Source organism: Heteronotia binoei, chromosome 4 (genome assembly GCF_032191835.1).
Source record: "Heteronotia binoei isolate CCM8104 ecotype False Entrance Well chromosome 4, APGP_CSIRO_Hbin_v1, whole genome shotgun sequence".
Lineage (NCBI taxonomy): Eukaryota > Metazoa > Chordata > Lepidosauria > Squamata > Gekkonidae > Heteronotia > Heteronotia binoei.
In genome coordinates this window covers 36,860,426-36,932,514 of record NC_083226.1, presented here as the reverse complement: position 1 = coordinate 36,932,514, position 72,089 = coordinate 36,860,426, and positions in this window count along the sequence as shown.

Sequence of the window (72,089 nt, the reverse complement as noted above, 5' to 3'; positions counted from 1 at the left end):
ATGGGATAGATTAAAAAAAAGTAATGATGAAAGAAATTGAAATTTATTACCATATGTTACTAATAAAATTGTTTGAAACCAGCAAGCAGAAACAATGGAGCACTTTCAGCACCCAGGATTGAAAGTTAAGCTCCACGTTGGGCTGACGTTGGGCTAGAGGGCGCCTGCAAGAAGAGGCCGTTCTGGCCTTCAAGTGGGGTGGTGGGGGTAGGGGGTGGATGGCTCTATTGCAGACAGGGCAGGGTAAGCTGGCGCACAGAAGCGGAGGTCCTGGGGTTGGGGATCAGTGGAGAGGTGATGTTCGCCTGCAGGGGTTTTCTGGCCTGGTCTCACTGGCCACCCAAGCGAGGGTGGGAGTTGTGCTTGGGCAGCCTCGGCTCACCCTCCGACAGGAAGAAATCCAAATTGGAGGTCTTGTAGCCCTAGAAGTCAGTTGCAACTTGGTGGTGCCTTCAACCCCACCCCTTGTCCCGCCGGGCTTGCCTAGCTGAATCATGCTACAGGTTAGGGCAGGAGACCGTGTGGCACATATCTAAGTAAAGTAAAGTAAAGTAAAATTTTATTTGTATCCCGCCCTCCCCCGCCAAAGCAGGCTCAGGGCGGCTAACAACAACAGAAAACAACAGTACATTAATAAACCATTACATTAAGAAACCTTAAAAACCAGTTAATACATTCATTTAAAAGCCATTATTAATTAATTACATCATATTGAATTACATTCAATTGAGTTAAATCTAACCATAATATTATCGTTGGCGCTATATCTATCAGTTGGTATTGATGGCGGATATTTCTTTGTTGTGCACTTGTAATTCAGCTATTCATAAACGCCAGTTTAAAGAGGGTGGTCTTGCAGGCCCTGCGGAACTGATCGAGGTATCTAAACCTCTGAGTGGCTCCCCACCAGAGCTGCTGGAAGAAGGGTGGAAAGGGATCACCTTGGGGCAGCTGTGGGGAGGGGGGAAGCTATATGGCAGTGAGCTGGCAGCTTTCCTCCTCAGTGGTGGTAGGAGAGAAGGCCATGGAGGTTGGGGCCACTATGTGCCCCCTGAAAACAATCAGGGCCCCCAATTCTTCAAATCCTGGCTACGGGACTGTGCTAAGGTCTATTCAGTGAGGTCTACAATCAAGAAAGCGTCCTTAGGATTGCATTATAAGAGAACTGGCTTTTCCCCTCTAAGTTTACTATTCTAATTAATTCCACTGTCATCCACCAATTTTGGCATGAGAATCCAGACTCTCTTGATAGTCATTTACCAATGCCAGATGTTTCTGGGAACCAGAGTAGCTTGGGGACTCTCATGCATAGTCACTGCAGAGTGCTAATTCAAACAGCTTCATTGGAGAGGGTGTCACCACAGCCGCTCAATTAGGCTGGATCCAAGCACAGCCTGCAGGCTTCAAGGAAGCTGTCACTTGTTTTTGTGGTACACTCCTCTTCATGTCAAAATCATCTTTTAAACGTGATTATTAAACATTTAGGATGGTTAGCATTGGGTTCTTAACTGATTCAAAACATATGTTTTGTTTGTTCAAAATGACAATAAAAATTAAAGCTTTAAAAAGGAGCAGAACAACTGGGAGTTATTCACTATGCAAAACCAGAGGGGCACATACACTCAAAAGAAAGTAGCCAGCCACATGTGAAAATGTATTTTCAGACCCTGGCTGCTTTGGTATTGCCAAGCAGAATGACATTGGTTATCACAAATCTTTTGGACATTGTGGGATATTTTCTACAACAGCAAGTTAGAAATATATCCCAAATAAAATATAAATAATAAAGACTGTGGGAACAGAGCCTAATTATCTCTCCCTCACCCCCAAAACCCAACATGAGGCAGGCAAAAAACCTACATGTACCGATCATATGGATCCAAAAAATCCTGCTCTGTTCTCGCAGTCTTTTCCCCGTCTTCCTTCCTTCTCTCTCTTTCTCTCTCTGTCAGGAAGTCTTTTCCCCATCTTCCTTCCTTCCTTCCTTCCTTCCTTCCTTCCTTCCTTCCTTCCTTCCTTCCTTCCTTCCTTCCTTCCTTCCTTCCTTCCTTCCTTCCTTCCTTCCTTCCTTCCTTCCTTCCTTCCTTCCCTTTCTTTCTCTCTCTCTTTCTCTCTATCTGCCAGGCAGTCTTTTCCCTGTCTTCCTTCCTTCTCTCTCTCTCTCTTCCTCTCTTTCTCTGTCATTCTTCCCCCCCCTATCTTCTTCCCCTGTGACCCCTGTGTTGCTGATTAGCATGTGGAATTCACCGCCACAGGAGGTGGTGGCGGCTATAAGCATAGCCAGCTTTAAGAGGGGATTAGATAAAGATATGGAGCAGAGGTTCATCAGTGGCTATTAGCCACAGTATGTGTGTGTGTGTGTGTGTGTGTGTGTGTGTATGTATATATATATATGTGTGTGTATATATATATGTGTGTATATCTGTGTGTATATATCTGTGTGTATATGTATGTATATATATTGGCCATATATATATTGGCCACTGTGTGATAGGGAGTGTTGGACTGGATGGGCCATTGGCCTGATCCAACATGGCTTCTCTTATGTTCTTATGACCCTTGTGCTTTTTCTTTTTAAAATTGCATTGCAAAATCCCCCTATTCTCCTACCTTTCCTAAACAAAAATTACAAGAGTTTTAAGCATGTTTGTACATCATTTCTTGTCTCCTGGCTTCACCCTCAAAGTCTCCTGGCTCCACCCCCAAATTTTAGTGGGCCACAAAGGAGAAGTGTCAAAATAACTGGGCCATGGGTGGGGGGGGGGTGGAGTTTGGAAAACCCTGCCTTAGAGTCAACCAGGGACTTGGCTGAGCTTGAGGTTCCAAAACAATAGTCACCTGGATTCTAGGAGGAAGTCAAATCAGGGGTCATTAGGCCAACCATATATCTATAGTTGCATGGGGGCTGGGCTTGGGGGGTTATTTGCATATAAGCAGGGCCTTTGGCCCTGCAAGTCGGTCCAGTTTCTTCCTTGCTGTGCTTAATCACTGATCAAAGAGCTGAATTCACTATCTTCTGAGTGCCCTCATGCTTTGAACCCAGTATTTTACAGCTTTAGATGTAACAGTGTATTATTTTCATTGTTGCTTCAGTTTGAATTCTTAGGGCATATTCCTAAATCTCAAAATACAAAGCAAAGAATTTCTGAAAACAATCACATCTCTGGTAAGGAGTGCGAAGGACTACACTATACTACTTTGCTAATAATTGCATTAGCAGCCAATTTGTTTCTGGGACTAATTCAAAATGAAGGCAGTGGGATCCTAACCAGCTATCCTCAGAAATAAGAAATCCAGCATTGCGTCATGGTTAGGATCTGAGAAACCCAGGTTCAAATTGCCACTGACTTTTGGGCCAGCCATACACTCCCAAGCACACACATCTCACAGAGATGCCAAAAGAATAAAATGGAAGAGATTAGATCAATGTAAGCCACTTTGTGTCCCCGGTGGGGAGAAAGGTGAAATATAAATGGAGTAAAACAAAAAAAGAACAACAAAAGTAAGTTATCACTGAGTACAATGAGACTTAGTCCATAGTAAGCATGTTCAAGATTGTAGCCTAAAATGGATTGGGTCCAGAATATCTTCAAGAGCATAAATTCCTATATCAGCTTCCCAGTTCCCTAGGTCTGCCCAAGAGTTCCTGCTTAGAATTTTACTTCACTGGTATCCATCAGCAGTTGCCTCCAACGTTTCCCCTAGAAGTGCATCTTTCTGCTCACTTCTTCAATGTGAATGCAGGTAAAGATGTTGCCTGCATTTGATTTTTAATTTGATTTTTAACTGCTGACTGATGAGGTATAGGAAAAGTTGATGAGGTATAGGAAATGTTTTAGAAGACATGATCCATGTGATGGCTTTTAATCTTTCCTGTTTATTGTTTTAACATTTTGATTTTCAGTTCTGATCCACTTTGGAAACATGGTACAAAAGCTCTATAGAAGCAAGGCAAGTGCATAAAGAAATGCCCATCTGACTCCTTACCTTCCATGGCTCTTGCTTAGAACTAAAATTTAAGAATTAAAATGCCTGAGTTTTCTTGTGTAATATTTATAAGATAATGGCCCATTGTATATGCATGCTATGTCATCTGTTGCATACTCTTATTAGCTAGACAAAGCACATTGTCTAAGTGGTTATTTAAATCAAACATAATCCCCAATAGGTTAACATTAATGTCGAGAAAGAACACTGCTTTTCAAGATACGTATGCTAATTACAATATATAAATAGTCATTTTCATAAAGAAATCCTGTCATATAATTAAATGCTTGTAGGGGGGAGAACACCTCAAGTGGCCATAGAAACAGGAACATCGTAAATCTGGATTACTCTAAATACATACATATTATAAGGGAAATGCATTTCCTTAGGCAACTTGTTTAGCAGAGCTCAGTGAACATCTGTCATTTTTTCCTTGTATGAGAAACTGGGCAATCATGAATGAAAAGCTTATGCAGCGGCATGTAGAAGATAATGTATTGGAATACTAATGTTGGCATTGTGTTTTACCTGTATCTCCATCTATAATGGAAATGTATGCTGGAGCAGGGACGGAGAAGAGTGGCCATGACTTCATTAATACCTGAAAGCATTAGAAGCAAATAGATGGTAAAAAAGTGAAAAGCAACAGTGGGGGAAGGTCTAGTTGTGCAACTCAGGCGGCAGTCCTACACATACACATATTTGGAAATAACTTCTATGTATGTTGATGGTTGCAAATTTTATTATGTATTGTGTGATGCAATTATTTTTTTCTACATACATATAAATAAAACTGAATAAACAAATACAATAAACTTTCCTATCACACATTCCTTTTCTTTCAAAGCTACAGAAGTTCCATATCCCATAAGCCACTGTAAGCTTCCTAAAGGAAGTTGTGGAAGTCAGTACATTGAAAAGCAAACTATAGGCACATAGAATGCTAAATGATTTCCATTCTTTTAGATGATCTGGAAACAGGAATCTAGAGTCAGCGGGCACTATAAAATCTTCTTCCCCAGAAGTATAGTGCAAATGTTTTAATTGCCATCAGCCAGAAAAGATAATGTGAAATCACTGTAGAATTGTTGAGGCGCTACCAGCTCAGTATTCCAAATGCAAATGGCTTCTCTTATAACGAACTCATATGTCACATAAATATACCCATGATGACTGTTTTATAGAGACTAGACATGAGTGTGCATGGGGGGAGGGGTTATTTCTAAGTAAGCACAGGCCTGAGATTCAGTGGGAGCTCACAGGAGCACAGTGCCTGAACCTTTCTGAAAGTTCCACCTCCTCCTTCTGAGAGTGCCACCTCTTTGTCCATTGAATAGTATGTGCAGCTGCATAACAATCCCTGGATGAGCTTCACCACCTATTTTTCTACAAAGCGACCCCTGAGTAAGCATGTTTAAGAATGGGCTGTAAGACATATACAACTAAAAAAAACTCATCGACATTCAAATATCTGAGGAATTATAAGGAAAGACTCTGATTTTTAGGAAAGCCAAAATAAATCTTAGGGAGTCCAACACTCCATTGTCACCAGATGACACTTAAAATCAGGGATGCTGAGAACTTTAATAGGAATACAATCTCCAGCCGATCACACCTTGTCTAAACTCCTGATTTAAACACAAGTCAAGTTCCCTCACAGGAAGACTTCAGTATTGTTCACTCATCTGTTTGGGACTTCTAGATCAAATGAACAGTAATAGGAAGGAAGGAAGGAAGGAAGGAAGAAAGAAAGAAAGAAAGAAAGAAAGAAAGAAAGAAAGAAAGAAAGAAAGAAAGAAAGAAAGAAAGAAAGAAAGAAAGAAAGAAAGAAAGAAAGAAAGAAAGAAAGAAAGAGTTGGAAACAAATATAGAAAAAAGGAAAAGGAAAAGGAAATAGGAAGGAAGGAAAGGGGAGGGAAGGAGGGAAAGAAAGGAGGGAAAGAAAGAAAGAAAGAATTACTGTTTCATGAAAGCAGCAGAATATGCAATGGTGGTGGTAGTGAGGAGGCGTCTTCACCAAAGCAGTAAGTAATCATACATGCACAGTCATCTTTGTTCTTTAGATATATCTGAACAACATGTTGAACATTAGGCTCTAATCACTTGCCTGAGAACAGGACATGAGCAGCACTGACAGATGAAGAGAAATTCAAAGTAAATGCAAACATTTGTCTTTGGTCAAAATTATCGGAGGAAATTTTTGAAAAGCAAACATTCAAGAGGGCCAGCAATACCATTACCCATTCCTGATTGTTCAGTCAGTCCTTCAGAATAGCCTCAGTGAAGTAAAAGGGGGGGTAACATTGCCCAGCTCCCCTGCTGCTTCTCATCCTTCCCAGATACCCCTAGGCCATTCCTCAGCCTGCCTTTTAAAGGCCCTCCAGGGGTGACGCCTCTACTGCCTTCTCCAGTCCCCTGCCTTGAAAGGAGGGGCTTTCCTGATTGACAGGCCTTTGGACCACTGCAACACTGTCTGATGATTCTTTTTCCAGGGCCATTTGCACCAGAGGAGCTGATCCCTTCCAGCTGGAGATCAATTGTAAAAGCGGGAGATCTCCAGGCCTCACCTCAAGGCTGACAACCCTACTATCCATTGCCTGCAAAGTGCCTCCTCCCAGCCTATTGCAGGTGGCAGGGCTGGATACCAGGTCATTGCTAATAGAGCTGGCCTCAATAGCTCTCTTCCCAATCCTGCCATCACATTTCCCCCTGTGAGTATTTTCTGGCTCCCGTTGTCTCCCCAATGTCCCCATAGGCCTTGTCTGCCTCCCTCCTGGCTCCATACCTTGACTCCAGAATCTGCTGTCCTTGGCAGAGTTGGGAAGGTGTGCCAGCTATTCCTTTTGAGGAGGTAAGGGGGGGGGGGGCAAAGCCACCTCTGTATAATCACCCTTGATCAAAGGTATTGTTTGATTTTGCATTTTATATTTTTAAAAAGTTAATTGTAAGCTACTTTGAAGATTTTAAATGGTAAAGAAGGATATGCTTTCTTTGTGGCCTTGATGAGGGAGAACAGTGGGGTATAAATTCTGCATACAAATAAAATAATAACAGAACACAACCCTTCTAGTTGAGCAGTAGATGATCTTCTCAGCAACCTTTCCCAGCATGGGAGGATTAAACAAGACCACTAATTTGCATATAAGCAGAAAATTGATGCCATCAAACAGGGAAGGCAGCCTTTATGTTCCTGGGAGCGACTTAATTTTTTTCAAGAGCCTTGGGAGCCACCAATCATAAAATGGAAACTTAAACAAAAGTTATAGTGAGTAGGTCTGCAGTACCCAGGCTGGGAACACTTTTCTTCTTCTGTCTTCCCAAAGCAAATCACTACCACCCCAAATTGTAATTTACCCAGCAGGGGAGATAAATACAGTTATCTCTCCATTGATCCAGGGAGAAGCAAACTGCAGCTTTGATGGAGCAAAAAGGAGTCAATAGCAATGTCCCTTTTCCTTCCAGGACAAAAGCATATGTACCCCTTTCCCATTCACTTGAAAGAGAAAGAGGAAAGAAGCCACTATGGTAGATCTATAGAGAAGGATAAGAAAGTGAGGAGGAGAGAGGGACAGATATGAACTTCCATTTCCCTGGAGAGTGACTAGTCACTCCTGAGTGACCTTCTGCCCAATCCTGCCATAGGAACCATAGAATCATAGAGTTGGAAGGGACCTCCAGGGTCATCTAGTCCAACCCCCTGCACAATGTAGGAAACTCACAAATACCTCCCCCTAAATTCACAGGATCTTCATTGCTGTCAGATGGCCATCTAGCCTCTGTTTAAAAACCTCCAAGGAAGGAGAGCCCACCACCTCCCAAGGAAGCCTGTTCTGCTGAGGAATCGCTCTAACAGGCAGGAAGTTCTTCCTAATGTTGAGCCGGAAACTCTTTTGATGTAAGCTAAACAGAGTCCATATTTGGCAGACCACTGAGGACATCAAAAGCCTGAAGGCTTTCTGTGCTAGTCGATCCGTCGATCTAATTTTTATCCTTCACTTCCTCTAAGACTTCTGCTGTGTGACTTAATGGTTCTCCTGTTCTCCTCTGTAAGGTAGGAAGGTCAGGCTAGGGATGCGCAAAAAAAAAAATATTCAGAATTAATCGGATTCGGAAATATTCGGGGCCCAAAAATCTGGAATACCATATATTTCCGAATACCAGTACGCGGAATAGCCATATATATGGTAGATGTATAGCTATTTCCGAATATATGGCCCCATTATATCCTATGGCCATTGAAATCAATGACAACATAGGGCATAATTAGAGGCTACTGGGGGGCAGGGGGTTGAGGGAGAGCCCCCAAAACTGCAGGGAACCCACAGGGGACTCTCCCCTACAAAACCTCCAAGTCCCCAAAAGATTTTGGCCAGGGTTTCCCATTCTGGGGGCACCCAAAGAGGGTGCCCCTATCCCACCATTATACCCTATGGGCCATTGAAATCAATGCAACATAGAGCATAATAAGAGGCTATTGGGGGGGGGCAGGGGGCTTGAGGGAGAGCCCCCCAAACTGTAGGGGACCTGCAGGGGACTCTCCCCTACAAACCTCCCAAGTCCAAAAAGATTGGACCAGGGGGTCCCATTCCAGGGGAACCCAAAGAGGGTGCCCCTATTCCACCATTATACCCTATGGGCCATTGAAATCAATAGCAACATAGGGCATAATTAGAGGCTATTGGGGGCAGGGGGTTTGAGGAAGAGACCCCAAAACTGCAGGGAACCCGCAGGGGACTCTCCCCTACAAAACCCCCAAGTCCCAAAAAGATTGGGCCAGGGGGTTCCTGTCTTTGGGCTCCCCAAATGGCCCATTGCCATCAATGCTGGGGAAAGCCCAATTAGCCACTTCCTCCACTATAATTGCTGTGGGGAAAGTGGCTCTGGCCAGAGGGGGGGTTGAAGGAGAGGTCCCAAAACTGCAGGGCAGCTTCAGGGGACTCCCCCGCATGCAACCCCCCTGGCCCAAAAAGACTACACCCATCTGTGGGCACCCCAAAAGGAGCACTGTTCCCAATGGTGAGAAAAAACCAATTAGAGCCACCTCCCCCACTGTAATTGTCGTGGGAAAAGTGGCTCTGGGGAGCGGGGGTTTTGAGGAGAGCCCCCCAAACTGCTGTGCAGCTTCAGGGCACTGTCCCACACAAAACTCACAAGGCCAAAAAAAAATTGGACCAGGGGGTCCAATTCCTGGGGCACCCAAAGCCAAACCTAACTTCACACCAGAGAATCTCTATAGCACCCAAATATACTACATCCATCTATCTACTCTATGAATCCTGCTGGCCTGGAACCAATATAAACCCAGTTACCAACATCACTGCCACACAAAACACAATCTGCTCAAGGTCTGCAGAGCAGACTTGGCTGCAGCAAACCCAAATGCCAGCTCTCCAGCCCTGCCCCAAACAACACGGGGAGAGCTGGCCAAGCACAACAAGCATGCTGGTTCTGGGTCTCTCACCCAGATGCCAGCTTCCCTGCCACAGAACACACAATCTACAGATGCCAGCTCTCCAGCCCTGCCCCCAAACAACATGGGGAGAGCTGGCCGAGCACAACAAGCATGCTGGTTCTGGACCTCTCACCCAGATGCTAGCTTCCCTGCTACAGAACATGAAATTTACAGATGCCAGTTCTCCAGCCTTGCCCCAACCAACACAACTCTCAAACAAGAGAAACGGTGGATCACACCTAGCTCCATATCATTCTGTATCTGACACAAAGCAAGAAGCATTTAGGCTTACCTTGAGTGATGGATGGTTGGCTGGTCCAGGCTCTTTTGCGGTACCCAGGGTGCACCACGAGGAGGCGAGCCAGAGTTGCACCTCAAATGAGGAAGATCACTGGGAGGACCTCAGATTGTGTGAGAGGAAGGGAAACATTCCTTCTATCTCAGCTCAGCAGCAACACACCAGCTATCACTGTCCCATTACAGGGACCTCAGCATTGGTATGGCTGCTGGCTGCCTGTCATCATCACTGGCACCTCCCTCTTTCTTCCACCTGCCCCTGAAAAAAAAACTGGGTTATTCTGGCTGGGTCTGTGGGTGCTGTCGGTTACAGTTGGGGGCTGCAATGGCCCTTTCAGTATTATTAGGCATGTGTGGATGGGGACTGGGGAAATTTGGATTGCTTTGCAGATTTTAAACCAGTATTCACTTTTGGTTTGGGGATGGATGAGGGGTGCCAATCAATTTGTGAGTGAGTTTTTGGGCTGTCTTTGGACTCTAGTCTATGTTTACTGGGAGAGCGTTTTACAACTACCTTCCAAGCAGGGGTCAAGAGAGGATGCAGGCACAAGTAGATGCTCACTTCATTCACTCTCAAAGTCTACTTTCGGGGAGCCGAACAGAGGCATGTTGACCTTCAGGAAGACCAACTGCTCAACTGTCCACGGTTTCAGGCAATTGCGATGTGGGCAGACAATGTCACCCATATGTGAAAAGACATGCTTGAGGTGGCAGGAAGGGCTGGCCACCGGGGGGAAGTGGGCAGAGATGGAGGCACTTCGTGTGTCTCCATTTCTTCCCCCTCCACCCCATGCAGTCTCCCCTCCTGGCCATCCCCTGAAGAACTGCTGGTGCCAGAAGGAACCGAAGAAGGGGGCTGGTCCTCCTCAACCAGCTTCTCCTCCAGCTCCTGCACGACACTCTGCACCCTCCTTGGGGTGATCGTTTTGGACAGAAAACTGTCACCAAAGCTCATCTTCAAGGAGGGCTGCTCTTGCTGCCCCTCCTCTGGCTGCTGAGACCGGGTAACATCAGCTGGAGGAGAGACTGCCCAAGCAGCAGACCCCTGCTCAGTGCCAGCACTTAATGGCACATCTGCTGAAGGCACTCCAGCAGCAGCCTTGATGAAAGGCCCAAGGCAGGCCTTCTTCATCACACTCCGGCCAGAGGTTGGAGTGCTTGAAGGCGGCTGTGGAGTTGCCCTACGCACAGGTGGTGGTGGGGAACTGGGTCCTCCCCCCCCTCCACCCCTCTAGTCTTCTCCTTGGCCTTGCCCCCAGGGCCCCTCTTCTGCTGCCTGTCACTCATGTCACCCTTAGCCAGTCTCACACAACCTGAACTGAGAATGGGTTTTTTTACAAACCTAACTCTCTACACTGTACCCTGAACCAACAGGTGCCCTGACTTCTTTTTAAAAACCCTCCCACCAAAACTTGTTTGTTTGGGTTTTTTTAGTCCCTAACCTGTCCTGCTTTGGGTTGGGGTAGTAGTAGTCTGGTAAAGTTTAGGAGACTAGGTGATCCTGCCTCTACCTGGCTACAGTTTTTAAAAAGCTACCTTGAGATGAAGGCAATCTTTGTTATATCCTTCTAGTTAAACTTCTCCTAACTAGAGTCTGGGACAAACCAGATTTCCTTGCAAACTAAAAATCAGGTGTCCCCTATAACTAGAGAGAAGCTGTGGTTTACCCTAAGGAAATCTAAGGATGCACTGGCTTTCAGTGGCTGAAAGGAAGATGCACTGCAACCCTAGTATCTTTAAAAGGGAGCCTGATGTGGCCTAGTAGTCATGCTGCCCCTTATGAGAAACCTAAAATCTTTTAAAATTGCCCCTATCTGGCCTAGTTGAATTTTGAAAGAAGATAAAGCCCTAAACTGGATTATGTAAAAAAAAAACCTCAACTGTTAAAAAGTGACCTTTTCAACAATAAAAAATCTCAGGCCAAATCAGTCAGCAACACCCCCACACACACACACAAAACCAGAACCAGGAAAAGGGACAACAGGACACGATGCAAAACCAACAGCAACAGATCCAAACAGATCACTGAGAAAAGGCCAAGAAACGCAACTGTTAAAAAAGTGAACTTTTCAACAATAAAAAACCTCAGGTCAAATCAGTCAACACCCCCCCCCCCCAGAAAAAACCCAGAACCAGGAAAAGGGACAACAGGACATGATGCAAAACCAACAGCAACAGATCCAAATCACTGAGAAAAGGCCAACAAACTCAACTGTTAAAAAGTGACCTTTTTAACAATGAAAATTAGACCAAACAGCCCCCCCAAGAACCAGAACCAGAAGAGAGAAAGAACAACAGCAGCACAACATAGCAGCAACAAATCAAACACAGAATCCTTTTAAAACAGTAAAAAAAACTTGGCTTTTAACAATACAGGAACTTTACCAACCCCTCCCCCTAAAAAAACCTTCATCCTAACCCCAGGAAATCCAAGCCATCCAAATCAGGAAAAGTAAAAGGCCACTGCACTTTTAAAAGTCCCCTCACTAAAGTAAAATATAGGCAAATTGGCAAACCCCCCCCAACCCAGACCCCCACCCCCAGCAGAACCCCCTAACCTTAACCCCAAATAAGCTACCCAGTACCCACCCACCCAAATCTGGATAACTAAAAAGATTCTGAGTCTTAAAAAGTCCTTGTACTAACTAAAATAAAAATAAGAACCCCAAGACTGTCTTACCTTTAGGTGTCTTCTCTTCTCCAGGCAGGTCAGGCAAGGCTGAGAGAGAGCAGCAGCAGCTGAGGCCAAGGGCCAGTGCAGCACAATCTCTCTCACACACCAACACCAAAACAGCAGCAGTGGAACGGAGTCCAGCCAGGCAGACTCCTTAAAAAGGTTCTCTGGCCTTACACAGAGCAGTTTCAAAAAATACCACTGCTCTGCGATTGGCCAGAGAACAGTGTTTACTTGGATACCCAAGTAAACAAAAGAACAACAATGTTGCTGATGCCTGGAGGATTAGCCCAGCCATCAGCTACACAACAGTCCTACAAAGCATGCATTTGCAATGCATTTTGCAATGTAGAAGCTCCTTTCCTGCCTTTTCTATGGACTTCCATATACTTCTGAATATTGATTTGGAAGTATACGGAGAGCCGTATATGGCTCCCATATTATGGCTGCAAATTGGATTCGGAAGTATACAGCGCCGTATACTTCCGAATCAGGGGTGATTCGGAGGTTTCTTTGATTCGACTGAACCGAATGCATACCCCTAGGTCAGGCCACAAGATCGAAGGTCTTCCAACATTTAAAGCTGAATGAGAATGCGACGCTTCCTCCCCCCAGTTCCACTCTGCCACTCTAACTGCTATCATACAAAAGTCAAATATCTGCCAGTGTGGTAATCAAAACATCATCTTCGTTGATCCAGATAATTGTTTTTTATGTATTGTGATACAACATTTGCAGTCAACACAAATGGGATAGCAGTGAAATGGGGTTATCTGAAGAGAGCTGTTCAAAGATACTGAAATGATCAATCTTTCAGCACCCTAAAGACTCAGTGAAACTATGATGGCATAATATTTCCTCAGGCAACCCTTTTCTGTGTAAATCCCAGGGTGTAAACAACAATAAAAATGCCTTGGGTGCATTTCTATCTGAAAAGCACCATACAAATATTGCAAATGAATGTTAAAAATAGGCATTCAGAATCAGGCAGGGAGCATGGTCCTCACTAAGAATTGGATTTTGATTCCAACACATACTCAAAGATGGTACTGTGATATAATGTTCATAAAGTAATGGCTGAATCACTGGAATTGAAGTCAGGAACCAGAAGAATGCTGTTTTCCATATGTGGCAGCAGACAAGGCCACCAAACAGCACTGAACAAGCTGATGTGAGGAGTTAGGAAACCTATACGTTTTTGGCCAAAATCTCTCCTTTCATGTTGAAAATGTTTCTTTCTGAACATTTGGTGCAAGCCTAATCCCACAAGTATATTCATCACTGAGGCCATGACTCAGTGACTGAACATACAGAGTGCATGCAGAAGATCCCAGATTCCATCTCCAGTACCTTCAGTTAAAGGTAGGTGACGCAAAAGACCTCTACTGAAGAGCTTCACCAATAAGTCAAGACAAAGACCGATTTCACACTCGCCCCACACTGCTCTCACATTCGTCTTCTCAGCACAGCATCCTTCCGATTTCCCACTTTCTGCCCTGGGGCTGCAGCAAAGATTGGCATTTAAGTGCAGCAAACAGAAACTGATTTTTTAGCTAGCTCACACTAACTCAGCTTAGAGGGAACATTGGTGGGGTCTGGTTTCTATTAGAGACCACCCATTCCTGAGTGGCATCTTGCATTGAATCCCATAGGTGAGCAAAAGGGTATAAGTTATCTGTCTTTACACTGTCCAAGACTGTTTTGCCAATACCTATTGGGTCTTGGTGAACAGCCAAGGAAAGCTCCTGAACCTTTCTGAGAGTTCCACCTCTTCCTTCCCACCTTGTCCATTGAATAGTAGGTGCAGCTGCATAACAATCCCTGGATGAGCTCCACCACCTATTTTTCTACAAAACGACCCTTAGCTGTATCCATGTGTTATGCTCTGTTCTATTTTTAAAAAATGAAGTTCAGTAAATAGTATGTTAGTGTGAAGTGGACTGGATTGTTTTTTTTCTCTCTGGAATGAATTCAGTCTCCAGGCTAGTCTCACACTGACTCACTGGATCCTGGGGGTTCAGGGTGCAAACCCCAGAATCCTTCCACAGTCTTTATGCCATATTTGCTAAGTCTCCAGGAGAATTGGTTGACCAGAAATCCAGGATGGTGGATTAGAATGGCCACTGGTCTGATCCAGAAGGATCAGGAGAACTAAAATGTGTAAGAAAGGGCCAGAAAGATGTATAAGAAAGGGCCAGGAAAACTAAGATACAATCATCTGTCTCTGCCTGGCACCATAAGACTTCCCTGCCAAGACCTTTGCCCTTAGCAGTAACTCAGAAGACCTGGCAATCTTGTAAGGCAGTACCTAATCTATTCTTACTTTTTGGTTCTAAGAATTATTTCTAATGTTCTTCTTTTCCAAGCCACAAGGAAAATGCTGTTTGTATAATTAATACCTTATTTGATGCTTTATTTAGTTTAAGAACCCTTCCCTTTCCAATTCATTGTTCTCGCAATAAATTTCACATAATTTAAAGTAATGGTGATCTGTGTTTACCAGACATATGCCTCTTGACAATTTCTTACAAGACGAATATCAGTGATTACATACACTGAGTAACTCTGAAGTGACTTCAAATCATTCTGTCTGAAAGCTTATAACCTTTTAAGTGAAAATGAGTTTCTCCTCTTTCAGTTTAACTCAGTGTGTAAGTGGACTCTTTTATTACCAAGGTTATTGTACACATAAATCAGTGTATTAGAAATCAAGCCAAGGTGATTGATTTCTGCAATTTCTTACCTAAACAAATGAACGTTTCCCAGAATACATGCCATTAGACTTCAGTATGAGAAACCTACAGTGCCTATCCAATGCAGTAATACCCTTCTAAGAATGTTGAAGCCAATGGGCTTGGAGGATGCAGCTTTGCTAAAAATATGGCTGTTGCAGAGCAATCCTAAGCAGGTCTTCTTGAAATCCTACTTAGGGCTACTCAGTGGGACTTACTCCCAGGAAAGTGATCTTCAGATTGCACTTTTACTTAGAAAGTAATTACCATTGAGTCTTAATGGTGTTACTTATGCAGAATGTAGTATCTACTGCCATACCTTATCAAAATTAATTTAATTCCCTCCTCCTACAGAGATCTCATCCAAGCATAATCCTTGAATTTCATTTTCAGATCAATGTGTTGGATGATCAGAGATGTGCAAATGCCGTTGAGAAATGTCACTAACCTCACATCAAGCTCATGAAGAAATCTGTGTAAACACAGAGGGATATCATCTTTCTATCCAAGGGTAAATACCTGGATATCATGCCATATAGGCTCGATGAGAAAAAATCATTGTAGTATATGTGCTGTACATGGACTGGAGAGCTAATGTGAGAAGCTCTTATAGAAACTATGTAACCCTTGGGTTAGTATGGTAAACAGGTGGGGATTAAGAAGCATTTCTTACAACTAGATGCTGAGATGATAAACCAGCTTTGCACTTGGCAAGACTTTTAAGATATATGGAAATCCACCTTTAGCCGGAACTTTGCCTTTCTACAGAAAAGGAAAGATACCGAGCTTTCAAAACTCATATGTTCTAGAAGAAGCCACAACAAAGGCACCATAGCTGATACTGACTATCTCTCCAGTCACAAACAGAGTCAGGCAGAACAGTTCTCAGGGACTCTCCTTCTGCCCCACAAATGGCAACATTCTGCAACCTGGTGGCTTAGTTCTGCTTTTCCGGACTAATGGAATACATCCAACAATCCACTAAACATACAGTAGCTATCCCTTCAGCACCTTAGAAAGAAATACTTTCCCCAGACTCTTCCCAATAAAAGAAATCCAAGGCTGGTGGAGGGACATTAACAATGCTCAGACTAAAGTTATGAACAAGCTACCTCGTTGCCTCATAAACTCAGTGATGCAGAATGTAATGCCATGTGCATTCTCCAAAACAACACTACCATTAGTCCTCTTCTGATGTTACATCCATACAAGGTTCGGCCCCTCCCAGCCAAGCCGGCTCGCCGGCGCTCGAGCTGGGGGCCGCTTTTGCCTCCCCGGAAGGAGGGAGGAGCTGCATCACCCGATATACGGGTGTTTAGTTCGGGCGGGAGTCGAGGCTATATAAGCCCCGGCTCCCCGCCCCTCCTCATGCAGTCTCCTTTGACTCTCTGTGTGAGAGTCACGTGCGGGCCGTTGCGCGTCCAGGCCTGTCGGCGAGGGACCGGAGCGGCTGGGACCGTCCGAGCGCAGCGCTTGGCGAGGACGCGTGCGGCGGCCAACGGCGCTGGCGAGGCTGAGCTTCTGTTTTCGGCTTGGGGCGTTTACCGGCTGGGAGGCAGTAGTGGGCAAAGCCAGCGCAGCGGCCATGGGCCTTACCCAGTCCCTTGGGCATTGAGGGGCCGGGTTGGGGGTGACGATTATTGGTGGCTGTGAGTGGCTGCCTCTCTCTTTTTTCCCCTCGTGTGAGGGAAGCGCATAGCGGCCCCGGTTTGGGGGCGGTTCGCGGGCGGCTGGCCAGTTTAAGGCAGTTGCTTTGCCTTGGAGCGGGCGTCGCTGGAGTGACCCACAGCGGCTTTTGGGCCTTACATAAAAACATAAGAGAAGCCGTGTTGGATCGGGCCGGTGGCCCATCCAGTCTAGCATTCTGTGTCGCACGGCGGCCAAGTATATATATATATGCATATATGCACACACACATATATACACTGTGGCTGGTAGCCACTGATGGACCTCTGCTCCATATTTTTATCTAAGAGCTAACTGCTCCCCCCCCCCCATTTGTGAGGGTTTTGCTATAGGCCCACGGGGGTAGATAATTGCTTAACCCCCCCCCCTCTCTGGCAGGACAGCCTGAGACTTTTTATTGCTTGCCTAGGGCTGGTTTTTCCAGTCACCCCCCCCCCCTTTCTCTTTTCCCTTTGACCGGGATGGCCCAGGCTAGCCCAGTCTTGTCAGATCTTGGAAGCTAAGCAGGGTTAGCCTTGGTTACTACCTGGATGGGAGACCAACAAGGAAGTCCAGGGTTGCTGCACACAGGCATGCCTTTGACCTGACTTTCTATTTGTGTGCAGGGAGCTAGTGTTCATAGGGCGGCTGCTCGGGGCTGGGCTGGGCCTCTGGCTCTCTGGTTGGGTTTGGGGTGGCGCCCCCTGTCTGTAATTTTGTATCACCACCCCATCTGGTATTGCTTGAGCGTAGCGGTAACCTTGGAGTGGCCGTGGGCTTGCAGACACTGCTATTTTGAGGCCTGTGCTTATAAGGGCACATGGGATGGCGCCAAAGAATGGGCAGGGCAAGTTCAATGGCAAGCAGCCCGCCCGCCCACCTTGTGGGCGGGGCCAGCAGGGTAATCCAGTTGAGGAGCCAGGGCAAGGTGGGCGGGCGAGGCTTTCCATTATGAGTCAGCTAGATGCCTGGAGCAAGATAGAGCCGCCAGGGGCGCTCCCATTTGGGAGGGGTGTCGCCGTGCCTCCGGCCGGTCGGCACGGCTGACTTTTGAGTCGGAAGTGCTTGCATGTCTGTCTGCGTTGCAGGGTGGGCCATCTGAGCCTGAATCACCGCTGGAACCGGACCAGGAGGAGGATCCAGAGGAGGGCCCATCGATTGTGGCAATGGGCGGCGGCGCATCTGGTAGTGGTGTGCAGCGGGCCCCTGGAGGGGCCGGAGTTTCCCCGGGTGACGGTGGTAAGCCTCCTCTTCCGCCAGTTCAAAGGTGGACGTGGGGTCCTATTCAAATGACTCCCCCCCCGCCGGTGTCAGGAGGGGTGGCACGGGGCGCTGAGTAAGTAGGAGTTGTTGGCAGTCAGGTCCTGGCCTGACGTGGGCTTTGGGTTTTCTGGAGCTAGCCCGCTTGCCAGGCCAGTTTTCTCCCCAGTGGGCCAACAGGCATGCGCTGTGGCGCCGCCTGCTGTCCTGGCCTCCTCGTCCCCCCCCCTCGGCCATTTTGCCTTGGGGCGGTCATCAGTATGCCCAATTTCAAGGGGCATGGCCGGCGGCCCAGGGTGGCGGGTGGTTTTACCCCCCCGAACCCTCATGCTAGCATTTCTAGGGTGTATCGGACTTTGTCGGTGCAGCATGGCTGCAATACGACGTGGCCTTCAGTATGAGGGCTGCCGTCAACCCTGGTATGCCGTGGGGGCCAAATAAATCAGCAGCTGCGGCTGCAGTTGATGTCCTCAGCAAAAACCAAATGCCGGAGACAGATCTGACAGTGGCCATCTAGTGCTGAGGTTGCAGCAACAACGTTTTTCCGCAGGGGCCCGCGTTACCGAGGGCCAGCCGGTTCATATCTGGCTGTTATGTTGGGAGTTCTCACCCAAGGGTGTGTCCCCCAGGAAACCCCTGTAAGTTTCGACATGAGTGCCTGCCCTGCAGCGGGGCCCACGCACTTTCTGCCTGTGGCAGATCAAAGCCCAGCGCATGCGGTAAGCGCCCCAGTGGCGGCGGTGGCGGTCAGCAGCCCTTTGAAAAAGGGGCCCAGCCCCATTCGCCTGACAGCACTCCATATGCTGGGGAGTACATACCCGTGGAAGGCAGACGATTGATACTCACAGGACGGGTTTACCTGGTTTTTGAATTCCATATTGGGGGCTTAGGGGCCCCCCCCTTTTTTTTTTAGCTCCTAATCTGCGTTCAGTTGTTGGGCTCGAGCAGGTGGTCTGGGCAAAATAGCCAAAGAATGTCAGGAAGGCAGGGTCCTTGGACCCTTTGATGCACCGCCAGTCTCCACGTTGAGGGTATCCCCTTTGGGGTTGTGCCCAAGAAGGTAGCAGGGGATTATCATATTTTCCACCACCTGTCTTCCCCAAGGGAACATCGGTGAATGACGCCAGCCCTGAGGGGCTATGCTAGGTGTGCTATACTTCCGTTGACTAGGCGGTCAAAGTAGTTCGGGGTGTGGGGTTGGAGGGCCGAGATGGCGATATGCATCACCAAGTCAGCATTTCGCCTCTTGCCTGCCCGCCCCAAGGATTTTGAGTTATAGGGCTTTCCTTTAAAGGGAAATTCTATATGGATCGGGTGTTGTCGATGGCTAGTCAGTGGCTGGTCTTGAGCACGTAGTTGGGGCTAACATGGCCAAAGGGTGCTAGGAAGGCGGGGTCTTAGGACCCCCCTTTGGTACACCGCCAGGACCCACATTGTGCGTATTTCCCCCGGGGTGGGGCTTAATGAAGCGCCTGGGAAATATCGCCTCACTCTTTTCCGTCCTACCCAGAGGGGCGACGGGGAATTATGGAATTGTGTTTGGTATGAAACACACTTCCTTTGTCCTGTTGGGTAAAGTAGCGTGGGGTTCATGGTGTTGGTGCAGCAATTGCAATATGCCATTAAGGCACCATTTCGCCTCTTGTTAGTTTATCACAAGGATTTGAGTTCTGGGGTTTTTTCTTTTGTTTTGATAGCAAATCTTACATGGACCGGGCACCCATCGGTCTCCCGCGCTGCATTCAAGCGCTTTGGCTCTTGGTTGGAGTGGGCATTATAGGACAGGACCGGGTTCAATGACATGGCGCACTATCGGGGCGTCTACCTTTGTCGGTCCAGCAGGTACAAGTTGATGCGCTGGCTCTTGCATGATTTCAGGAGTTGGCCATCAAGTTGGGGGTACCTTTGGTGTATGTGAACTCTGAGGGGCCCACTACGGCATTTACATTCCTTGGGCATTGAGCTCTATACCCACCAGCAGGCATTTCGGCTGCGGGTGAAAAAGGTTGCTGATTTTAAGGGCCGGTTGGCTGCTCTTAGTGGGCAACGCAGGGTGTCGCCGCTTTAAGTGCAGTGAGGGGTTGGTCACCTTAACTTTGCTTGTAATGTGGTGGCACTTGGCGCAGCCTCTTTGAAGCGTATTTGGGACGCTAGGGGTCGACTGCGTGGACAGCGGGTCCAGTAGGGCTCTGCCATTTTTTGGATTTTCCCAAGTCTTGTGGCCGTTTGCCTTTGGTATGAGCTACTCTCCAACTGATTTTGGGCTAGTCGGGGGCAATAGCATGGCGGTAGTATATGTTACCAGCTCCGGGACTTCTGCGTGGTGTGGGCAATGACCCTGGTCAGGTTATTCACACTTCGTTACCTCCGGTGGAATATTTGGTTCCTGGTAGGGTACGTACCCGGAGGCTGTAATGGGGCGGCGGACGCTCTATATTGTCAATAGCTGTAGTGCTTTTGGCAGCTCGCCCCGGAAGTGGACTCGCGGCTGGCGCGATTCCCCCCGGACCCCTGGCGATTTGGGATGTTGAAGCTGGTAGGGACATTCAGCTGGCTTTGGCACCTAGTTCCAGAGGGGGTTATAGTAGTGCGGCTTTCCTATGCAGGAGTTCCATGGGGCCGCGGGCTGCAGGATTACTGGCCGATTTAGACGGCTCATATTATGCAATCCTGCGAGTTGCAGTGAGAGAAGTTGGAGCGGAGGACTATTCGGCTTCCCAATTCCGGGCAATTGGTAGCACCGCAGGACGCTGTCCCCCTTTCAGGATCGGCTGCTTCATGCGGCCTTGTGGATGGCTTGTTTTGGGTGCTATGTATTAGCTCCTTAGTCGTTCAGTCTAATGACTGACACTGCGGGACGGGCGCCCCAGGTCGGGATTCAACATTGGTTGGCCTGCGGTGGGCGGCAACCTGTTGAACCAGGCACGCCCGCTGGTTGCCTAGGGGGCATTTTTAGTGGGCGAGGGTTTTTATCGCCTCTTGGTCATGATTTGTTCTGACAATTTTTCTGTTTTTCAGGTGCTGTGGCTCGTAGTGAGTGGCAGCGTGTCCTCATCTGCGCGCACAGCAGGGCGTTCCAGGCGGCCCCTTGGGCCAGGCGGTCTTCAACAGGCACCCAGCTGGGCCTCAGCGTTGAGGCAGTTGGGGAATGGCTGGGTCGCCAGGGGCCAGTTTGGCCATAGTGCGGAGTGAGGCAGGGCACCTTCTCCGCTCATCTGGGTCTTTCGCTTGGCATTCAGGGGAACACCTATGGCCCAGCACCATGTGTGCAGGTGGTATGTAGGAACTGCAGATGGGCTACACGGCTCAGTGTGGGGACTACCGATCACTGGACAGCCGCACCTGAGTGTATTTTTCCATAGGGTATTGACGCTAGCGCAGGTGGTGAATGGCTGGGGCCTGGCCGCTCAGCAACAACCCGAATCTGGCGGGCTTGTGCTGAGGGCAGGGTGGTTCACCCTTTGGACAAGGCGGGGTCCGGGGTTGACCCCAGGGCTTGTCCTTCTTGGCTGGTCCCGGTTGGGGCAGCTAGATCGCCATGCAAGACCGGAGGTGCCCCCCCCCCTTTTTTCACCTGGGTGGATGGAGCGCGCTAGGCGCAAGGCCGATAGGGCCATTCAGTAAGTTATGGAAGAGGTACTGGGAATCTTCTCCAGCATCCGGCCATACGGGTAGAGCAGGCTGACCTGTATCGGCCGGATAGTATTCATCTTTCAGAGTTGGGCAACCGGGCCTTTTTAGACGAGATATGGCAGGGTTGCGGTTGGCTCTGGGCCACCCGGTGGGGCGCTAATGCCTAAGCAGAGGCTTGGCATTGGCGGTGGCTGGAGGTGGTTTGGCCACAGGTTTTCAGGGGAGCACCTATGGCCTAGCACCGTTGGTGCGGTGGTCTGTATGAACCGTAGATGGGCTACACGGCTCAGTGCGGGGAATGCAGATCACAGGGAGCCTCACCTGGGGCGGATCTTTCCATGGGGATCGAGGCTGCCCAGGTGGTGTATGGCTGGAGGCCTGGCCGCTCAGCTACAACCCGAATACGGCGGGCTTGTGCTGGGGGCAGGGTGGCTCGCCCTTTGGACAAGGCGGGGTCCAGGTGTTGACCCCAGGGCTTGTCTGGTTTAGGTTTTCACTCCTGCCAGTTCTCAGTAATTAAATTTAATAAAGCGGCCCGGTTTAAAACCCAACACTTGTGTCTGCTTCTTCATTCCGACTGGGGGGGCAAGGTTCGGCCCCTCCCAGCCAAGCCGGCTCGCCGGCGCTCGAGCTGGGGGCCGCTTTTGCCTCCCCGGAAGGAGGGAGGAGCTGCATCACCCGATATACGGGTGTTTAGTTCGGGCGGGAGTCGAGGCTATATAAGCCCCGGCTCCCCGCCCCTCCTCATGCAGTCTCCTTTGACTCTCTGCCCGCCCACCCTCCCTTTGGCAGTACAGGCATCTGCTGGTCGCCTTATTAGGGGCCAGGTAGGAATTTTTCCACTTCCACATAATTGGCCCATGTGGGGGTGTTTTTTCGCCTACCTTGTACTGCCTAGTAGTGTTAGGTTTGTTATTGGTATTTGTTATGGTCGCAGGCTGGAGGTGGTTTGGCCACAGGTTTTCAGGGGAGCACCTATGGCCTAGCACCGTTGGTGCGGTGGTCTGTATGAACCGTAGATGGGCTACACGGCTCAGTGCGGGGAATGCAGATCACAGGGAGCCTCACCTGGGGCGGATCTTTCCATGGGGATCGAGGCTGCCCAGGTGGTGTATGGCTGGAGGCCTGGCCGCTCAGCTACAACCCGAATACGGCGGGCTTGTGCTGGGGGCAGGGTGGCTCGCCCTTTGGACAAGGCGGGGTCCAGGTGTTGACCCCAGGGCTTGTCTGGTTTAGGTTTTCACTCCTGCCAGTTCTCAGTAATTAAATTTAATAAAGCGGCCCGGTTTAAAACCCAACACTTGTGTCTGCTTCTTCATTCCGACTGGGGGGGCAAACTGAGAGCCCACACATTGGCAGTGCTCTTTTCCTAGAAAGTATCCAATGCATGCAGTTGCTATTTCATGTTAATTGGGCAAAGCATAGATTTTCCATGCACAGACAGCTTTTCATGTACAGAAGGTGCACATGGAAAATCCTTGTGTTTTCCAATACACTTGAAATGGCAACTGCATGCAGCAGTGACAGCTGTTCCCACTATGCGGGGTTGGCAGGCTCCTGATTCACATCTGAATAGGCCTATTATTGTCAATGGAAGCTAAGAAACAACTTCCCAACACCACTTTCCACAGGCCTTTAGCTTCAGACTCCACTAAGGAACACCATAAAGAACTGACAAAACTTCCTGTAGAGGTACACATGTAAATTTTGGACAGGGCTTTTTTTTATAGCAGGAACTCCTTTGTATATTTCACCACACACACACCCCAATGTAGCCAATCCTTTAAGAGCTTACAGGGCTCTTATTACAGGGCCTACTGTAAGCTCCAGGAGAATTGGCTACATCAGGGGATGTGGCCTAATATGTAAAGGAGTTCCTGCTACAGAAAAAGCCCTGATTGGATACATCTCAGGAGACCTGACCAGGAGTTTTCTATTTAAACAAAATGGGAATGTTGTCCTATTAAGGTCTATAGTAATTGTTATCTAAATGTACGTAAAGAGGCATCTTTAGTAGCACAAGCCCTACGTATACAGGTTGTGATAGCTTCCTGCATTTGTCAACCTCTAAGTGAAACTCTGAAAGTTTGCAAAAAACAGGACACAATCTTGTTCAATTTCAGATTCTTCTTATCTGAGGAAAGATGCTGTATGGTATCTGCAGACATCTTGTCACTTTCCTGGTCTATTTTCATAGGTTTAAAAATACAGACAGAGCTCTCTAAGAACACAGTCTTTCAATCATCATACTCCACTGGCTGTATTTTTTTTTTCTATTTCCCTTGCTAAAATAACTGTATATATCATAAAAATTGACAGGTATCCTTCTTCCTGAGATCCTGTGTAGTGCAGTGGCTAGACTATTGGACTAGAATCTGGGAGCCCCAGGTTTGAATCTCCACTCAGTCATGGACTTTGAGCCAGGGCTTTTTTTTGTAGCAGGAACTCCTTTGCATATTAGGCTACACACACACACCCCGATTTAGTCAATCCTCCAAGAGCTTACAGGGCTCTTAGTACAGAGCCTACTGCAAGCTCCAAGAGGATTGGCTACATCAGGGGTGTGTGGCCTAATAGGCAAAGGAGTTCCTGCTACAAAAAGTCCTGCCTTGCGCCAGTCCCACTCTCTCAGCCTGACCTATCTCAAAGGGTTATGAGTAAGGATGTGCACACAAAAAAGGTATTTTTCAGGTCTGGGTATATTGAACCTGAAAAATATTGGTATTTCCCAATATTCCCGAATCCCAATATTGGTATGATATTGGGCTTTGGGAAATATTCAGGATTTCTAGATTTTTCCAGCTCCGCTGGATACTATTTGAATAATAATAATAATACTTTTTATTTGTATCCCGCCTTCCCCGCACAAGCAGGCTCAGGGCGGCTCACAACATATAAATGCAATACAATATTGCATTTAATTAATTAATTAATTAAATAATTATATATATATATATATATATATATATATATATATATATATATATATATATATATATATATATATATATATATATAAAATTAATTAATTAATTAATTAAATATATAAATTCAATAGTTCCCAAATGCTATGATGGAAAATAGAGCCAGGGTAACTGGGGCTCTGAGGGGGTCTTTTTTTTAGGTAAAGGCACCAAATTTGCAGCATAGCTGCTGGTGCCTCTCCGTAAAGATACCCCAAGTTTCAAAAAGATTGGATGAGGGGGTCCAATTCTATGGGCCCCAGAAGAAGGTGTCCTCATCCTCCACTGTTTCCAGTGGAGAGGAAAAGGCATTTAAAGGGATGTGGTCCTTTTAAATGCCCTCTCCAAGCCTTCAGAGTTCCCTCTCCAAACCCTCTCCAAGCCTCCGATGTTCACTTACCACAGCACGGAGTCACAATGTGGCTAGTGAGCTCCAAAGGCATTTAAAGGGACTACAGTCCCTTTAAATGCCTGAGAGTTCACTCTGAAGGAATGTAAGGGGGTTGAGAGCTATTTAAATGCTCCATAACTGTGGCTACCCAACAGTCCTGAAAAATCCCACATATTTTGGGGATTTTTTGGTGCTGTCATTTTTGGATAGCTGAATCACTGGCCACCTCAGTGATTAGCTGAGAAAATACCCAATAAATGTCGATATCAGTCAGATATTTATAGCAGAACCCAGGGCCAGGTGTCCGCTCACAGATTAATACAGCATGATGGTCAACTCGATGGCAGTGGGAATCCTAAGGAAATTATCTCCATGCATGACTAAGAAAATTGACTCAAAGTAAGCCCATTGACTCAATGGATTTCAAACAGTGTAACTCAGCTGATGACTGAATTGTTAGATACATACAAGGTCACTTTGCCAAGTCTATGTCTCAGTTCTGTCTGGGAGTGAAGAACTATGCCTGGCTCTTCCTTCAAAATGCAAAAAAAGGTTTTAATTAATTAATGCAAGATGGCATTAATCAAATATTCTCAAGGAGCTTTAATTTAACAAGAAACATCTAATAAATTTTTGTTGTAGCTTTCAAATTAGGGCAATTAATATCAGATATCTCAGCTAGACAAGAATATTGCACATGGTAAAATTAGCTCTCGAATCATCCTTTTACTCTAGAGACACAATGAATGCCAAAGTGAATGAATATTAAAATTGATTGTGGATATGGAATAGCCAGTCATTTTGTTCCTGAACCTGACAGCAAAATTACATGTTAGCAAAGTACATTTATTTAAAACTCAGCTTCTATCCAAAGTTCAGAATATTCTTATGGTGGGTGGGGGGGGAGAGAAGAGACGTGTTTGAGAGTCTCCTTAGGTGGTTTAGGTGATTGCTGCAGTGCAGTTCAGTTTTGTGTGCTTAAATCCTTCTGAAATCAATATGGCTTAAGCATGGTTACCATTGTAATTGAATGTCACCATTAGAGTGGTGGCACATAATAATTTTTTAATTATTTATCATACACCCCAATAACTATGCATTTAAAACTCAAGGGAGAGCAAAGGAAAGAAGCAAGGCTAAAACTGATCTCATTAACATTCATCTTTTTTCAGATACAGTCTTATGCCTAATTTTTTTTGGGGGGAGGGGGGTTGCTGGCTACTGCTTCGTTCTCTTTCTTGGATTAATTATCTACATCAGCTAAGCCAATCAGGATTCACAGAGTGATCAGACAACATCAAGAAAGCAAAAGGAAAAATAGTAATAGAAAAAAATTGGAAAAGGGAAGCATTTCCCCCAAAAAACACTGCCAAAAACATGGCTCAACCCTAATGGCTATTTCCTGGGTAGGACAGGGAAGAATTAAAATGTTAATCCATATTAATTTTTCTGGGACATTCCCATGACACTATGATACTTATACCTTTGTTTAACAATCTGGCAACAGATAGTTCACTCTTATAGTGCCACATATTTATTAGCATATTTTGGCAGGATCTTTCTATATTGTGCACGACATTTGTATGAGATGCACCCACATCAATTTTTCATGACTGCTTTCTAGTTATAGACCAAGACAAGGTTCAGCATTTATTAGACCTGCAACAATCTTTGTTTGATAGAAAAGCAGGCATTCTGTCACTCTTTAAATAATAACATTGTGTATTACACAGGTACCCAGACCTGGGTAGTCCAGGTCAGCTTGAACTCATCAGATCTTAGAAGTTAAGCAGAGTCAGTCCTGGTTAGCATTTGGATGGGAGACCACTAAAAAAATCCAGGGTCAAAATGCAGGAGCAGGCATTGGCAAACCACCTCTGAATGCCTTTGCCTAAAACCCCATCAGGGGTCACCATATGTCGGCTACAACTTGATATCAGTTTCCACCCCCACCGTTACACAGGTGCCTACATGGGCAGATTGTGCTGAGACCAAATCACATCGTCTTTCAAGACTCCAGGTGTGGGAGAGAGAAAACAAGTATTACGTTGCAATCCTTAGTAAGTCTCATTTTGTTCGATGGGGCTTACTCTCCCCAAAAGTGTTTTTAGGATTGCAGCCTTAGTTCACTACTGTTTTATCCCACCTCTACAAAAAGGGTTCAGCTCAGTTATATAAACAAAGTCCTGGAATCCACTCTTCCTTCCAAGCTCTGCTATACAATATAGTAGAAGGTGATTTGCCACATACTTGGGATTTTATTGCTATCATTTCAGTGTCATCATTTATACTCAGTTCTACACATCCCCTATTAAATTCTTGACACCCATACTGCAGAAATCTCTGATTTTGTCATTTATCTTGCATAACAACATTTTCTCATGATAAAATGTGCTAAGTACGTGGAGGGAAATGATTATGGTCTAGAAGGAAGCCATTCAACCGACAATGGGGTAAGAAAGAAGCAATATGTATAGATTGAAAATACGATAGCAATGCTTAAAGGAACACACAGATAGTTGGTACTACTGTTATCTCTACAGAATGAACATGATCGGCTTATCCCATATACATGGATAGTCAATACCCCCCTTTAAGACCTATGCAGGGTAAAAAGAAAAGGTGTGGAGAGGAAGCAAAAAGAGCTCACTGCCTCTGCTTAGTCACAACCACTACATTATAAGTATGATGCCAACACATTTATTAAGTGTGCATACTTAGGCTCTTCCTTAATTGGAACATTGGGAAAGCAATGTTCCTGATTGCAAGGATAGAACCTACATGCATATACTTGATACGCTCATCATGCTCTGTTCAGCAATTACACATTAGCCAACATACGCTCATCCAGTAGGTAGATATAGGATATTGCCTAGGGTGCAAAGAGGCAGAGGGGCCAACCAGCTCTGCAGCCATCCCATCTACATGCAGCAACTAACATCCCCAGAAGACCCATCTGATCTAGTGGCTGGCCTATGGGGAGCATGCTTCTTCACTCTCTCTCTCTCCATCATGGGGGACATCTCCCAGCTTCCCAAATCACATGGGGGTTAAGAGGGCATGTGGTGGCCTCCCACCTCCCCTCCCTCTCCTCTCCACAGTGCAATGAGGAGAGTGGGTATTGACCTCCTACCACCTCTCAGCTCAGTGCTTGGTAATGAGGGCATGTAGCAGCCTCCTGACTTCCTTTGGTGCTTGGTAAGGAGGGCATGTGGCAGCCTCCTGGTTTCCTTCGGTGCAGCACTGGACAAGGAGGGCATGGGGTAGATTGCCACCTCCTTGCAGTACTGGGGGGGAAAGGGAATGGCAGTTTCCTGTCTACTTGGAACATGGGAGGAGTCAAGGAGTGTGGGCAGCAGGGCTTTTTTTGTAACCGGAACTCCTTTGCACATTAGCCCACACCCTCCTGATGTAGCCATTCCTCCAAAAGCTTACACAGTTCTTATACAGGGCCTATTGTAAACTCCAAGAGGACTGGCTACATCAGGGGTGTGTAGCCTAATATGCAAAGGAGTTCCTGCTTAGGGTTGTCAAGTCCCACGCAGCCTCTAGTGGGGGACTTTCTTCATGAGTGACATCATTGTGCCAGCGATGTTGCATGGTGGCCACTCTAGGCATTTTTGGGAAAACTCTATTGGCTGGTGGGTTGAGAACCTCCCGGCTGGGGGAACCTCTGCCCAGACCGGGGGCTTGGCAGCCCTATTCCTGCTACAAAAAAGTTCTGGTGGACAGCAGCTTTCCTGCTGCATGGAGTGATCAGTCCGGGCAAGGGTAGCCAAAATCTTTGGGCTAGCCCTGACATCATCCCACCGGTGCAGCTCAGGGCCAGCATGCTTTCCTTCTGCCCTTCTATGTGCATTATTGCCAGGATATATACTGAAAAGGGCTAGTGTCACCATTCACAACTATAATGTGCCTTGAACTTGTGATCACAAGGATATCTGTAGGGATTATTTTAAAATATTCTTCATCCCTTCTCCCCCCCCCCCCCCACCCCCAGATTTTGAAAGACTTGTTCATTTCTGAAACAGAATCAATGTATATGCATTGATTTATTTCCAGTTTTTGCACAAAGCACTCTGCATGCATAGCTGGCTATTTTGTTTGCTTTTGTTCTCTAAATCCATTACCAAGGAATGTGTGAAACATTAATCAAACACAGCAAAATGGCAATTTTGACATGACTGTATGTATGGTTACTTTAAGATTCTTGTCTGTGTGGTATTTTCTCGGTGCAAGAAGCAGGAGAACACTCTTGGGCAATCACATCAAGATCTCAGAAATTCTATTAGGAAAACTGAAATTAGGAGTCAAGCACAGTTCAGAACAAAATTCTTAAACATCAAAGATGGAACTGGAGGAAATGTGTTTGTCCCTGTTGTCAGACAGAGATTCACCATGTGTACTGCCATTTAGCTCTGCATCTAGCTCTAGAAGGAGAGGATGTTGGGAATATCTTTTGCGAGCAGAAGATCTGAGCTGAAATTGTTCTTCCTCTGTTTCAGGTACTTAGCCTGGGTGTGGCCAGAAGCTTTTCCAGCAGAGCAGGAGGGGTAGGAATATCATTTGCCAGCAGATGACGATCTAGGCTGTGTTTTCATTTATCTTCTGTTTGAGGTATTTTGCCTAGGGGTGGCCAGAGGTGCAACCCTTTGGCATGAATCAAAGGGTTGTTGGGCCTTTTGCTCTGAACCCATGGCTTGTTGCCAGTGGCCCTGACTAAACCAAACTACTAAAACCTGACTAAACCGGTGACGTCACTTCCGGTGACGTCACTTCCGGTGATGTCATGCCACTGCCAGAAACAGGAAGTGACATCACTTCCTGTGACATCATTTCCCCCATGCCACCTGCTGGAAACGGGAAGTGAATCACTTCCTGTGACATCATTTCCCCCCACGCCACCTGCCAGAAGCAGGAAGTGACATCACTTCCTGTAACATCATTTCCCCCAAATGACATCATTTCCCCCAAATGCCACTGCCGGAAACAGGAAGTGACTTCACAGCACTTCCTGTGACGTCCCCAAAAATCCCCCAAATATCACCGCCGGAAACAATTTTGTTCTCAAATCCTGTATATACTTCATCAGTATATGGGATAAGGCACTTTCTCAACTGTGCTGCATAATGCAGCCTATTTATTTTGTCCTGTTTGCTCTGTTGGCTCTATCTGCGCCACCTTCATCACTTTCGGTGTGTGGATCCCCCAGTGGGGTGGGCTCCCGACTCCCTCCGCCGGCTGTTTCTGATAGCCCTGCGCCCCCTCTTTCATTTGATATGTGTCCTGTGAGGATGCCACCCTCCCGCCGGGAGATGCCGCAAAATGAGCCCCCTTGAGGCTTATGGCGGCAGGGCTTGGGGGAAGCGAGCTAGACTGCTGTTCTTTTGAGGGGTTATAGAGTGTTTCGAGCCCGTCCCTGTGGCATCAGCCCCATCATTGTGGGGCCCAGGGGGCCGGCGCAGCGGCCCACCGAAGCAGCCTGTCACTAATAACACAGGTCGAGATGCAGGACAGGAACCCGGAAGTGACCGACAGGCTGCTTCAGCGGGCTGCTGCGCTCCCTCACTTGCCGCCTTCCCCGCCCGCGTGCGCGGCCCACTGGCTCCCTGCTGGCTATACCTGGACTTTTAATGGTCCCGGTATAGCCAGCCCGGGAGCCGGGAATTGGGGGCCAGAACCGGGACTTTCCCGGGAGACTGGGACGGTCTGGCCACCCTACTACAGAGCCAGGTAAAATTTCCTGGCTCCTATAGGAATATCCAAGTCAAACTCTCATTGGCTCAAGCAACTAGAAGAGTTTGTGTTATTAGTTATAAATAGGTGTTGCCTTCTCACTTTCTGCCTCATTCATAACTTCACAGGAACCCAATCCAATATTTAACAGCTACTTAAATACTTTACTCATACAGTCTGGGGGTTAGGAGAAGAATGGTTCCTAAACCAACACTGGACATCTATACTTGGAAGCAGATTCTGCACCATTGAAGACAGCTACTGATTTAACGTTTATTAAACATTTAGTTTACTCTGCATTTCTTTTTCTTCCCATGGTGTGTTGTTGATAGCAGAATACTAAATGCTCCCTAGAGCTTAAGTTAAAAATAGCTAGCATTAATATTTTGTTCATTTTCTACATGGAATCTGCAGCGCCGATTAAATTCACTCATATAACAACTTTCTCATTAAGCGATTTTGTACTTCCATGATTGCCTTTAAATGTCTTCAGCTGAAAAGAAATTGTTTCTCTCATTACAGCAGAATGTAAAAATAAATACATAAATAGTATTTAAAAGAGTAGCAGGCAAGATGATCAAATGGACTTTACCAAATCATTTGGCGGATGCATAACCAGTATTCACTAATGCTTACTGGAAACGTCATACAGAATATCCACACTCTTTCCCCTATTATGGTTAGGTAACGGCTTGCAATCCAGTAGTGCAGTAGAACAGTTGAATGGACCTGCAATACTTGGGTTCAAATCCCTATTTAGATGGTGTCGCAGCAACCCCACAATGCCCCAAACAAGTCTGCTGGACATATGCAAAGCGCCAGTGGAGGTAGGACAATAACAGTAGAGAAACGTTGAGCAAAGATGGTTAACTCTTTCCCCTCTCAATGCTTTTCAACTCCTTTTCCAACCTCACCGCCTCTGTGGCCCCAAGCTGGGACTCCCAGGCATGTTCCTTGGACAGGTGGAGGCAAATAACCCCTGTGAGGTGTTGCAAAGGCAGAATAAAAGTACACTGCTGTATATTAAAGAACGTGTAAGGCAAAGAGGAGACCAGCAATGGAACATAAGATTAGCACCAGGGGTGGAATTCTAGCAGGAGCTCCTTTGCATATTAGGCCACACCCCTTGATGTAGCCAATCCTCCAAGAGCTTAAAAAAAGAGCCCTGTAAGCTCTTGGAGGATTGGCTACATTGAGGGTGTGGCCTAATATGCAAAGGAGCTCCTGCTAGAATTCCACCCTTGGTTAGCACAATGCCAATCCCTTCCATGTCCCCTATTCTTCCCTTGTTGTCCAGCTGAGCAGCAGTGGGCAGAGTTGCAGGGGTGGGAGGTATCCCCTCCCTTCCCACTCATAATTCTTTGTCTATGATTCTTTCTGCCAAAGTCTCTGCCATTACTTGGCACATCCCCATGGTTGGAAGTTTTCTACGGAACATCTAGTTTCATCCACAGTCATTAAGCACACTGGGGTGTGAATCATTCAGTTGCTACCTACCTGCAGGGCTGTTGTAGGCCCTTGAAGTCAGGGTAGATATCTTAGATATTACTTTTTCAAAGAACCAGCTTACGGTGGCTCACAAAGTAAAATATGAGAAAAAATTTTAAAAGCATAAAATACTTAAAAATCAGCTATTTCGGCCCCTTCCCAGCCGAGCGGTCCATTGACCGCTGAGGCTGGGGGCCGCCCATTGCCTCCCCGCGCGGATACGAGGCAGATGGTTTCTTCCCTAGGGAGAGGGGGCGTGGTGCTGCCTTAAGGGGCCGCTCCCGCCCCCTCCTACGCAGTCTGAAATTCGCTCTCGGCCGGATCAGTCACCTACAGGCTGACTGAGGGCCGTTTTGAGCGAACGCGGCGCGGCGTGCTTAGCACGCTTTGGAGCAGCGCTCGGAGAGCGTTTGGAGTTGGGCGACGGGAGCCTGCCCGAGCGTTTGGAGGCTGTTTGGGCGCCTGAGAGCGGCGCGGTTTGTGTTGCGGCCCCCGCGGGGCGGGGGGGAGTTCCCGGCGAGGCCTTTCTTTGGGCTCCGTCCTGTCTGCCCCCGTTTCCCTTCAATAGGCGCTCCGGCGGTCTTGGTCCTCGTGCGGCTTGGGCGAGGGTGTGGCGCTTGGCGCCTAAGCTTTCCTCCCTCCCCACTGTTTGTGGCTATCGTTGGGGTGGGCCTTTCAGCTTGTCTTTGGCCTCCAGTGTGAGCGGCTGGCGCGGTAGCGCTGGGTAGGCGGCGCGCCGCCTTAGGGGCCTGTAGTCGGCTGCCCTCCCCCCCCCTCCCCCTGCCACTCTCATTCTTTAGGGCCTTCAGCAGGCCTGGTGAGGGGTGTAGCTGGCCTGGGAATAAAGGCCTCTATTGGAGCCTGGTGCAGCCCCCCACACACACCTTTTGAAGTATAGCCGTTGGTGTGTTGTGGGGGCCGCCTCCCTCCCCCTCATACCCCCCCCCTGTGCCTTTTAGCTAGGAAGGCTGCGCAGGGCAGTTTAAAAATAGTTGGCCATTGTGCCTTTGGCCTGTTTGTGCTTCCTCTGCAGGCCTCCCCTCCCCTTTTCAATTTTGTGACACCCCCCCCCCACCCTATTTCTGATTGCAGGCCTCTTTAGGCCAGATTGTTGAGTGGTAGGCCGGCTGGCCTTGGGTTGGTGGGTTGTGGGGTGGCTACTGGACCCCCCCCATTGTATCAGCAGTAAGGGGGGTGCCCTTGAATCAGGGATTCGTTACCCCCCCACACGCAGACCTGTTTTTTGCTGAGGGGTCTGTTGGGCTATATTAAAAAAAAAAGAAGAAGAAGAAGAAGAAAGAAAGAAAGACAAATAACAGCCATGGGTCCTGTGAAGGGTCGGGGCAATAAAAAAGGCAAGCAGCCTGCAAAGCGCCCTGCCAATAGGCCACCCCCTGAGCCGCTCCCTGATGTAGACAATAACGAGGCTCAGACCAGGCAAGCCATTATTAACCAATTGGCTGCCTTGGAGGAGGCGAGAGGTTTGCCCGGCCCGTCCAGGAGGGCCACTGGCCTGTTAGGGTCTGGCAGGGCCGCCACCATTTCCTTTCAAAAGGAGGTGCTGGCTCGCCTTTCTGTGTTGCAGGGAGCGGAAGGAACCAAGGGTGTGGAGAAGGAGGGAGTGTCGCAGGATACCGAACAGCAGAAGGAGCCCGACGTGGTTGTGCTGGCGCCGGCAGTAGGCGATGGTAAGTTACCCGCGCTACAGCAAGGGGCGGCATGGCCCTGGGGCCCTTGGGTGCCCAATGTGGTGTCGAGTCCCAGGCCTGGGACAGATGCTCCGGCCGCAGGGGCCAACTCTTCGGGGGCAGCTCCACTTATGGGGCGGCGGGCGGCCTTCGGTTCCCCACCTCAGTCAGGTCTTCCCTTTTCGTCCCCTTCACCAGAGAGTGTTTGGTCATCTTGGGGTTTAGCCCAGGGGAACAGCGGTTCCGACGGCTGCCCTGGTACCGGGGGTTCGGGCCCGGCTATGTTTGTGCCACCATGGGGGTGGCAGCAAGCCCCGTCCATGCCTCTACCGTGGGCCGGGCAGCAGGGGGGGTTCTGGGGCTTCCCATCGCACCCCCCCGTCCCTTACAGCTCGTTGGAATTTCACGCTTTGCCTTTCGGTGACCCGGCCATGCCTTTGGGTGACCATCTTACAGCCGCTACTCGGGAGAAAATTCTCAAAGGCGAATACGTTGACGTATTTAGCCTTCTCTATAGGGAATTGGAGAAAAAACCTAAGGATGAGCTGGATGAGAAAGATAAGGAGAAGCTCAGGCGGCGAAAAGTTGATAGGACATGGGCAAATTGGTTGCCTGGTTTCCTTATTTATGCTGGCGTTCTCGCCAGGGCCCAGCCATGGAGAGCAGCCCCGTTGTTCCAATACTGCGATATTATATATCGCGCATATAATGACTTTGCTGGCGGGGCTTGGCTCCAGTATGATGAACAGTTCCGCATGAGGGCGGCTGTTAATCCTTATATGCAGTGGAATCAGATAAACCAGCAGCTGTGGCTGCAGCTCATGGCGCCAGCAAAACCCAATGCGGGTGAGCGTTCGGATAGCGGCCACCTGGTACAAAAGACAGCGTCATCAACTCCTACGGGCACCCGTGCAGCTGCGGGGCAGTCGACTCAGCCGTGGCTCCTTTGCTGGGAGTTCACCTCCCAAGGCTCGTGTGCCAGGAAGGACTGTAAATATATCCACGAGTGCCCGATCTGTGCAGGTCCTCACGCCTTAACGGCCTGTACCAAGTCCAAACAGAGGTGGCCTAACAAGCGGACAGGTAGCGGGCCGGGGCAGCACCCTGGTAAAGAGTCCCAGCCCCATTCGGGTGATGGTTCTTAGACTGTTTTAAAGTTTACCCTCGTTCTGATGTAGTGTGGCTCCTGTTTTATGCGTTCTTGTTTGGATTTAGAGTACTTTGCAAGGTCCCCTGACCCTGTTCTTTTCCGCTGGTTTTCACCGCTATCACTACGGGGGAACTGTTTAAGGCGTTATGTTGTTCATTCTTGTCTGCAATTCTAATAGCTTTTTCTTCTAGGTGCTGTGGCTGGTGGCATGGGAAAGGGTCCTTAGGCGGCCGCAGCATTGTATTTTGGGCGGCATTTCGAGCCCGACGGACGCCGATCGCATCGCAGCTGGGCCGGAGTGATAGAGCTGTGATTTCATGGCTGGGCCGTTGCGGTATGCGGTGGCCTGGGCTCCTTCCCCTGTTGTTCAGGGATTTGGGAGTTCCTCCCCCTCAGGTTGTGGTATACATTCGGGTAGAATGTCTTGGTGCTGATGTAAGTGCAGCCCCTCCCCTCCTCCCCCGTTTTTCAATCCAGGCACAGTTGGATTTCGCTTGGATCGGCGAAAGGTGGCCGGGGGTAATTTTCTTGTGGTCGACCTTGCTGCCGCACCGGGTTTGGCGGGCAGCTCGGGACCCTGTGTGTTGTGCGCAACAGGATATGGCCAATTCGGCCTTGCGCAAAGCCCTCTTTGGGGGGTTCGTTACGTGCTTCTCTTTTCTGTCCAGCACGCCGGAACTGTACAGAGTGGGCTGTGACCATCTGTCCGAGCGGGGCAACAAGCTAATTTGGCTGACTTGCGGCAAGGGCTTCTTTGGGTTATAGTGTGGGGTACAGCGGCCAAAGCAGAGGCTTGGCGCTGTCTGTGGCAGTTTGTGCTTGGGATTATGTTTTGGGGATCGGTGAGCTCCCGTAGCATCGCGCCATTTGGCGCATGACTTCCCTGGGGGACCGTAAGCTGTACGGCCCAAGGTTGGCTCTAGGGAGTCTGTGGATCCCGGCACGCGGTGAGTGTCCGCATCCCAGGCTGCACGTCTGTGGGGATGGCGGAGCTCGGGTGAGCGGTGATCAGGATGCCGGGCCGGCCGGGTCTGAGCCGGTGGATTGGCTCATACCCGGGGCTTTGGGGGCTCGCCCAGTTCCAGGTCAAGGAGGTGGTCGGGTTGACCCCTGGCTTGACCTGTCCCCATGTTTTGCCCTTGCCGTTAAGTTAAATAAAGTGGCCCTTTAATCCAATCCGGTGTGTGTCTCGTTATTCCGCCTGGGGTGGCAATTCGGCCCCTTCCCAGCCGAGCGGTCCATCGACCGCTGAGGCTGGGGGCCGCCCATTGCCTCCCCGCGCGGATACGAGGCAGATGGTTTCTTCCCTAGGGAGAGGGGGCGTGGTGCTGCCTTAAGGGGCCGCTCCCGCCCCCTCCTACGCAGTCTGAAATTCACTCTCGGCCCACCCGCCCGCCCGTCAAGCAGTTCAGGCAGAGGCTGGTCGCCTGTTTAGGGGGCCGGGTAGGAATTTTTCGCCCCAGAAGGATTGGCAAGTTCTGGGGTGTTTTTGCCTACCCTGTACTGCTGATGTTTGGTGCTGGCTATTGGAATGGTGGTGCTGTTATATAGGTTGGTCACTGGCAGTTTGTGCTTGGGATTATGTTTTGGGGACCGGTGAGCTCCCGTAGCATCGCGCCATTTGGCGCATGACTTCCCTGGGGGACCGTAAGCTGTACGGCCCAAGGTTGGCTCTAGGGAGTCTGTGGATCCCGGCACGCGGTGAGTGTCCGCATCCCAGGCTGCACGTCTGTGGGGATGGTGGAGCTCGGGTGAGCGGTGATCAGGATGCCGGGCCGGCCGGGTCTGAGCCGGTGGATTGGCTCATACCCGGGGCTTTGGGGGCTCGCCCAGTTCCAGGTCAAGGAGGTGGTCGGGTTGACCCCTGGCTTGACCTGTCCCCATGTTTTGCCCTTGCCGTTAAGTTAAATAAAGTGGCCCTTTAATCCAATCCGGTGTGTGTCTCGTTATTCCGCCTGGGGTGGCAATTAGAATCTAACCATTATAACAGCCAGAGCATAAAACAAACATAAAACATTTAGCACAAAACTCAGAACAGTCCTCAGGCTTGAAGCAGGCTGCAGGGGGGAAATGTTAAAAGATCAACGTCCTTAGTAAAAAACATGGGTAAGAAGATTTAACTTGTAAGTTGCTGTAATTGCAATGGCCAGTGGCTTTACACAATACATTTTTACTGAACTGAACTGGGTAAGAAGAGGTATTCTGGTCTGGCACCTGAAATAGGTGATAGACAAGTCCCATTGAGAAGAATATTCCACAGGCAAGGTATTGCCAATGAAAAGCCCTTTCTGCAGTTGCCACCTGCTGTACACCTTACTTCTGTAGAGAACTGGGCTTGCAAAGAGGATCTTAACTGGCAGGCTGGACAATGCAGGAGAAAGCAGTTCTATGACCATTGCCTACCCATTCGTGAATTGTTCATTGATATGAGAGCCAAATTGTGTTTTGAAATAAATGCTGTGTTGATCAGCTGTGTGTTTATACAGTTCACTGCCTTCAGCTGTATAAGCTGTTTCATATGATAAAGGGCCATGGACATGTTGCACATTGGTAAATAGGCTATATTTGTAGGTTGTGTGTTGTAGCCAATCAGAGGAGCATTACACATGTCACATGGTTACCTAGGGAATGCTCTCTCCCCAAGTAACCACAGTTCCCATGAGGCAGTGCAACAACATGTGTGTAAAAAACAAGTTCTCAGCCTTTCTATATATCAATAGTGAGCAGACAATCACTCATAGGAAAACAGTTCAAACACAACAAAGAGATGATTGAATGCAACCTGCAGTAAGGCTGTGAACCAAACCAGCAGATGATCAATCATCCCTAGTAAACAATTTCTGATAAAGAGGTATACATTGTAGATTTAACACATTTTTCCGCTTGGAATTGTTTCCCCCATTTTTTAGGTATGTGTTTGTTTGTTAGGAAAATATTTGCATTCTGCCTTACTCCAGGGATGCAACATGGCTAACAAATGTCAATATGGAAAAAACAGCATAAAAACATAAGTAATCACGAATAATCTGCCAGTAGGAAATCCATCATAGTTGCTGTCTTTCAAAATAATCCATACCATCAAAGGCCCCACAACAGAAACCCTTCCACAAGAGGGCAGACCCAGGTAGTTCAGTTTATCTGCGGAAATGGGCATGCACACTGAATAAAACTTTCTTGATCTTAAAGGGGTCACTGGATTCAAACTTTGTTTTCTTTCTACAAAAGGATGTATTTGCAAGCCTTCCTAAAAATAAGCAGTGAAGGTAAGTTTTGAATCTCTTCCAGAAGGCCATTTCAAAGAATATGTTCCATTTGTGAAGAAGGCTTAGTTTGAGCAGAACTATTCTGGACTATCCTGTAAGAGGACACCTGTTGTGTATGTGTGACTCTATGTTTGGTTTGAGTTGTTAGTTCCTGCCTGGCTCATTGGAGCCTTTAGGACTGATCTTGGGGACATAGGAACAGTGGGAAGCAGGATTCAAATCTCTGCTTCCCAGGACCAATCACCAGCCCCTGCTGGTTCAAATGACCCCATGATGATCTAGCACGGGAACTTTGGAGTGTATATAGTTGGCCTCGTTGGCCCAGTATAGTAGCCTTAGTCTGCTCATTACAATGCTGTAATCACCAATAAAGAGCTGTGATCAACTGCAACTAAGTCTCTTCATGCATCGAACCCACTATTTAACAACACCATAAACAGAAACGGCCTGAGGGAACACTAGCTACATTTGGATTCTCCAGTGCAGACCGCCGTACAATCTAACAGATATAGTGAATTTGTGAAATAATATAGAAATTTAGACAATTCAGGCTCCCTTATAAATTGTGGTTATAAGACATATCCAGTCTTGTGACTGAATACCTGAAACTAGGTTTGCTAATCCCCAGATCACAGCAGGGGATCCCCAGGTTTTGCAGGCTTCTCCCCACCACCAGCCAGCTAGTTGGCAGGAAGAAGCCCCGTCCAAACAGCCACAATGTGCCTTTCCACCTAGAAGGCTTAGAAGAAACTTGGAAGCTTAGAAGAATTTTGAACCTTGGAAGGTCTTTAAATCTCAGTAGAAGCAAGGCTGAATGGGTGTGGGGCAAGCCAGCAGAGCCATGTGGCTGCTCCCAGTGAGCCCATGAAGCTGTGAGAAAGGAAGAGAAGCCAGAACGCTGTGGAACGCGGGCATGGGGGGCCGGAACACTCCCCATGCCAGCCGGAACAGTGTTCCGGCATGTTCCAGCTAAAAAAAAAAAAGCCCTGTTTTTATTTATTTATTTTAGGGAATGGGAAAGTCTCCTGGCTCCACTCCCAAAGTCATCAGATATTTTCTAAGTTGGACCTGGCAACCCTACCTGAAACACTGGCATGCCTTTTGGTAATTTTGCAACAGATAACTGTAGCTTTGCAAATAGATCTCAATGGGAAGCTGTGTTGGTCTGAAGCAATAGAACAAAGTAGGAGTCCAGTACCGCCTTTAAGACCAACAAACTTTTATATGAAAGCTTACTGTCTGAATAAAACTTCATTGCTCTTAAAGGTGCTACTGGACTTCTACTTTGTTCTGTAGCTTTGCAAAATCATGCAATGGCACACAGTTTCCTTACTCACTGATGGAAATATTTCCTCACACAGTCAGTAATTCAGTTATGGAATTTTCTGCCAATGAATATATTGAGGATTTTCTGCCAGTGAATATATTGAGGATATACTGAAATGAGGCCTGGAATTCTTCCAGACTTACAACATTACCTCCAGACTACAGAAATCAGTACTCCATGAAGAAAATGGCAGTTTTAGAGAGAGGACTCAGTACAATGCTGTGGTCTCTCTACTCCCCAAACTCCACCCTTGCCTGGCCCCCAAATCTCCAGGAATCTCCCAGCTGAGTTGGCAACCCTTATTGAGGGTCATGACCACAGCTTTAAAAGGGGCTAGACACATTCATGCAGGGCAGGTCTATCAATAACTAATAGTCATGGTGACTAGAGGGAACCTCTATTATTCAGAGGCAGAAAGCTGAGGCAGCATTGGAGAAGGCCTTGGACTCTGTGTCCTGCTTACTGGTCTTTCACAACTGATTGACCACTGTGTGTAAGGTCCAGCACAGGAGCTCATGTTCCCAAGGAAAAAAAATGTAAATAAAGTTACAGGCAGATAAAGAGAACAAAATTTGAGACCAGTGGCACCTTAAAAATCAGTAAAATTTTCTAGGGTATATGCTTTTGTGAGTCAAAACTCATTTTGTCAAGATATGAAGGCAGATGATTTTGCAGCACAACTACTTCAGCATAGATTGCATTCAACATGTGCATTGGCCATTCACACACTCCATTCACCATGCCAGTTTTGTTGTTTGACAAATTCAGCAAAGAGCATATGTGAAGGTAGTTTGTACTTAAAAAGAGAAACTATGTTCTTGAACCAAGCAATCTAAGAATAGTCATTCGGCTCAACAATGGTCTGACTTTTAGAAATATTTCATTTCTATAATGTTACATGAGAGATCTGTGACTGGATCTCCTGGCATATTTTTTAAAATTTAAATGTTATTATATGTAGGGAAAAACAAAAATAAGCATTACTGTAACAAGGAATATATAAACATACACAAAATGAATGAATTAATGGAGAAAGGGAACCACACAAATCTAGACTTATAGAACAATGGCGATCACAATGGAGCATCACAAGGAGATTTAACCCTCCCCCCTTAGAAACTAGCTCTCCCCTCAGCTGTTATTAGATTCGGGGGGGGGGGAGGAAAGACATGTACAAATATAAGCGCCTGTCTTCTTTTCTCAACACATAAAATTTCAAATGCAGGCACAACGATATGCTGAAGTCCAATGCAAATAGTGGCACCTCAAGGAGCGTGGTATTAGATAGTCCAATGTGACAGACAATGACCTTTTCCAAAATTTGGTACCTTTCTCCAGGTTGGCCCATCTCTAACTCTGAAGGCTACATACTGGTGAGATTTGATGTACACGGTAGACTTTATGAAGAATGGAGTGAGCCATCACCCAAACAGAGTCCAATTCTTTCCAGTTGCATTGCAGATGTCTTGGTTCTGGTTCCCTTTGTACTCTAAAAACAAATACAGTGTTTCCTTATTGACAAATCTATACCAAGATGGATTGTGCCTTCACCTCACACCAATCTCGGTGTGTGAATCACAGCTCCAAACCATGCTGCTCATAGACCATTAAGTAGTTAAAACATTCCTTATAAAATAATGGCTATTTTCCTTCAGATGTTTCAACTGTTTTCTGTCTAGTGGATGAATGAAACCTATCCTGAAAAAAGTGTCAGTAATTTATAGCCAAAGCACTGAGGGTGGATGTGCTGAAGGGACGGGGGAGCATGAAGTGGTGAGGAGAGGAGGAAAAACTCATTCATACATACATATGCACTTCAGCTATGTGGCTGAGAGCAAACCCAAGAGAATCCAGTTCTAGTAGCCAGCAGCAACGCTGCTAGGCTGCAGAAGCATTTTTGCCTCCCTGGAGGGAAGGGAGGATTTTTGCAGCCCGTTTGGGCGCATTTAAGAGGGGGCGGGGCTTTGCCGTTGTATAGGCAAGGCTATCCGACCCCCTTCTCAGTCCCCAGCAGATGATCGGGAAGAGTAGGAGTGCTGCGTGCTGCCTCCTGTCTTTGCTCCCCAAGTCGGAATGAAGAGTCAGAAACAAGGTATTGGTAAAACTAAGGGCCACTTTATTACATGAATAAACAAAATGGCAAGGGCAACTAAAACTGTGGCCTGGTCAGGGCCAGGGGTCTCAACAGACCGCTCCCCTGCCATTAGTGGGCAAGAAACTCGGCCCCCCAGCCAGAGCTGTGTGTCACAGCTCCCGCCAGGCCGGCCCATCAGGGAGGCATGCCCTGGAGGGCCCAACCACCAGATGCACGTCTCAATGGAAGGCACCCTCTGGTCGAGCCTCCAGAACGGTCTGCATTCACCCACCCCGGGTTACGAACACCCAAAGGTTGATCCTGCAAGACCCCTAACTCCCCAAAAGGGGGAGGTTTTCTAGTCCTCCCCTAGCCGCATAGCACCATAAACCCAGTAAAACCTGCCACTACTAAGGCCAAGTCTCGACTTAGGGCTTAGCACCCACTGGAAGGCCCAGAGCCAACCGCAGCCCTTTCCTCAAGAAAAGCATATCACCCTTTTCTGATAGATGCACCCCATCCCCTCTGTAGAGGCAAGGATATTTCTACGAAGCAGATAGTGAGGCAGATAGTGGCCCAATGCCTTTCGAATATCCTTATTCCCTCTCTATTCCTGCTGGATCCCAAGCACTGCGCCAAACCAGGCGGGGAATCATGGCTGACCAAATTATAATGGTTCCCGGCCATCTCTCCCTGATGTGCCTAAAATCATCTAGTGCCTGCAGGACCAAAGCCTTGCCTTTTATCAGCCCAAGATCATTTCCCCCATGTGAGTGATTAAAACCTGAGGAGGAAAGCCCGCATTCCCATGAAATAACAATGACAATGACAGCAGGCCAGGCCACTACAGACCCCAGGACCCCCGCCATTCAACAGTAACATATTGGCTAAGTTCCAGCTGAGAGCCGATCGAAGTTCTCCAAGCCTGACGTGCAGCCCAAAACACATAGCTGTGTCCACAGATGAGAACGCGGCTCCTCTGGCCAGGAACAACAGCATCTAAAAAGAAAAAAACAGACAAGCTATAACACATACCATAACTTCCCAGCTTCCAATAAACGAAGCTAAGAATGGAGCAAGGGTCGGACATAAGATTTGTAAGCCAGTGACCGCCAATGACCAATGCGCTGAATGGAGGAAGAGGAATATCCCAAGGCAGCGGCCATAGTGGCCACCCTGATTCTAAAGCAGTGGGTACCAAACCGCACTCCCAACAACCCAAACTGAGCTAAGGCCCTAGAAGTCACTGCCCAAAAATGATGCTTTGTCAGAGGGCTGCTGCCAGGATGACAAAACAAAAACCTCTCACAGTTTCCCAGCACTGCCAAATAAGCAGCCAAAGTGGAAACTGGGCAAAGCTCAACCTCAGAGCACATACCCAGCTCCAACACGGTTCCTTTACTACGCTGATCAGTCTTAGAGCGCCGCACAGCAAGAACCGCCTCATTTTCCATTAACCTTAGATCCTGAAGTGACAAAGCCCTGCCAGAAGCATCATTTCTGGAGCTTGCCACTAACTCACTGGCCCTAAGTGCCCCAAAAAAGGCCACCAAAGAGGCAGCATGAAACAGACTCAAAATGAGATGCACAAACCATACTCCAAACCCCCTTCAAATCCCTAAGAATCGAAGGTGAAATGGGGTTCCTGGTGTCGGAACCAGGCCCCATCTCCCTGGACCACCCCTCCAGCATGTTTTGAAGACAAAAGTCTGCTGTTTCCTCTTTATATCCCAACACCTTGCTAGCAAAAGCCAGCGCAGACAGACGTCTTCTATTAGATCACAAGGCCAATCCCTTACCTTTTAAGGAAACACAGTACTGGAGCACCAGGAGGACTGAGAGGGATCAAACAATGTGATACCCTACCTCAGCCCTAAAGTCCTCAAACTGCTGCACAGCACGTTCATAAGACATAAATGATTTGGAGTTGGGAGTGAGCAGTGAAGTGGCCAAGTTTGCAGACAACATTAAATTGTTCAGGGTGGTGAGAACCAGAGAGGATTGTGAGGCACTCCAAAGGGATCTGTTGAGGCTGGGTGATGGGCGTCAACGTGGCAGATGAAGTTCAATGTGGCCAAATGCAAAGTAATGCACATTGGGGCCAAGAATCCCAGCTACAAATACAAGTTGATGGGTTGTGAACTGGCAGAGACTGACCAAGAGAGAGATCTTGGTAGATAACTCACTGAAAATGTCAAGACAGTGTGTGTCAAGACAGGATAGTTTGGAATAAATACATTATTCTCGGCTCAAAAAAGATATTATAGCATTGGAAAAAGTGCAGAAAAGGGCAACTATAATGATTAAAGGGTTGAAACACTTTCCCTATGAAGAAAGGTTAAAACGTTTGGGGCTCTAGCTTGGAGAAACGTCGACTGCAGGTTGACATGATAGAGGTTTACAAGATAATGCATGGGATGGAGAAAGTAGAAAAAGAAATACTTTTCTCCCTTTCTCACAATACAAGAACTCGTGGGCATTCAATGAAATTGCTGAGCAGTCAGGTTAAAACGGGTAAAAGGAAGTACTTCTTCACTCAAAGGGTGATTAACATGTGGAATCCACTGCCACAGGAGGTGGTGGCGGCTACAAGCATAGACAGCTTCAAGAGGGGGTTAGATAAAAATATGGAGCAGAGGTCCATCAGTGGCTATTAGCCACATTGTATGTGTGTGTGTGTGTGTATATATATATATATATATATATATATATATATATATATATATAAAATTATAATTATATAATTGTTTTTGGCCACTGTGTGACACAGAGTGTTGGACTGGATGGGCCATTGGCCTGATCCAACATGGCTTCTCTTATGTTCTTATGACTTCGTAGTGCTAGGCGCAATGGCTAGGCCTGTGGCTCTGCAGGCCTCAGCTCTCTAATCAGCCATAGTTCCTGGAGCATTGGCGCCGGCTCTTGGAAAGGGGTTTTTTTTTGGGGGGGGGGGTTATAAAACCGGTGCGAGTCCCACGAAGCGACCGCCATCCAATCGACGCTGCCTTCCCAGCTCTCAGGACAGCTCGCAACTTGACCAGTCCGACAGGGCCCGAACGGGAGCAAGAACGCTCCAACAGCCCTATTCCCCAACCGAACGAGGCCTAATCCCTCCAAGCTGGCTCGAAGCGCCCCTAAACACTCCTACTGAGCCAACTTCCACAAGGGACTGAAAGATGGGGGCGGAGGCCTGGCTGTTACAACGCCCAAGCCCCGCCCCCTCAAAAGCGTGCCTCAACAGGCCCAACAAGTCTTCTCTTCCCTCCAGGGAGGCAAATAGATTCCCCAGCAGCCGAGCTGTGATGCAGCCGGCTGCCGGAAATTCCTTCTGTGGCAATTCCTGTGGCTATTTCAGGCTGGGGATTGCAGAAAATAGCATAGTCGGAGGGCTGTGGGAGCGTCGTTGTTCGCTCTTGCCTGTCCCTAGTCATTTTCGCTTATCAGATAAAGAGGATTTGGATGACAAAGAAAAACAAAAATTGAAGAAGTGCAAAGTGGACTGGAATTGGGCCAATTGGCTGTCTGGGTTTTTTATATATGCTGGTGTGATTGCGCGTGCCCAGCCTTGGAGGGCGACTGCGCTTATCCAGTATTTGGATTTCATATATAAGCGGTACACAATGTTTAGTGGGCCTGCCTGAATTCAATATGATGAAGAATTCAGGATGAGGGCGGCTTTGTACCCTTCCCTTCAGTGGGATCGCATTCACCAGCAGCTGTGGCTCCAAGTCATGTCTCCTGTGCGTCCAAATTTGGGTGACCGCTCGGATAGCGGTCATTTGGTGGCCAGGTCAGCAGCGACTTCTTCAGCTTTGTCATCCTCTTCCCGCAGTTCTGCGGGGCAGGCAGTTCAAAACCACCTGCTTTGCTGGGAGTTTGGCTCCCAGGGAGTGTGCAGTAAAAAAGCTTGTCAATTCAGGCATGAATGCCCCATGTGTGGTGGCTCACACTCCTTTAGTAACTGCCCCAAAGCCTGGCCATGGAGAAACCAAAAGAAACACGGCGGGGGTGGAAGTAATTACCAGGCTGGAAAAGGGGCACAGTCTGATAAAGGTGGGACATCTTGAATACTGGCTGTCCAGGTATCCACGAAGGGTTGATAGCGTTCACTTGTTAAAATGTTTCAAGTTCAGTTTTAGGATTCCTTTTCAGGGTCCCCAGGTCGCATTTTGGTCTGGGAATCTTGGTTCTGTTAAAGGTTTAGAGCATGTAGTTAAGGGAAAGATTGCCAAGGAGTTGACAGAGGGCAGGATTTTGGGCCCATTTTCTAATCCCCCGGTGCCTAACCTTAGGGTTTCGCCCTTAGGTGTGGTGCCAAAAAAGGCACCTGGTGAATTTCATTTGATTCACCATCTCTCTTTCCCCAAAGGGAAGTCAGTTAACGATGGGATTCCCGAGCACTTACACTCCGTTAGGTATACTAGCTTTGATAAGGCTGTGGGCATGGTATGACGCAGCGGTAAGGGTGCAGAGTTGGCTAAATGCGATATTAAATCTGTATTTCACCTCCTACCTGTCCATCCAGCTGATTTTGAGCTTTTAGGATTTTCCTTTGAGGGGCAATTTTACATGGACAGAGCTTTGCCAGTGGGATGCTCTGTCTCATGTGCAGCTTTTGAGCACGTTCTTGGAATGGGCTATTCGCGAGAAAGTTGGTTCGCAGGATGTTGTTCATTTTTTGGATGACTACCTCTTTGTGGGTCCTGCAGGGACTGGGCACTGTGCACAGCTGTTGTCTGGCTTCATTGAGCTGGCTGCAGAATTGGGGGTTCCGTTGGTGAAGGAAAAAATGGAAGGTCCGATCCAAAAACTTACCTTTTTAGGGATTGAGTTGGATACTCGGGCACAATTGTCCAGAATACCTATTTAAAAAGTGGCAGATTTGAGGAGTAGGATTAATTCCTTCCTTCTTAAACAAAAGGTCACATTGCTTGAGCTCCAACAGCTGGCTGGGCATCTTTACTTTGCTTGCAAAGTGGTTGCTCCTGGTTGAGCTTTTCTTCGTAGGTTATGTGATGCTATGGCAGGCCTCCGCCTGCCCCAACACAGAACACAGGTTACCAGCAGCATGGGAGAATTTAAGTGTATGGCAAGAATTTTTGAAGTTCTTTAATGGGATTTCTTTTTGGAGAGACGACAAGAGGATTGAGGCGGAGCTTCAGGTCATATCTGATGCTGCTGGGTCTTTAGGTTTTGGGGTTTATTTCCGTGGACATTGGTGTGCGGATACATGGCCAGATTTATGGGTTCAGGCAGCTGTGAACCGAGATCTTATGTTTCTCGAGTTCCTTCCCATTCTTGTTGCAGTTTGGCTGTCGGGGAATTCTATGGCCAATCGCACAATTAATTTTTGGTGCGGTAACATGGCAGTGGTCCATGTCATTAATTCCCTTTCTTCTAAATCTCAGTGGGTTATGAGATTGGTGAGGGCCTTCACTCTGCGCTGTCTGCGGCTTAACATACTGTTTTTAGCCAAACATGTTCTTGGGGTAAATAACGGGGTGGCTGACACTCTCTCTCGTAAACAGATGAAGAGGTTTCATCAGTTGGCCCCAGATGCTGATCGCGAGCCGGCGACAATGCCCAAGAAGCTATGGCTGATTGAAGAGCCGAGGCCTGCATAGCGATAGGCCTTGCCATTGCACCTAGCACCAGGAAGTCTTACAAACCTGCTGTGTGGCAGTTTGAGGACTTTAGGGCTGAGGTAGGGTATTGCATTTGGCCCCTCCCAGCGGAGCAGTTGCTCCACTACTGTGTTTCTCTAAAAGGTAAGGGATTGGCTGTGCGATCCATTAGGGGACGCCTGTCTGCTTTGGCGTTTGCTAGCAAGGCGTTGAGATATAGAGAGGAAACAGCAAACTTTTGTCTTCGAAAGATGCTGGAGAGGTGGGCTAGAGAGGCCAGATCTAGTCCTGACATGAGGAAACCTATTTCCCCTTTGATTCTTCTGGGCTTGAAGGGGGTTTGGGGAACAGTGTGCGCATCTTATTTCGAATCTACACTCTTTCATGCTGCTTCCTTGGTTGACTTTTTGGGGGCCCTTAGAGTTAGTGAGTTAGTGGCAGGCTCCAGAAATGATGTTTCTGGTAATGCTTTGTTGCTATGGGACCTGAGGTTGGTTGAGGGTAAGGCAGTTCTTACCGTTCAGCGCTCTAAGACTGAGCAGTGTCGCAAAGGGACTGTGTTGGAGCTGGGCACGTGCTCTGAGCTTGAGTTGTGCCCAGTTTCTGCTTTGGCTGCTTATTTGGCAGTTTGGGGGTCCAAGGATGGGTTTTTGTTTTGTCATTTTAATGGCAGCCCACTGACAAAGTTTTGGGCCGTGACTTCCCAGGCTTTAGCTAAGCTGGGGTTGTCCGGGGTACGGTTTGGTACCCACTCCTTTAGAATTGGGGCGGCCTCTACGGTGGATGCCCTGGGGTATCCTTCCTCCTCCATTCAGCGGTTGGGCCGTTGGCAGCCATCGGCCTATAAATCTTATGTTCACCCTCTGCTCAGTTTCTAGCTTCGTTTGCTGTAGTTGAAATTATTATACCTAATAAAGTGGCCCTTAGTTATACCAATACCTTGTGTCCGACTTGGAGGGCAAAGGGTGAACAACTTTTCCTTCCATCAGTTTACCCTTTACACCTCATGAAACGCCATCCCAAAGGGTCTTCCATCTTCCAGGGGCAACTTTTCACTAGGTGGTAATATGATCAGTAATGGCTCACAGAGGGTGTTTCAGGGAATATCTCAGTTCCTGTCATTGAAACCCACTGAAAGGTATAGGGAGAGGGGCCATCTTTACAGGAGAGGATAAAGATGCACCCACTAACACTCTCCTGCAAATGATACCTGATAATTTTAAATCTCTTCTTTTCCCCCTGGCTGGAATATAAGACTGAAAATAGGCTGGAGTAGAACGGTTTTGAGGCATTTGCATGGAGACATTCAACTAGGGTTGCCAGCTACAGGTTGGGAAGTACCTGGAGATATTGGGGGATGGCACTTGAGGAGGGTGGGATTTGGGGAAGGGAGGGACTTCAATTACATATAATGTCATAGAGTACATTTTCCAAAGCAGCCATTTCCTCCAAGTGAACTGTTCTCTGTTGCCTGGAGATCAGTTGTAATCCTAGGAGATCTCTAGCCACCACCTGGAGGCCGGCAACCCCTACATTCAAAGGTCTGTAAAAGGTTAAATCTTTATCTCCTGTAAACTAAGAAAATTCAGATTCTGTCAGATTACAAGCTTCAGAAGCATCACTGGGTAGACAATGTGGCAAAGGTGTCCGTTTCCTGCAAAGACTGATGAGAAGCAAGCAAGGCCAGAGCAATGAATCATGCAGAGACCTGTGTGGAAGAAAGCAAGCACTGCACACTCTGACAAGCTTGCTTGTGTGCCCCAGCAAACAGGCTGGGACTGATCTATATACTGATCTATATAAACCATTACTTTGAAATAAGCTTATAATCAACAATTTATACTAAATCAAGCAACAGCAATTCATATGAAGTGCCAGGCTGGATAAAAACTGTGCTTCATCTGCATCTGAGCCTGTGAGGAATGGGGGCCATTTACATGCCTAAACAGATACAACCCACTCAGCATCTTGACTTCTGCTGATGCCAAAGGCTTTGGTGGATAAGGGGCTGGGGGAGACTTCAGTGGAATCATGCATCCAATTCCTTATTTCAGAGTTGGATATATCAGTTTAAGCAAAGGGTAATACTATCCTAAGGATGCTAGAAGGACTGCAGAGATATTTGTATGTGTGTGTGTGTGTGCATATGCACACCTATGTATGTGTAAAGAAGTCTGAACACTTGATATCAAAAATGCTAAGATTTTCAAAACAAATATGACTGACATTTGAACTTCCTACTCAGTGGATTGCCTAAATGTTTTTGTTCTAAGTTTGAATTCAATGCAATGTCCAGCATATTCCTGTACAGTAGGTGCTCGCAGGATTTCCCCCAAATAATTTGCTGTGTATTCAACAGGGTCCCAAGCATATGAAGGCACCGAAGTCAAGCAGTTCTTTGTCATGAAACAGAACAAGAGTCAGATGGTTTCCTAGGGAATTGAAAGCAATACCTCAGGGAAGAGGTTCATAGGCAGTGCAGCTGAGCCAACTGAGTCACACTATAAACTGGGAGACCAAGTAGCATAGGAATAATCTTTATTTGCAAACAAAGGAAGGCGTGTTGGCTGAAATTCCGCCTCCAGACCTTAATTATACAGTGGTAACACATCATTTTATACCTGAGGTTGCCCCTCCTCTAAAACATCTCATTGTGACATCATTGAGCATGCTCAATTGAACTTTCTTGGTTTAAAACTTGAGCATTCATATCAACAAAACATATTTATCAGAGCTTTTAATTGGTAGTACTTTTGACCCCACCAATAATATGATAAATGGAAACCTGTATTTTGAGCCAAAATTTCAAACCATGGTTCAAAGTTCCATTTCCAGACACTTAATGGGCAATACAAATAAATTTCAAATAATGAGGGTTCAAAAGACATACAGCTTACATAGCAAGTCTTACTATAGCTAATTAATGAAGAAGACAAATTGAACTCAAGGTGATCTTCCTTTCCACTTCTCCAATTATGTACCAACAGGTGTCCAATCTAAAAGCCTCACTGTGGACTAGAGTTGGCAGGCAGCTTCAAAAGACAGCTCTGTGTCTTTATAGGAAAATTGATTGTTTCAAGGCTGAATTTTGAATATTAAAAGTTGCCTGCCTTTTATTTAGAGAGTTCACATTTAAAGTTCAGGCCTGTCCTTTTGCTTCCAGCACCTGGTCTGAATTGTTAATCAATAATCAATATGAGGCTAGCAACAATAATCTTGAATCTCTGACCCTTACAGAATGACAGACCTTCTCCTTTAAAACAACTACTACCCCCATGAGGCAGTGTGAGTATACAAATGCACAAATTATTCCGTCTAAATAGATCATTTGCCTTTTCTGTTAACAAATATTGGCTCATACAAGCATGATGTTCCAGGAATATATTGTGCTTCTCACAAAACTCAATTGAGTTCTACTTCTCCCCTCATTGCAGTGCTACTGCTATAGACTGCATGAAATTGTTTAGGCTTACAATTAAATCAGTCACAAATAATAAACAAATGTTGCGTTCTTTAAAAAAGAAACCTTCTATGATCAAGAGATAGTCTAAATTGTCAGTGTCATTCACAGTTGCTGATCTGTTTGAATTAGAAGCATTTTCATGCATTCACGGGGGGAGGGGGGGTTGGGGGGGAGGAAATAATGCAATCCTGTTCAGTGGGTATACAAGCCACAGAGCAAGAACCAAAAGACAAGTTGATCTGCTCAGTTACACATGGTAAGTTTTACTGCTGAAAATGTTTGGGACAAATTTTGCAATGCCGCTACCTACATCCGTGTAGAAGTAAATCAAGAGGTAATTGTGTACTACAGACTGTAAACTATTTCCCTCCGAGGATGCTTCAGCACAATGTTTTTCAGACAAATATATTTGGCAGATAGAAATGAAATGCAACGGCTGTTTCACAAAATACAGCTGAAGACTGCATAAGCTTATTTCAGGCATAATTGCACTCAAAGATCCTTCAAAGAAGAAAACAATATGTAGCACCTTCTCTTGGGTGCTAAACTCTGTGTTGGACTGGAAAATCATTGAAACTTTAATCAAGGTACAGGTGTTTTCTCATATTGTAGCCTATCACATTCAAGGCATAATAAAATTCTGGAGCCATAGCTACGTGTTGTATTTGCCTAGTTTGACTGAATGACAATGTAGGATTTCTTTCTACAATTGCTTTTTGAACAACTTCTCCTTCCTCTCATTCCAATATATATCTTCTCATTAGTTTTCCTTCAGTTCCTCTTATTAAGTCACAGTTTGATATTACACTCAGATCAGTGCACAGTGAACATATCACTGTGTGTTTATTTTTTTGCAGTTTCATTACCAGTGCTGATAAAATTATTTCTCATTTCCTCTTAACTGTTCTTTGCATTTGCTTTAATTTCTTTATTTTCAATTTGTGGCTTCAAAGTTGAGTTAGGCTATATAATGTATGCTAGGAAAGGATTGATACCCAACATCTGATCTCCAATTCCTCGGAGTAAAGAGAATGCCATAATGGAAACTGTCAGAGCTCTTTATTATAAACCCTGATATTTGCAGCACATCTTTTGCAAAGTCTTTTCTTTTTGTAATGCATACATTGAGCAGAGAACAAAAACACCCAAACTGCACTTGGAGCTAGCATGTGCCTTGAAAAATCAAGTCACTCTACTAAATAAGCCTGTTTGATTATGGTTATTTTATTTTTTATTTTATTTTTTTTAAAAACCCTTCTATCTCATTTTTTCCAAATTAGTTGCTTATTATGCAAAATAATCTAAGCAAAAATATAACTGAAAATAATTTTAGAACTTAGGAAATAAAGAACAACAAAATTAAAATGCCACAGAAATCATGGAGACAAATAACACAGGAAAATTGCAGCCATGATCAGAAAACAGACCTAAATCAACACATAAATACCAAAAAAACCAGGAAAAGACCTTTATTTAAACCACCAGCAAGAGTGTTCCAACACAGTGGCACTGCTGTTGAAAAAACCACTAGTTACCAACCATATTACCTCTGTTGCTGGGAGACTGCAGGCGTGAGAGCCTATGTTTGATTGTTCTTACTCTTGCACATGGAAAATTTGTTACCAGAGAGAAGGCTATGCCTCTTCTTTTCCACAAAGAAGATTTTGATGTGCAGAACCGTTCTATGTTTTGTCTAGATGCTGCTATATTTGCATCTTTTGTTTAGCACCACAAATGAGCACTATGTATCTGTTGATGTTGGCAGTTGACATATCCCCATCTCCAGATGGCAGCCATTAAGAAATGGACACCAATACTTCCCCACATTTAGAGAACAACTGTCTTTGCCCAGTTAACCATCTGCTGCTGGCCTTCTGTCCATGTTTATATACTCTGGCCTACCAATATGTAATGGAGGCTTAAAATTATTGAAGATCACATGCAATGCCTGTACATCTACACTTTTATAAATGCTCTCTTTCGATATCTACTGTAGCCACATCAGGGTGAACTGGTTGTGTCTCTTCCCACCATCCCCAAAAAGTGGATTAGCAAGCAAAATAAATACATCTGGGCCTATGTGATAGTTCAAAAATCAGAGGTAGCAGTAGGTGGATGCTCAAAGACACAATGCCCTTGAGAGAATCTGAGTCAGGCTCACTAGCATATTCTTGGTACTGAACACATAGAGCACACTTTTAGAATCTCCCTTGAGCTATGCTTACTTTGCTTTCTGGCCTGATGTAACACTTCTTTCCAGGTGGATAAGCTCTTGTACCCAGAGAGACCTTTGGATGTTACTGTTAGATACACAGAGATTAGCAGCATCCACCTTATCATACCTTGTTCAGTGTCAGTGAACAGATGAAGTGAATGAAACAAGAAATGCAGGGTTATATTCCACGGTTATAGGTTAGAAATAGAGTTGCAGGGATATTTCTTTTTCTACCTGCATATCTGTCCTTTTTTGATTTGCTGCCAAAATTTCCACCCTTTGTTGTTGGCTTCAGCACCATTCCCTCCCCCACAATTCATCCCACATCCCAACATGAAGATGTGGGATACAAATATATAAGAAACCCATTCACTAATAAATGTAAGTTTAATAAAGCTTAATAAACTTTAATATAACATAAATTAAAGATGGATCTGCAGGAACTGGTTAATTATTACCTACCTGCATATGACAGCCTCACCTTGACTTCAGCCAGGCCAATATGGCTGACCCTTGCCTTTCATTGTCTGAACAGAGTCCTGTACCCACCCACTTCCCTCCATGGTGTAGCACGGTGAGCATTAAGTTGATGCTGCTCAGTATTTAGGGTTGCCAGGTCCTACCAGCATAATGACATCACTTCCAGGTGACATCACCACACCGTGTTTGGGGGCATTTGAGGGTAGGGGTTTCCACCACCGGCCAGCTGGCCAGCAGTGGGGGAAAAGCCCACAAAAGCAGCAGAATCCCTGCCTGGACTGGGGGGGCTGACAACCCTACCAGTACCTACCCTCTCCAAGTCTCCCTGATCATAACAGCCAAAAAGTAGCTGGAATGGCTGAGCTACTCATCATTAGATACTTCAGAGATTTGCCAATTCTCTCCTTGCTATTTGGCAGGTAGCAAGGGGCCTAACCAAATAGCAAGGGGCCTAACCAAGCCTAAGGCCAGGATGATTTAATTAAACAATCACCCCTAATAAAGTAGTATGAAGCAGTATGAGTCCTACCACAGCCAGCTAAGTCTATACTGCCAATCTACAGAGTAGGTAGATGGGCAGACAACAGGCAAGAATGGTGCACCAGAAGGAAGGAGCTGCATTAAACAGATGCAGTTATCCATTCCCCATTTAAAATGCACAAAGCATAAATTGTCAGGCACACCAAACATGCCTTGCATGTTGGGCGTGGTCTTCCCCTGCACCCATGCTGGAGATGCCAGCTGTAGCCGAAGAATCTATTGAACATGCTGAACAGAAGTGTGTTCTGAACAACAGTTAGATGCAGTGTCCAGGATTCAAAGAGTCCAGCTAGTTCCATGTGCCCAAGAAAGCTTTAGGCTTTTGAGTTTTTTGAACATCAGCCCTATGTGCTATATAGCAAATGGCTCTGAAGCAGAAGAGACCTTCAAAAGCAAGTTGTAATAAAGGGCAGAGTCAGCTGGTCAGAGAAGAAAGAAAGTACCATAGCACATTCCATTGAGCATGCCCAAGCCTTTCACTGGTTTGTAGGCATCAGAGTAGAGGAAGGGCCCTGGAGAAACAGGCCTGTTGTATATAAAATGTATTTTATTGGGTGCTTTGATATTGTTTTCCTACATTGTAAATTCATAGCCTGAAGCATCATTGATCCTTTGAGCTTACATTGGATAAATAAAAGAAATAATTGGAAAATAAAGATTGCATTATGATTGCTAGGAAGAAAATATTAAACCTCATTACAAAGTTTATGTCCAAGTTTCAGCCGTTAACACATTAAGTCTGCAGTATTTCATTGGCTGTATGGTAAATAACACAAGGCTTTCAGATCAGCAGCAGCAGCCTTGAGCTCCACCCTTTTCAAGCTGTTTTCAGTGGCTAAGCTTGATGGAGGAAGAACTTCTCAGGCATAGGACAAAAACAATAAAGTTAATTATTTTCTGCTTAATTGGAAAGTTGATGAAGACTTTTATTTCACTAATTATACACTTTTATGGAATGCAATAAAGGGATTTTTTTTCTGATGCCTTAAGGTAGATTCCATCACTCATCTTTTATTGGTCACACAGAGTCCCAGACTAAATGGAAAAGTTTTATTGGACTAGTAAAGTTTACAGTGGCCTTTGTCTTCTCATTAGGATGCAACGAAAATCATCCTTGAAAATTACAAGTTTGAAGCAACACAGAAGTCCACCTCCCCCAACTATAGATTTCAGAGCAGTTAGTGAATATTTACAGAACAAGGTGGAACAATGGGCTGAAACCATAAGTAGAGAGCTGTGCAAGTTACAATTAGCAAACAGTTCCACAGAAAACCACAAAGTGCACTGTCCTGGACTAATTTACCACAATAATATCATGGACTCCTGTCCCCAAATCTGCAGAGAACGATAATATCAGATAGCCTGTCAATCCATTATCTGTCTGTCTCCCAAAATGAAAGTTATGATCATGAAATACATTTACAGTCTGTTGCCAGCCACTATATTTATTTACATAATATTTATACCCCTCCTTATTTCCTTAGAGCGGCCCCGTGGCGCAGAGTGGTAAAGCAGCAATACTGCAGTACTGAGTTTGACCTGCATGACCTGAGTTTGATTCCGGCGGAAGCTGGATTCAGGTAGCCGGCCCAAGGTTGGCTCAGACTTCCATCCTTCTGAGGTCAGTAAAATGAGTAGCCAGCTTGCCGGAGGGAAAGTGTAAAAGACTGGGGAAGGCAATGGCAAACCACCCTGTAAAAAGTCTGCCATGAAAACGTTGTGAAAGCAACGTCACCCCAGAGTTGGAAACGACTGGTGCCTGCACAGGGGACCTTTCCTTCCCTTATTTCCTCAGACTGTAGCTGGCTAATGAAGCATTAACAAGTTACAAAGGCACAAAACAGTCCATCAACAAGACACCGGATAGAAACACAGTCAGATCAGTTAATAAAGTTAACCTATCAAAATGACTCTGACATGAAACCATTTTATATGTCTTCCTGAATGCGGAGAGTGAAGGTGCTGCTCTGGTAGACCATTCCAAATGGATCTACCACAGAAGAAGCATGGGCCAACCGAAGAAAAAACTTCACAAGTGCAGCTGGTAATGCAGGAATATACTAGGATATGCAGTTTGATAAGGAAGAGAGCCCAAGGCCATGATGGGTATTAAGGGTAATAAGCAGCAGTTTGGTTGGGCAATATAATATAACCAATATAATTAATTTCTTAGCCATTCTGTACCTCCCCTAAGCACAATTTCAATGTGAAGATGATAATACTGGACTAAATTACAAAGGCCATGACCATGGATGGGCCAGGCTAGCCCAGTCTCATCAGCAGAAGCGGGACTTCCAGGGTTGGAAAATGGCGAGCTGAGTTGCTTTCCCTAACGGGGGCAGGCTGGCACTTCTGTTAGGGGTAGTAAAAGGCAAACTAATGCCTTCTGCCTACTTTTCTCAGCTAAAGAATTGTCCAAGATATGCACAGATATTTTGAGGAGACTTACCTTGGCTGAAAGGGTGTCCCAGAGGGGGCTCCTTTGAGGGATCTCCGGAGAGAAATTGCATATTCATCATCTACAGAAGTTTCCAGAGTCATTTATTTGACTTAAGCTCAACAGGATCCAAGTCTTCTTTTACAACTTTAAACATCTAATCTACAAATCGACTGGTGTCGATTTGGATAAACTACAAAAAAAAGGTATTGATTGCTATCTTTTCACTCGGGGACTAACTAAAATTAAACAAAACAAAATTAAAAGGTGGGAGTTGGATACAATGGAAGCCTGAAAGGAGGAGAAGAAAAGGGGCTAAATTTGAACTTTGTAAATCTAAGACAGTGCTAAAAGGAGAAAGGAATTTATTGTTTAGTCTATCTGCAGTTGAGGAAGTAGCCCCATCGTCATAGATCTGCAACACTCACAGTCAACACAGGAAGTACGTCAGACATCGCGAGATTTCTCTACCAGTGAAAAGAGACTTGGTGGCAGGAAAAGCAGGAAGTACCAGTGGAAGAAGAAGGAAGTAAGAGAAGTAAACAGCCTATTCTAGGATTATAATATTAGAGAGAAACATCAGCGGCCATTCCTGGGAGGACAAAGTTTTAACAACGTTTTTAAAGTGATTGGGACAATAAAAATTGGTGGAGTTAATTGAGTTGGTAATTTTAAAATAAGGACTATTGGACAGTGGTGAAGAAGATCTGAATTGGATAAAGGGAAAAGAAGGAATTTTTTTTTAAGTGAAGCAAAAGTCACAACCGCCATTTTGGGGAAAATAAAAACTTTAAACATTAATATCTGAGCCTGGGAGGCCCAGAGGACAGCGAAATTGGGTTTATTGGAAAGGGCAAGCGTCACTCTATTAAACCTGATGGTCCATATTTACTTTGGTGAGATAAAAATTTTCGATCTTTTTTACAGATGGAGACCCGAAGCAAATTCATACTAGGTCTGCTTCAATGGAGAAAATGCAAGCCCAATTAGATGCAATGGAAACCAGGATAATGAAGGGGGTGAAAGAAATGATAACTGCCTCTAAAAAAGAAATAAGAAAGGATATTGAGGACTCAAAAAAAGAATTTAAAAAAGAGATAGAGAATCTCAGAAATGAGACTGTAGTAATAACAAAAAAAGTACAAGAGGTGGAAGAGAGAGTGAAAACACATGATTCCACCTTGTTAAAATTACAAGAAAAGGTGATAATACATGACTGCAAGTTGATGGAGACACAGATTCGTCTGAGAGGTGTACCAGAAGGTGAATAATCTGATTTGAAAGAATATATAATAAAAATAATTGCAGAATTTTTGGAGGAAGATCCCGAAGGGAATAGAAATATGTATGATTATATGTATAGAGTGAACTCACGCTATGCAAAAAAACAAACAAACGAACAATCTACCAAGAGATGTGCTCATAAGATTTATGACAAAAGAAATGGTGGGAAAAATCATGAATAAAAATTTTGAAAAGACATTGATAGTGGGAGGTAGTAGAATAAGAATTATGAAAGAGTTGCCAAGACAAGTGTTAACCGACAGGAATACATATAAAAAATTGACAGAAAAACTACGTGGCAATGGAATGAGATACAGATGGATAATACCTGAAGGTTTGAGCTTTGAACTTCAAGGGAAAAGGATTACAATTACAAACATACAGGAACTGCGTAGATTTTATGGAGAAAATAAAGAATTTGCACCATGATGGATTACAAATTGATATCTTGGAATGCAAATGGACTAAATTCACCACAAAAAAGAAGGGCAACATTTCATTGGATAAAAAAACAAAAATGTAATATAGTTTGTTTACAAGAAATGCACATTAGACAAAAGGATTATAAATTTTTATGGAATAAGCAATTGGGACTAGAATTTTATACATTGGCTGAACAGAAGAAGAGAGGAGTAATTTTTTCTATTCAAAAAGAATTAGACCCAAAATTGGTTTTTAAAGATAAAGATGGAAAATACATAGCAGTGGAAATTTTATTGAATGCTAAAAAAACTTTATTGTTGGGACTTTATGCTCCAAATGGTGCAAAGGACATTTTCTTTAAAAATATTACGCAATGTCTTGATGAAGTGACTTATGAGCAAATTTTGTTGATGGGGGACTTTAATGGAACAATTCAGAACACAATAGGTAGATCTGGAAAGAAAAAAAAATTGATAAAGAAGGGAAATTGCCAAAATCTTTTTTTGAGCTGGTTAAACAAGAGAATTTGGAGGATATATGGAGGAAGTTCAATCCTGAAGTACGGGACTATACCTTTTTCTCAGCCAGACATAATTCCTTTTCTAGAATTGACATGATGTGGGGTACTAAAGATTTGGGACTTATAACGAAGAAGATAGAGATTTTACCCAAAATAGGAGCTGACCACAACCCAATAATGTGGATTACAAAATTGTCTAAAAAGTCGAGAAGATGGAGAATAAATGAAGATTTACTACAAAATAAAGAAATAGTGACATCTTTAGAAAATGAAACTAAAGCTTATTTCCAAGTTAATGAAAGAGAAGATATAGAATTTCAGACGGTATGCAATGCCTATAAGGCAGTAATGAGACGAATACTAATAACACTGAATAATAAAGATAAGAGAACAAAAGATAAACAGATTTGGACATTCAAAATGAAATTAAGAAAAAAAGGTGAATTAAGAAAAAGGCCAGGGGAAAAGAAAATTATAAGGGAGATTACAATATTGCAAACACAAATTAGACATTTGTTAAATAAGGAAATGGAATGGAATTTGAAAAAATTACAACAGAAATCTTTTGAGGAAGCAAACAAACCTGGAAAGTACTTGGCCTGGCAATTGAAGCAAAAAAAAAAAAAAGTAAAATTATTAACAAAATTGTGGTTGATGGAAAAGAGATGGTGGACCACGAAGGAATAAAGAGAGAATTTTTTAAGTATTATGCTAATTTATTTAAGGGTGTTAAAGTAAAGAAAGAAAGGATTGAAACGTATTTGCAAAAGATCAAAATAGCACCCTTAACTGAATATATGGAAAAAAAATTGAATTATCCAATTGAAAAAATAGAAATTAAAACAGCGATCAATGTAATGAAAATTGGAAAGGTACCTGGACCAGATGGATATACGGCAAAATTTTTTAAAATGCTTAAAAAACATTTAGTACAGAAACTTCAAAAATTGATGAATGCGATAAGATTAAATGGGAAAATACCCAATACATGGAAAGAAGCTGTAATTTCGTTGATTCCAAAGGAAGATAGAGATGTCATGAATGTAAAGAATTATAGACCAATTTCATTATTAAATAAAGATTATAAGATATACATAAGAATCCTGGCAGAACGGCTTAAAAATATTTAATAAATTTTATAAAGGAAGATCAAGCAGGCTTTCTCCCCAAAAGGCAAATAAGAGACAATATTAGAACTGTTGTAAATATTGTAGAATATTATGAAAGACATCCAGAGAAGGAAGTTGCATTATTTTTTGTGGATGCAGAGAAAGCTTTTGATAATCTGAACTGGGACTTTATGTTTGCAGTTATGGAAAAAATAGAGTTGGGGGAAAACTTTGTAAGAATGATAAAGGCAATATATACTGAACAACGTGCAAGGTTATGTATAAACGCAGATCTCACAGATTAAATGAAAATTAGCAAAGGCACAAGACAAGGTTGTCCGCTTTCGCCATTGTTGTTTATAATGACTCTTGGAATCTTATTGATGCAAATACAAGATGATGAAGAAATAGAAGGAATGAGAATTAAAGGATTTACCTATAAGTATAGAGCATTTGCAGATAACATAATGTTTATAAATGAAAATCCTATACAAGTAACACCTTTGTTGTTAGCTAAAATACAAAATTTTGGAGAATTGGCGGGACTTTATGTTAAAGAAAAATCAAAACTTCTATGTAAAAATATGCATGTAAATAAACAAAAGGAACTGCAGACAAGTTAACAAGAACCTTAAGAGACTATGATTTAGAAGTATTTAAGATGGAGTGGAAAAAGTTCAGAAGATACGTAGAAAAAGAGTGGAAAATTAAAGGACACTGGACAATTTTTGATAATGATTAAGTATAAGAGGGAGGAGGATATGAATTTTGGTTCTTATTAATTAAGGGTACCTTTAATACTAATATTTTAAGTATAGTACACCGTCGGGGGTCAAGTAACAGGGGGAGGGGTGGTTAGAAAGTAATATATGGGATAGAGGAAAAAAGTAGTTATTAATGATGTAAGAAATTGAATATACTAACATATGTTACTAATAAAATTGTTTGAAAAGAAAAAAGAAGCAGATCTCAGAAGCTAAGCAAGGTTGGCCCTGGTTAGTGCTTGGATGGGAGACCACCAAGAAAGTCTAGGTTACTCCACAGAGGCATACAACTGAAAACCACCTTTGTTCACCTCTTGCCTTGAAAACTCTACAGGGGCCCCATAAACTGTCTGTGACTTTTGCCTTACAAAGGAGTCATAAACCATTCTCTCTCAGACTCCCTTATTCACTTCCAATCAGGAACATATCCTAAGAAAGATATGCCCCACCCCCGTTTCTCCTTCTAAAATAGAAATGGTTTAACATTCAGCTAGCATTTATGGCTCTATTGTAGGAGTTAATAGCAGTGTACAATTGCAGTGAAGGAGATTTTATAAGTTTATTAAAACACATTCACCTTAACAGTACTTGAAACCCCTGCTATCGAAATGCATGGCAGATACCATTATACAGGTGGCTACACAGACTGCTTTTAATCTATAGAAATATTCATGTATTAAATTAGCTACATGAAAGCTCCCCTATTGTTGCAGAACTTCATTAAAATCACATTGCTGCACCAGAGGGAAACATATCAGAGAGTTTCATTTACATGCTTTAGAAAAGGTAAAACAAACCAATTTCCAGTGGCTGTATAAAGCCAATCCAACTACATACCAAGTTTACCTCATTATAAACTGAGAGCTGCTATCTAACAACCTTTTGTGAGAAGAAAAATAATAATTAGCAAGCCGCCACATGAAATGATAACCCTTGCATTAGCTAAAGTGCTGTTAGTACTGTTGTCTAGACATTTTAAAGCATTCAAATCATCTCAAAGATGAGAGGCAGCATGACAGAGTGGATGGTATTTAGCTAGCACTCGTGGTTCAGAGCTGATTTTTCTGAACATTGTTTGTGTGTCTGTCAGCACATTTGTGGCTGTTCAGCAGGTTGCTTCACCCTATGCATTCTTAATAGTGCAGCACAATCTGATTGGCTTTTCACACAGGCCCATTTTCACACAGCCCAGCAGAGTTGCACTTCTCCTGCCTGTGCTGCACCTCTCAGTTGCTCAGCCCACAATTCTTGAAATAGACAGTTAAACCACATAGATCAGGGTTTCCCAAACTTTTCCCTCCCGTGGCCCGGTTATTTTTACACTTCTCCTTCATGGCCCACTAAAATTTGGGGGCGGAGCCAGGAGACTTTGGGGGTGGAGCCAGGAAACAGGAAATGATGTACAACATGCTTAAACCTCTTGCAATATTTTGTTTTGGAAAGGTAGGAGAATAGTGGGATTTTGCAATGCAATTTTAAAAATAAAACATAAAGAAAAAGCACAAGGATCACACAGTAGAAAACTAAAAAAATAAAATGCTCTCAGCCTGGGAAAACATGAAATGAAGGAAGGAAGGAAGGAAGGAAGGAAGGAAGGAAGGAAGGAAGGAAGGAAGGAAGGAAGGAAGGAAGGAAGGAAGGAAGGAAGGAAGGAAGGAAGGAAGGAAGGGGAAAGAATGACAGAGACAGAGAAATACAGCGAGAAAGGAAGGAAGGAAGGAAGGAAGGAAGGAAGGAAGGGAGGGAGGGAGGGAGGGAAGGAGGGAGGGAAGGGGGTGGAAAATAAAGCAAATAGGGTTGCCTTCCAGTTCCCTTCCGGATATTGAAAATGACATGGGGTGGGGAAGAGAGGGAGGAGGAAGTGGGGGGACTAGGCATTTGCCTCCCCCTCCCCCATGTCGTGCCTAGTTTGCCCCCCCCCTCATTCTCCCTCCCTTCCCCACACCAGGTCAATTTCAATGTCCGGAAGGGAGCTGCTCTGAGTTGTGTAAAGGTGACCCTCCCCGCCATCACCTGATCCTTGGGGAAAACTGTGCTGAGCTCAATCAGCCCAGTCAGGCCAGCGACAGCAGGAACCAGCCCCGTCCAGAAAGGGCTCCACTGCTGCAGCCGGTTGAGCCGAGCCCCATCTCCAATACTCCTTTGGGTAGTGAAGGGCAAGGTATAAATTCAATCATCTCCTCCTCCTCTTCTTCATTTTTGCTCCCTCAGACTGCCAGTAAAGGTATCAAATCCCCATCAACAGTGAAAGCTACTGATCTACCAGCAAATGATCATGCTTGTTCCCTGTGTGTCAGGAGCTGCTTTCATCTTTCACTGTCTGAATGTGGGAATCAAGATTACGAAATAAAACCTAACATATTTTGATGAGGTTGCTGTCAAAAACTATCAAATCTGCAGCCTCAAGAGGCAGAGATGGTATGGAATAGAGGTATCAACAAATAGGACAGTCTGAGTTCTCCACTACAGAACACTTTGGGCAGGTTCATCTATCCATTTAGTAACTGCAATATGACTTGTGCATCAAAGACCTCAGACAGAACTTTAAAATTATCTCATAATTTTCAGTAAAATCAGTTTGGTTTACACATTCAATTGTGAGTATACAGTCATTGAGTTCAAAGAAATCAAATTATGCACATGCAGGTATGAATTAACCTTCTGAACTAGTGTATAATAGATATCCAGAACAGTGGGGAATGTTCAATACAAGTATACAGATATATTAATATATATATTTGGTTTTTATCTATATATTTTGAGGATGGAGGAACTTTCCCCATTCTTTTCCATTATATATTCGTAATTCCATTTCATTGTGTGTCCTTATTCTTCCTGACTTCTGGTTTGAAGACAGAAGAAGATATTGGATTTATATCCCGCCCTCCACTCCAAAGAGTCTCAGAGCGGCTCACAATCTCCTTTACCTTCCTCCCCCACAACAGACACCCTGTGAGGTGGGTGGGGCTGAGCAGCTGCCCTTTCAAGGACAACCTCTGCCAGAGCTATGGTTAACCCAAGGCCATTCCAGCAGATGCAAGTGGAGGAGTGGGGAATCAAACCCGGTTCTCCCAGATAAGAGTCCGCACACTTAACCACTACACCAAACTGGCTTTAACGATTATTAATATTAGGACATGCAGTACATATTAGAGCATGTGCTGCTGTCTTCACTGTTCAGTTCCTTTGGTTCATGTGCATCTTTCTCTCATTCAGATTAATATAACACATTGCAAATAAGTCAGTCAAAATGTGATTGCACATCTGATTGCATTGAGATCCTTATCTGAACAGTGCCTTACTGAGCATGCATGAGCTGCTGCAGCTTGGTTAAACACCATACAAACAGCTGTATATCCAAATGCTGGTTTGCAGTGCTTTTTAATGTGCAAGCACATATCTTGTCATGTAAAAGGAAGATGGATGCAGCTGAACTTCAGGTTAGTTCAAGGTTGTAACTTCCCTATACTTCCTTAGTAGTCTGATCAATATTACAAAACGTTTTTTAATGGTACAATTTGCTTCACTTTATGACAGTTATTCAAAACCACATAGCTTGTACAGAAAATCAGACAAGGAGAACTTTGGAGGCATCACTGATGCTTTCCTGTTTATTTTGAAGCCTAACCTACTCGTATTTCACAGACACATGTAGCGTTCCAGCAATGCTTGAAAGCTATAAAACACACACACACACAAAAAAAAATATATACTAAAATATGTGTAGTAGGCATACATATATTCCTCCCACACATAACCCTGAACCTTAAACACCCACTTAAACATGTTTTATATCCCTTCCAGAAAGCATCCAAACATAAACCTTGTCAAAGCTCCAAGAGAAGGCAATTACAGGTCTAGTGTAGCAAATCTGAGTGAGGCATCAATCACGTATCTGAGACCCAGCACTGTGGTTAAGACTCTGAACCCCAAACTTCTCACTTAACACCTCAGATCAGACAGAAACTTGCTAGTTGCTTTTAAGCAAGCTATGATGCCACAGCTTCCCACCTGCACCATGGGAAGAATAAGCTGGTCCAATACAAAGTAAAGTGAGCCAGTGAGGTATCATGGTTAAGGTGAGAGATGGCTATATGACCACATAAACCCAGTTTCAAATCCTCACTCTACCATGAAATTAGGTAGCCTTGGACCAATCATTCTCCCTTATCCTAATTGACCTCACAAGGCTCTTGTGAAGCTAAAAAGAGGAAGGGGAATCTATCTTGTGTGGTCAGGATAAAAAATGCAGTACATGCAGGGCTTTTTTTGTAGCAGGAACTCCTTTGCATATTAGGCCACACATTCCTGATGTAGCAATAAGAGCCCTGTAGTGCAGCTCTGCTCACGACCTGAGTTTGATTCCTGGCGGTAGCTGGGTTTTCAGGTATTTGGCTTGAGGTTGACTCAGCCTTCCTTCTGAGGTCGGTAAAATGAGCACCCAGCTTGCTGGGGGAAAGTGTAGATGACTGGGGATGGCAAACCACCCTGTAAAAAGTCTGACGTGAAAACGTTGTGCAAGCAACGTCACCCCAGAGTCGGAAACGACTGGTGCTTGCACAAGTGACCTTTCCTTTCCTCCTGATATAGCCAATCATCCAAGAGCTTTCAGTAGGCCCTGTAAGGTCTTGGAGGATTGGCTACATCAGGGGTGTGGCCTAATATGCAAAGGAGTTCCTGCTACAAAAAAGCCCTGGATAGCTGTAAGGATTACTGAATTATGTAAAGTCTTTACAGGACCCTATCATTGAATTATACTTAACCTCAAAGCTCTGAATGAGTATTGATTGCTGCAGGGTGAAATAAGATGGTATGAGTCTCCAGAAATCAACACCCCAAACCTCAACCTTTTGTGACAGTAGGGTTGCCAGGTCTAACTCAAGAAATATCTGGGGACTTTGAGGGTGGAGCCAGGAGCAAGGGTATGACAAGCATGACTGAACTCAAAAGGGAGCTCTGGTCATCACATTTAAAGGCATCATACTCATTTTAAATATTTTCCTTCGGTTTGAAAATAATGGATAGGGGAACTTTCTTTTGGGGCTCATAGAATTGGACCCCCTGGTTCAATCTTTTTTTAATCTTGGGAGGTGTTTTGAGGAGAGGCACCAGATGCTATGCTGAAAATTTGGTGCCTTTATTTCAAAAAAAGCCCCCTCACAGCCCCAGATACCCATGGATCAATTTTACATTTTACCCTATGGGAATCGGTCTCCATAGAGAATAATGGAGTGCCCAGCAGAATTTCCTCTTTCCCCCGCTTTCTGATGACCCCCCCAAACTGGGGGATCCCCTGTCACCACCTGGGGATTGGCAACCCTATGTGACACTCTTATATGCAAAAACTGTCCCACCGGCTTCAAAATGAGGCAATTCTATGTTGCACAAAAGGATGCATTTACAAACTGAAACAAGACCGAGGTGGAGGAAGCAATTTTAACATGATTGTACAGTCCATCTCATCAGGGTTCTCTTTGCATGGTGTTTTAACTCAGGCCCATCAGAACATGTGCTCATTGGTCACACATGATATGAAGCTGTCTTGTATTGAATCAGACCCTCGGTCCATCAAAATCAGTATTGCCTATTCAGACTGGCAGCAGCTCTCCAGGGTCTCAAGCTGAGGTTTTTCACACCTATTTGCCTGGACCCTTTTTTTGTTGGAGATACCAGGGATTGAACCTTGGACCTTCTGCTTACCAAGCAGATGCTCTACCACTGAGCCACCATCCCTCCCTGGTACAAAGGAATCCTGATTTTATTTACTTTGCAGTGCTTTTATCCATTCATACATATGTATTAGTAATGCAGGGAGAGATGAAGGCAAGTAAAAGCCATAGTAACCTCTATGCTCCAGTTATAGGGGAGTAAAACAAAGTGAACAGACATCCTGGAAAAGAGCAAAGGAAATATACGCATTCCTGTACTACAACCACTGAAAATCATGGGATCAGAAAACAAAACTAATCCCACCAGGGCATAAAGGGCAATTAACAGCAGTAGTTTAAGCAGGCCTTCGATGCTTAACTGAAAGAGGGCTGCCACTGGACATCATATAGAATGCTGGTAATCACTGTCTGAAAATTCAATGCTGCCTATATTGTACTGATGCAGCACCATAGAATTGGTTTTAAAAATTGAAAATGTAAATTATGGTTTTATTGGTTTAATTGTATTGATATGATGTTGTGAGCCGCCCTGAGTCCGCTTGCAGAGAGGGCGGGATATAAGTCGAACGTAATAAATAAATAAATAATCATAAATAGGGGGCCCCTATCATAATCAAAGTGATAGTTGCCCCGCCCACACATGCGTGCACACACAAAAAAAATGAACGCCGTATGTTTCCTTATGGGGGATTGGCGCAACAGTCTCCGATGGGAGGCTAGGGATCCGCGAAGGAATGCCGGATGTTTCCTAAGGGGGAAAGGAGGGTCAGCCACAGGTGCAGCAGGCTTCATATTGTTTGGGGGAAAGCGTGTTTTGTAACACAGACGTTATTTAGAGAATTGTGGAGATGCAACGGTTCTAAGTGGACATAGTTTGGAGAGGAGACAAACCCAACGGATAAAATGATGGCTTTAAAACTGAGCATGGCTAACCTTATACGTGTAACACGTCTCTTTAACATCAGGTTGCATCAGGTTGCGTGTTGATACAACTCATGCTCTTTAACTTGTTCATTAATGATCCGGAGTCGGGAGTAAGCAGCAAAGTGGCCAAGTTTGCAGATGACACTAAATTGTTCAGGGTGATGAGAACCAGAGAGGATTGCGAGGCACTCCAAAGTGCAAACTTATTTACTTAAACATTTCTCTCTTGCCTGAACTCCTATTTTAGACAATAAAAATACAACAACCAGGTTAAGAGGACACAAACTACATGAATCTAATCAACAAGATTTTTTAAATATACGGATGACACATTATTTAAAAAGCACTCAAATGTAAAGCCCACAAAAATGTTAAAATGCACAGAATGAAAAAGCACAGTGAATTAAAACACACACACACAAAAATTGACTCAGCCAACAGATTAACATTAAATTGTTGGTTATCTTTTATGGGTCAAGCAGGAATTTTGGTGGGGCTTCCTTCAGATTGGCACAGAAAGGTTTTTTTTTTTTTTAAACAAAACAAAACCTGTTCTACATTATTTAGGTTGATAGTTACTTACAATTCTGCCTGGTCCACAGTTTGGGTAGGCCATCATTTGGGCCGGTGGGAATACTACAGATTAGGGTTGCCAAATCCAATTCAAGAAATATCTGGGGACTTTGGGGGTGGAGCCAGGAGACATTGGGGTGGAGCCAGGAGCAAGGGTGTGACAAGCATAATTGAACTCCAAAGGAAGTTCTGTCCATCACATTGAAAAGGACCACACACCTTTTCAATGCCTTCCCTCCTTGGAATTAATAAAAGATAGGGGCGCCTTATTTGGGGGCTCATAGAATTGGACTCTGTGATCCGATCTTTTTGAAACTTGGAGGGTCCTTTGAGGAGAGGCATTGGATGCTATGCTGAAAATTTGGTGCCTCTACCTCAAAAAACAGCCCCCCCCCCGAGTACCAGATACCCACTTATCAATTCTCCATTATTCCCTTTGGGAATCGGTTTCCATAGGGAATAATGAATGCCCAGCAGTCAGTTCCCTCCCCAGTCTGGTAAGTCACATGCTCTCTCTCGCTAGGGAGGCAGTCTTGCCTGGCTGGTTGCGATGCCTTGCTGGCCTTTTTTCCACCGCATAATGTGCTTTTAAAATTATTTACCCGGACCTTGCGTATCTGAGGTGTGCGTGCCGTGCACACGAAAGCTCATACCTTGAATAGCACTTTGCTGGTCTTAAAGGAGCCACTGGACTCTGTAACTTTACCCGGATCTTGCAAGCATTAAGAAAGTGGATGGCTTCCTTCTCACTCAGGGAGAAAGCAAAGAGTGCAGGCAGGCGCGGACTTCCTCATGCCGGTTTTAGCTTCTCTTCGGGGTCGAGGGCGAAAAGATCCTAGGCTCCCTCTCAACCCGGGGGCATCGATTTGGAAAATGGCCTGTAACTGGCAGCCTCAGACCAGGAGGGGGGGGCTTGCATGGGGTTGTTTTTCTGTTTTACCTTTCTTCTCTTTGACTTTCCCGATCGTCCTTCCCAGCTACAGCAGCTGCTCGGAAGGAAAGGGCAATTGGTATTTATTGTAAAAGAAAAATCTCGCAAGTCCTTCCCAGAAGGCAGGATCAAAGGGGGGGAGGGTCTTCAAACTGGGAGATCCCCTGCCCCCAGCTGGGGATTGGCAGCCCTAGCCACAGACCCGGAATTGTTCTGCAGCTTGCTTGCATTGCGACTGCATTTGTGAAAGCCTGACTGGCGCCGCTTGAATACATGCACCGGTGGGCAAAAGCGTGCGCTTGCAGTGTCATTGCGTTTGCATCGGGTGTCGGACAGATTTTGCACAGACCTGTTTTCAGATCTGTTTTGGTGAGCAAGGGCATGCTTGGGTGTGTTTCCAGATATTTCCTCCTCCTCTATTCATTTGACACGTTCAGATCGTTCCCTTCCTTTCTTAGGGTGGCCGGGAAGAGGAGGAGGGGCCTGGTGGGAGGGAGAGGAGACCTTCTGCCGCTCTCCTCAGGCAGCCTGTAGCTTGGGCCACAGCCGCGGTGATGGCGGCGGCTGCTGCCTGTGCCTGGGCCAGCAGCGCTGGTGGTGGCGGCGCTGCGCTGGTGTTGCTGCAGCAGCGGCGGCGGCTGGGCGCTGTGAGGGGGAAGTGCCGTCCCCCCTCCCGCTTCAGGATATTTGGAGAGGGGGGGAGGAGGCTGAAAATCCAGGGGTCCCCTGCCAGGGCGGGAGGGTTGGGAAGCCTACTACAGATTGTTGCAGGTAGGGCCATAGGCAAGCTCCTGATGTATATCGAGGATGAAGAGCCATTCCCAAATTAGCTCCTCATTGGCTTGAGCATCCACATTGGGGAGGGGATGCTCTTGGTGATGAACAGAAGCAACCAAGCCCTTCACTGCTAGAGCAGCACACTGAGGGAGGGAGATGAGACTTAGCACCTCTTGAAACAGGCTGATGATCAGTTTAGGATAAACTAGGCCAGAGAAGGTAAACTGGTAATTTTTGGAACCAGGGTAGGTTTGCCCCAAACACTACTAAACCATGGTAAACTGCTTGTTAGGTAGCAACCCATACACAAAATTAGAGCAGCATTTTGTTCAGCAATAAACCATGGACTGGATTCTACAGCTCCCTTCTGCTAAGTTACTGGTCTTCCTCCAGAGGTAGGCCTCTTGCTCTAAAGGAAAAAATGCCTTCCTCTGGAGCAGTATTCTTCACTGACAGAACCATAAGGTTGGATGTCACAGCACAGGTCCATTCTGTTCATGGTGGTGATTTCCTCCAGTATAAAAAGTCATCTGTGGATGCTAGAGATTTAGCAGGTGGGGGCAGGGATCTCCTGGTTTGGAGGCCCTCCCCTTGCTTCAGGGTCATCAGAAAATGGGGGGAGGGAAACGTCTGCTGGGCACTTCATTATTCCCTATGGAGACCAATTCCCATAATGGAGAATTGATCTGCGGGTATCTGAGGCTCTGGGGAGGGCTGTTTTTTGAGGTAGAAATGCCAAACTTTAAGCATAGCACCCTCTCCCCAAAATACTCTCCAAGTTTCAAAAGGGGGTCCAATTCTATGAGCCTCAAAAGAAGGTGCCCCTATCCATTATTTCCAATTGAGGGAAGGCATTTAAAAGGTGTGTGGTCCCTTTAAATTTGATGGCCAGAACTACCTTTGGAGTTCAATTATGCTTGCTCCTGGCTTCACCCCAATGTCTCCTGGCTCCACCCTCAAAGTCCCCAGATATTTCTTGAACTGGACTTGGCAACCCTAAATTCCTTGCACTAAAGAAAAGCACCAGCATTAGCAGAACAATCCAACCTGTCGAATGATCAAACCTAATACTTACATTTGAGCCCAAATGCAAATTACTTTTGTGGAAAGGCCCTAATGGTATGTGAGAAATAGCTATAAAATAATTTAAATTAAAACATATTGTGAAGTGCTCTCATCCATATGTAGTATTTACTGTTCTTCCCCCTGATTCTAAGCTGAATATTCCCCATTATTTTTCATGGAAATAATCAGCTGTTAAGTATTTATTTTATCATATGCCTACTTTTTAGCTGCATGATGTGTCAGGTAAATGCATCTTCTGGTGCATTCCCCTTCCCCAGATCTATCTGATAGAAATAAAGTAAATTTTCTGAGAAGGGAAGAGTTGTAATGCAATACCTGAGAGGATATATAGAGAAGACTTGAGCTGAAATGTGGCATTTTCTGTTTAAATTTGATTGCCTGGGTAGGATTATCATTCCTTTTATCTCCCCACATGAGTCCCAGTTGGCTGCAACTGCTAATGTGACCAATCCAAGAAACACTGTCCTCACTCTCTATTGGCTTTGCCTGCTCACAATATCATCATGTAATCAATTCTGATAGTGATATCAGGTAGTTGATTACTATATCTGTCTAACATTTCTATTACATATCTCTCACATCCTACCTTGAAGGAATTCAAGGTTTCTTCTTCCTCCATTTTGTTTTCTCAACAATCATATGAGATAGGCTGTGTGTGTGTGCATGAGAGAGAGAGGGGGGGAGGGGGAGGGAGGGAGAGAGAGGGAGAACAATTCCAACCAAAGTTACACCCTTCCGACTTTAATGGGCTTAGTAGTGTACAACATTGCTTTGGACTGCAGTGTCAGTGACTGACCTAAGTTCACATATTGAACTTCATGCTGAGTGCAAGATTTGAACCAGAACTTCCAGAACCAAGTCCAAAACATTAATTACTATATCACTCTGGCTATACTGAGTAGCTAGGCCAGGGGTCCCCATCATGGTGCCTGTCAATAATTTTCCTGGTGCCCTGCCCACCAAGTGTTTTAAGAAAGTGGACCAGGCTGGGTGGGGCTTCACCCCAGCAAAGCTTCTGATTGGTCACTGGAGAGCTGATTGGCTGTGCAGATTTTTAAAAAATATTGCTTTGGCAGCAGCTGCCACCACAGCACAAGGATATGTATTGTATGACTGAAGGTAAGCTATGGCAGCAATATTGTGAATGGCTCCACCTCCTGCAGTAGTCATTTTGTGACACCCACCCACCATATTGTATCAGAATGCCAAAGATGCTTGTAGGCTCCAAAAGGTTGGGACCCCTGATTATTTATATGATTAATCCATGGAAAAGAAAGAATAGTGATTATAAGAAAAATGGTACAGACAAAAGCAACTGCAAACAGGGGAGACAGTGGCACTTGTGACACTCCAGAAGTCCTACTCATGGCCCTAACATGAACTGGAAGAATACCTGGTTCCACCTAAAAGAATCATTAGGCCACTCTGCACATTCTCTGAGATGAGAATTCTAGGCCACTGCCGCTATACCCACAAAGTTATGATACCAG